General features: G+C 35.5%; 1 protein-coding gene across 1 annotated transcript; it reads right to left on the bottom strand.

Annotated features, from left to right (window-relative positions):
- Window positions 1-30,009: 30,009 nt before the first annotated feature.
- LOC131071349 (uncharacterized) lies at window positions 30,010-41,980 on the bottom strand. Its single transcript, XM_058007150.2, has 2 exons — window positions 41,099-41,980; window positions 30,010-31,003 (listed from the first exon to the last, which is right to left on the bottom strand). Exons 1-2 carry the CDS (start codon window positions 41,801-41,803, stop codon window positions 30,167-30,169), a joined length of 1,542 nt encoding a protein of 513 aa, XP_057863133.2. The 5' UTR covers window positions 41,804-41,980; the 3' UTR covers window positions 30,010-30,166.
- Between the last annotated feature and the right edge of the window lie 30,109 nt (window positions 41,981-72,089).

Below are 72,089 nucleotides of genomic sequence, written 5' to 3'. Positions count from 1 at the left end.
ATAATAGATTAGATTAAAGCACATGACTAAGGTAATTAAGTAAATATACTAATGCGCAATCTTTCAAGTATATTAATTAATTAATCATTAATATTTAATTGCCATTAATATTAATTAAATATTAAACTATACACAGGGGTAACAAACTACGACAAGACACACATGAAGGACCAATCTAGCGACTATTGACATGACCATACAAAAATGCACAAGACTAACAACAACCACCAGGATACCTGACAAATATGTCGCTTCGTAGGAATGATGACACGTCAAAAGGGCCTGATTGATAACTCTGATTTTCCACTTTACCATTAGGTAATAGAGCATGCTCAGACCTGAAGGTTTAGGTGGAGTCGATGCTCAGTACTTGCAGCTGCATAAACAAACTATCACACATGTACATACAACCATATAGTATCATAACGTGAAAAGGAAATGGAAGCGATGTAGCTTGCCTGTTAAGAGAAGTGCAACGCTTTTCCCTTTCACCCAAGCAGATCAAGGATAAAGCGCAGAGCATGTTAGAACAAATAAACATCAATAAATGACTAAATCCTAGCATCACATATATAATCCATCTCAATAAACATCTAGCAAAATATAATCACATCAACATATAAATCATCGATCCATAAAGCATATACCATAGATAGCCTCATAAACCATAAAAAAGGTCATCCTAAGTCAAACTAGGCTAAATTGAGTCTGAACAAGGGAGGGGCATTACAAAACATCAATTTCCCAACACTGCTAAAAATCAAAATTCTTAATTTAAATGCAAGCTTTTTCAACTTATTTCCTTCAATCAAATCAATGATAACAACTGACATCGCTCCCAAATTTTCCCCAAAACAATCTTTTGGCAAAAACTTGCAGGCAATCTTTCTTGGAGTTCAAAATCGAGAATAAAGAAATCAAATCCAACTTGGAAATGAAGCAAAGGCAATGAAAAATCGATGAAGAAATCTCCAATTCCAACAAGCTCCAAGCGCAATCCAAAATCCAAATCCTTCAAGCAAATCTGAAAATTTCTCCCGAAAGCCAACCTCTCGTGAATGCACAGGAAAGCCAAGAATATACCAAAAATTAAACCCAAAAATTTAATAAAAGATGACCAATCAAATTAATTCCAATAACTATATATTATACCAACCCTCACAACGTTTGAGGGAATTAATAAATAAATATAATATTTCTCTACCTCCCACCATTCAACCAATTAAATAAGAGGGTAGGTAGGTTTATTTAAAACTCAAATTAACCAAGGGATAAAAAACAATTAATTAAATAATAGCTTGCAACCCCAAGATAGAATATTATTCACGAATAGTAATATTATTTATTCATCCAATAAATAATAAACTTTAACGCCAACATTTAAATAAATAACCATGGATAATTAATATTTATCCATTAATAAAATATCAATGCCTTGTTTTCAACTTGGGGACCTCCCTTGTAACTACCTTGGGATACCCTTTTTTGTTAAAAAGGGCAAGGTGGGTTTTTGGGATAAAATAATTTTGGGGATATCAAAGAAAATTTTGTCTTGGAACCACAAATGGCTTACTATGGCAGGGAAAATTGTTCTGATTAAGTCTATATTGAATGCGGTACCAATTTATTTAATGTCAATTCTCAATGCTCCAAAGGCTGCTCTTGTTAGTTTGAAGGATGCTCTAAGATCCTTTATGTGGAACAATAGTAAGGATGGGAAAAGTAGGATCCCCTTATTACCCTGGGATAAAGTTTGTCTTCCAAAAGAGCTTGGCGGTTCAGGGATTAGAAGCTTGGAGAATCAAAACCTGGCCTTGGGGGCCAAGCTAGTTTGGAAATTATATGAAAAGCCAGATTCCCTCTGGGCTAAGATTATGTTTGCGAAGTATTTCAACAATGGGGCAAGAGACAGTGTTTTTCATGCTTCGAGCTTTCCTCATGGGTCGACTATTTGGAATTTTTTGGTTAAATGTATAAGTGTCCTGTTACCTCACCTTTCTTGGGTTGTGCATAATGGTAGGAAAGTTAAATTCTGGGATGACGCATGGAATGGTCATTTCCCTTTGGTTTCCATTAGGGATTGGTCCCCATTAAAGTCAATTCTTTCTGACAGCTGCGGTATCTTCTTGGCTGACTATTTTGATATTGAACAATATGGTTTGAAATTGGCTAAAGTTAGTTGATTTTCTGAATGTTGATTTAAGTTTGAAAGAAGAATTTTTTAATGTCCCCAAGAATAGAGTTGTCATCTTTTCTGAGAATGAAGATGAGCTTATTTGGACTAAGAGTGTTTCCGGTAAATATTCTGTGAAAGATGGGTATAACTCCCTTATGCCTGCTAAGGATTTGTCTTCCTGGCCCTATAAATTGTTTTGGCACTCGGCTTGCCTTCCTAAGGCAGGTGCATTTTCTTGGCTTTTTGTACAAGACAGGGTTCTTACAGGAATGAGACTGGACAGAATGGGGTTGACTACTGTTTTCCCTTGTGTTTTGTGTAATAAGAATTTGGAATCTTCCTCTCACCTCTTCCTTCATTGTGACTTTGCTTTTGGGTGCTGGCAATGGCTGTTTGAGAAGATATGCCTGTACTTTGTTATTGGTTTTGATCTTCTCTCTCACTTTAGAGCTTGGCCTATCTTGTTTTCTTCATCATTTTATGCTTGTCTCTGGCTCATCTCTCCTTCGATTATCATTTGGAACATATGGCTAGAGAGAAATAATAGGATTTTTAAGAAGGAATCATCTTCATTCTCTGATATTTTAATCAAGATTGAGGCTTCTATCTCGAAGGTGGCTCTGTCATTCATTCATAAAAATTTGGAGAATTTGACATCCTTCTCTCATTGGGATAGTAGGATTACAAGGACCTAGAAATCTATTTCTGCCATTCCTTCTCATGGGTCTGTTGCAAAAGGTCTTATCCCTATAAATAAGAGACTTGTTGCTAGATGGGATCCTCTTCCTCCGGGTCATTTCAAGCTTCATTTTGATGGAGCCTCTAGGGGTAATCCGGGGTTGGCTAGGGCTGGTATGGCTATTTTTTACCATAAGGCACTTTTGATAGCAACTCAGTGTCATGCTCTTGGTACCCAGTCAAACAACTTTGCGGAGTGCCAAGCTTTGTCTCTAGGGATTGATTTGGCTATTTCCTTAGGGATCAAAAACCTAATAATTCAGGGGGACTCAATGGTCGTTATTCATAGTGTTTTGTCCAATAAGAGCAATTGTTGGCATTTGAAATACATTCTAGATCATATTTTGGAAAAGTTGTCATTCTTTGATACATTCTCTATAACACATTGTTATAGAGAACTTAATAAACTTGCAGACTTTTTGGCTAATTTTGCAATTGACTCTGGTGCTCAATTGAAGAAGGTTGAGGTAAGTGACATTCCTCAAGATATTCTTTTAGGGTACTTGATCTAATCTATGGGTTTTTCAAGGAGGATAATAAGTGGCAGAATTCTTGGCCATTATAACATTACATGCGATTATCCATTGTTGGGCTAATATATTTCTAATCTTTTATCTCCTCATCTGGTTTAATTGACTCTAAATTATTTTCTGAAGCACGATACTTGTGCCCTATTTGGTGATTATATTTAGACATGTAGCGTATTGCAGTATTGATGGCCTTTTTTGGCCTTCATCACTTCATCACGTTTGCATTTTTGTGTGTAATTTCAGCCTAGGTACGGACCTTTGGGCTTTGTTGTAATTGATTGGGTCATGTGGTGTGTGGGAGCATCTTATAATTATGCTCTGTACCGTTTACACACTTTAAACATGTTCTATGATTATCATTATTGCCATGTGGTTTTTTGGTTTGTCTAAATTAGGATGGCTGCTCAAGATTTTTTGTGTGATGCTTTCTTTATGATCGTACTTCGATGCGGGGGGTGTGCTTATAGTTTTGGGTGGTTCATTTATCTCCACTTCTTGCGATGATAGTTTATTGAGTTATTCTGTTACGTGTGGGGGATTTCATTCGTGTGGCTATCTTGTTTTTTGATTTGTATGCATATGTTGATTTATGACTGCGAGTATTGTGCAAGAGCGGTCATCATTCTGTAGGAAGGTGGCGGCCTCTAGTTGATTTTTTACACGAATGTTGTGGGTTTACCTAGAATGATATTTATTGTTGAGTCCTTTGGTGACCAAGCTTGTTCTCTCATTATGGCATTTGATATCCTTATATTCCTGTTCTCTCTTTTGGTTTTGCGTTATCCTTTTATGGAGTCTATGGGTTATCGCATTTTGTTGCCTCGAAAGCAATATGACTTCCAAGATTCTCATGTTTTTGATGTGGAAAAGCTTGGTCGGCTTTTTCAAGTGTATTCTCTGGATTTCTTTCTAGCTAATCACAAGGTATTGGGAAAGTGATGGCTGGGGGAGAATGCAGGTTATTTTCTTGCTGAAATTGCATCTCGTTTTCTCACTATTTGTATGGATGTGCTTCTCGATTCTACTATGGTCAGGGCACTTTTTGATGCATACTTCCAATCCGATTTCTATATTGCTGATGATTTGGATAGTGCATTATCTTGTTATCATTTTGATTTCGGTAATTTTGAGTATGTTGGTTTCCTATCGCGTCCTCAGTTATTATCTTCTGGCTGGTATGCTGACCTTCTTTCAATTATGAGAAATGGTTTGATCTCTAATCTATATGATGATACTTTGTTTGCCATGGTAGATCTACTAGATCATATATCACCAGATTGTTTAGCAACAGCTGTAAATATTTTTTCAGGTATTCACTTCCTCCTAGATTTGATGCACGATGTTCTATCTTCGCCAACATCAGTTTTGCCCATTCAGATGGTGCCTCCTGCAGTTCTTGTTGTGGATGATACCCCCCCTTCTCCTCCTCCATTGGAAAGCTCCAGTTCGTGGTATTTGAATTCTTAAGTGTAATCTTCTCAAGCAGACAAATTTTTTGTACTCCTTACAAGGGGTTGGGCTTTTGTAATCTCGGGTGGGTTTCTATCTGTTCTTTTTATGTATGTGTTGGACCGGAAGTGTACTTATTACACTGGGCTGGGTTTTTGTTGGCCAACATGGTTATTTTGTAATCTTGGGTGGGCTTCTATCGAGTTTTTATGTATGAGCTAGACCGGAGGTTTTCTTTTCCTGGTTCTTTCCTACCGATGCTCTTTGAACCAGGTTGTAAAAATTTATAAATATTAATAAAATGTAGTGGTTTACCACTTTTATCAAAAAAAAAAACAATAATTAAATGAATAACCACAAATAAATAATAATAGTAATAATAATAATAATAATAATAATAATAATAATAATAATAGAAAATCCAAAAAGGCATCATTAAAATAAATATAAAATCCAATAATTAACAATCCATAAAACTCAATTAAAATATAAATAAATAAAAGCCATTGGACAATAAAAAATAATAAATAATAATAATAATAATAAATAAATAATAATTAAGCTCTTGATAAACAATAGATCAAATGTTAAAGTACAACCTTAGTTGGCCTAGTGGTGGAGAACTTTTGCTCTTCAAAGAAAGGTCACAAGTTCAAATCCCAAAGGGGGTTAGGTTTGTACACCTTATCGGCTTTGGCCCATTACCAATCAAAAAAATAAAAATCAAATGTTAAATAAATTAAATTAAATAAACATATATCCAACCATAAATAAATATTAAATAATTAAACAATCACACATCCCTAAATAATCATAGACTCACATCACACTATGCCAACAAAGAGGACGACATCAACTCAAGACTCTAACACCAACTTGTATCGTGGCGCAACTAACAAGGTATACAACTTAAATTGGTTGATTTACTTCTTTCAATTCTATATGTACTAGTATATTGGTTGGTGTATGCATGTTTTAATAAGGTTAAAATTGATCATTATGGTAGAACACTAATTCATCCCCCCCCCCCCCACCTCTCAGTGTTCTTGGGTTCCAACAATTGGTATCAGAGCCTTGTGTCTCAAAGGAAGTTTAACAACTTGAGGAAGATCCTGAATCCAGAATCCATGGATATGAGTTTGGAGAATCAACTTGAGGTAGCACTTGAAGATTATGATGTTGAAAGGTTGAAAAAATTGAAGTTACAAGATGAATTGAATTTTGCTCAAGAATTCATTCTTGTCCTACAGGAGAGGTTGTCATCTGTTCAAGCTAGGAGGAAGGAACTTTTGCAAAATCTGGATGATAAAGAGAAAGATGCACTTAAGGAATAGTGTCAGAAGTTGAGTCAGGAGAACATGGTCATGAGAAATGAAATGAACGCTAGAACTATGAGAATGTCTAAGGAGATTGAAGACCGGAAGAAAAAAGAAGAAAATCTTGTTGTATCTCTGAAGAACAAATTTGAAGAATGTGGTAGGTTGGTTCATGAGAATGATATGTTGAGAACTGATTTAGTTCAATCCCAGAGTAATGAACAAGAGCTTGAGAGGCAAATGATAATTCTAAGAGATGATCTAACTATTGCAAGTGAGTATAGAGAAAAATTCAAGGTTAGTTCAGCATAGCTAAATGAGTTATTGAAGAGACAAAGGCAGAATGGAGATTCCAGTGGACTTGGATTTGAACAAGGACAGAGTTTCGGTACTACAAATGAAGATCAAAACCATAAGACACTGGTAAGGAAGTTTAATGCTTACAAATTTAATGGTAGATGCTTTGTTTGTAATAAACTTGGTCACATGGGTAGGCAATGTAGAAATAGAGCAAATCAAAACAATAATTCTGCTCCCGGACAATGTTCTAAATGCAATAAAAATGGTCATAAAACAAAAGATTGCAGAATGAATGTAAAATCTTATGTATGTGGAAAATTTGGACATATGGCTAATCAGTGCAGGTCTAGCAATTATACCGGTTTTAGCACAGCAATTCAAAAGAACAATGTTACATGTTATGCATGTAATGAGGTTGGACATATTGCTAAATTTTGAAGAAGCAGAAATCCACCGGTTGGTAATGAAGGATCAAATGAGAAAGGGAAAGAAAAGGTTAATGAAATGCAGCAAAATCATACCCAGAGATGGTTCAGAAAGTCAGAAGATTAATCTGTTGATGGGAATGCTTCGGTTACTCAACCAACAAAGGAGGTTGCTCCTGCACTGGCAGGAAGCTCAATCGATAACTGAGGCAAATGCCTTAGGGGTAGGCAAAATTTATGAAGATGTTGCATATGCCCCGGGAAGAGGTTCTGGAAGATGTTCCAAACATTGGATATGCTTATCCGGCATGGAGATATTTTATCGAGATCTAGTATCTTCCACCGGAATTCATTGATATCAATGACGAATTAGGGTTTTTCTTGGAGAATAAAAGGTTGAATCTACTTCATTTTTTATCATCTTGCATTAAGAGCGATTAAGAGCGAGTCTAAGGTGATTCAGTGAGATCAGACATAATCTTGAGCGATTTCACCAGCGATTGGAAGAGGTCTTTAGGGTCTTTCACCGATAGTGATTCACAGGTATTTATCTTCAATCATGGAAGTGGGATCATCATCTGTACCTATCTTTGTTGCAAACCCAACTTTTGTTGAGGTCAAGGACCGTCCCAAGCCAACTTTAAAGTGATATCCGCATGTTGCTACCCTGGACAATTCGGTTGGCGTATTTTCTCGTGTTCCGAAAGGAGTTGTGTATGTTGAAGATGTTAGAGCCTACATTCATTGTCACATTGAGGATTTGGGAACTAGTGATATCAAGAGCATGTACATGAATGAGTTAATGGGAGATTCTGAAAATATTAAGCCCAAGTACAAGCACATTGAGGATCTAGGGTTTATCGACATTCTGGACATTCTGGAATTCGAAGATGAAATTGTTAGGTATGTTTTGAGCAGAGTACATGGAGAGTTTATCTGGTTGGATAGACCATATAAGATTACAAAGGAGGCCATCAAGGCAATCACTGGTTTACCACAGGTTGGGCAGCGTCCAAAGAAGGTTTCCAATGATCATGTCAACAAAATCACTGGCGCAACTTCAGACAGGTGATCAATGAAGATCAGTACTATCACCGACAGGGACATCAGATTCAGAAGCATGATTATTGGGTATAAGGTAACTCAATCAAACCATCTGAATTATGTTTCTAGCTCCTCCATTTATGCAGCACATAAGATGATGAGAGAGAATGAGAAGTTTGATCTATGTTGTTGGATGTTGGATGAACTGTTGATAAACTTAGGAAAGATTAAAGGAGAAAAAAAAGGAATTTTCAGGTATAGTAACCTAATTGTCTGTTTGATGCTATTTTTCATCAATGAGACTCTCGGTTTTGGGAAGAGACAATGGCCATTTGATATCTCGGTCGGGAGGCAACTGAAACAATCTATTGCTTCGTTGGGTAGTCGGAGAGATGATAAAGTTTGGGGTTATTTTAAGGCATTCCAGAAGGATATGAAATCTAGAGAGAGGGTTCCTAAGCACATTGTTGAGAAATTCTCAACTGACATATGCTTCATGGTTAAGAAAGATGAAACACTCATGGAAGTGATCAAACCTCGGAAGATCTGGATTGAGGAGATGGGTTATAAAGTTGATGCACAGATTCTAGATGCTTATGCAAAGATGTTGATTGATGCATCTATTGATGAAGCTGAGAAACCCCGTGATACTGCAAAGCAGAAGAAGCAAGAGGTTGAAACTGAGTTCAACCAGAAGAAAAGAGAGAAGCAGGAAGGTAAGGCAAGTTTGTTCAAAAGGTTTCACATGACATCAAAGCATTGATTGATGTTGTCCCAGAGAAAGGCAGGAAGAGAAAAGAACCAAAAATATTTATTGAACCTATTGCAGCTGAATCTGCATCTGAAGATGACACACCCTTGGCATTTAAAAGGGGATAAAGGAAGAAAACTAAGGAAACTAAGGTAGAGGCTAAGAAGCAAGCAGTTAGGAAAGTTACTACCAAGGTACCGACACAGAAAAGAGCTCCTAAAGAAACACCTTCAGCCCCATCCGGTATTGGAAGGAAAAAGAAGAACGATGGCATTGATCTGGAAATTGAATCCGGTAATGCAACTATCATTCCACCAAAGACTTGTGTAGAGTTAGTTGATGAGATTAGTAAAGTTGGTATGTTAAAGAATGTACAATTTTATTATGAAAATTTAGATAATAATGAACAAAGAGAAGTAGAGGAAGCAGTTTTGTTATATTTGGATATTTATAAGAAAGCCATGTTAGAAATTGAAGACCAAATACCTACACAGTTGTATGATATGTTAGATGATAGGAGACTATCAGCAATGCAAGAGGACAAGCATATAAAGATACAAGAGTTACTATCTATTTGTGTTTCTATTACTCCAAAGGAGATGGATAAGACATTTGAGGTTGGAGATAGGAAAATCTTTAACAACAAACATAGAATAATCAGTCTTATGTTAGGAAGGGTAAATGAGATAATCAAGAAGACCCACAAGGCATGGGTTAAGTTCTTTGAAGAGAACCGTGGTTTTTATACTTCATCGATATAAAAAACAGATACTGCAGACATCCTGGTTGAAGGAAAATGAAAGGGTATTATGGGTACTTCACCCTCAATTTTGAAAAACATTAAGATAGTGTAAATTGAGCCCCCGATAGAGATAGTGGAAATTGAGCCCCCGATAGATACAAATGTACAAACAAATGTTGAAATATCGACAAATACAGAGAGTGTAAAGGTTGATAATGAACAGGTTACTAATGTTGAGGACAACAGTCCTCTGGATCAGATTGTATAGGATAAGGATAAAGTTCCTAGGGAGGAACCAACAGTTACTAAGACTGCACCAAGTGGCAAAGCCACCGGTGCAAGTGAGGAAGCTACAAAGGTTAGATCATCAAAGGAGAAGAAAGAGGAATCTGGTAGGGAACCGGTAGTGAATCCATCATTGTTGTCAATTAACACCTCGAAGGTTCAAAAGAAAAGCATAACCGAGATGAGCTCTACTGAACTCATGATGATGGTTGCACAAAAAATGTTGAAGGAGGGATCTATGGATAAAGGGGTTATTGATCAATCTATCATTGTTTTGCATAGACTAGTCCCGAAGTGCAAATTTGACAGAGAAGCGAGCCTATCCAGCAATCTTAAGACAATCACTAATCACATTTCAAAGGATTTCAATCCTTGCAACAGATATCAAACCGGCAAGCACTGGAGAGATTCACATAGGCAAAGAGAGCTACATTTGATCAAATGATTGAGTCTGAAAGGAAGGAAATCGATGATAAGATGAAATTGATAGATAATTCTTTAAAGCGATGTACAAATATCTATAGAGTATGTTGTAACACAGATTTTCTTACATTTAATTTAGATAAGAAGATTAAGGAATCTTAGGAGAAAATTGCAGGTAATGCCAATTCTTTTGATGGATTGAATTCATTAACTACATCTATAGATGGTCAGTTTTTGGTTTTGGAAGCCCAATTTTCTTCTCTTGAGAAGGAAAAAGATAAAATCATAAGAAGAGCCAAAAGTCTTAGAGGTTTGGTGAGTCCCCGGTTGGATTCACTTAGTGTACATAAGGAGTGTATAGATATGGTTGGTAAGCCCACACCGACAGAGTTAAATGAGAAAGAGTCATTTGCCCATATGCTAAATGGACTTGTATCTATTTCTGACACTTTCAAATCTGGTTGGGATACTTATCTAGAGCTTTTGGAGAAGGCCTATCCAGAAATTTTCAAATCTATTAAGCTCCGATAGGGTATTTTGGGGATATTCATTGTACAGTATCTTTCATTCTTTGTCCCGGTTTTGGATCTTTGGTATTTTTATTGGGTTATTTTTTATGGCATTGATGTCAAAGGGGGAGAAATATTGATGTGAAAAAGAAAAAGAGGGAGTTGTATACATTAGGGGGAGTATAGATGGAAAACTATGGAACTATGGAGTATTTTGTATTGATGGACATTCAACTCAAGGGGAGTGGGCTTAGGATGAAACCGACAGATGAAATCATGATCATTTTTCACATAAGTGTTGCCATCAATGCCAAAGGGGGAGATTGTTAGCAATTCACACTCAATTGGTTGATTTCAATATGTTGTCATTGATGGCAACATGGCAACTTGTTCCAGCTTCATGTTTTGGTTCAGTTGTGCACCGGTAGGCACTTCACCGACACTGACATCGGCATTAGTAGGTTGGAAGGAATTCTTAGGTTACCGGCAATGCATGCCGACATGGTTTAGAATAAGATTATCGGTATTTAAGGCCAAAATATTTTGGATCCGACATCGACAATTGTTTTTGATATATTCATGTATTTATGTTATCTAGCTGACATGTATATTGATATTGTAATTATCTTTGTAAGCCGACATAAGGCATGATAAATTGTAAAGGGTATATAGGTTAGTTGGATTAGATCATTTTGTGTAATGGGTTGATAGGAGAATATGATAATGTTATGTAATGTGAAACATATGAGAGAGATCATGTATGTGAGGATATTTATGTAAAGGGGTATTCCGGTAAGGGTTTAGGGTTTCAAACCGGAACAAACAGAGCTTAACCAGAACTGTATTCAGGCATAAAAGATGTTATCTTTGCAGTTCAATCATTTCTCTGGATTGTAGTTTGGATTTGTATGTAATCAGTGAGGCTCCTTTTGTGATTGAGCAGTGTGCTCTAGGTTGTGAGCCTTCCTACAAGTGCGGGCCCCTATATTTTGTAATATCTCTTTATATAGCCAGTGAATTGATATTGTGGGTCACAAATCCCACTGTGGTTTTTCCTCTTTGAGGTTCTCCACGTATAGTTTTGTGTGATGGTATCCATTTATGTGATTGGCTTATTGGTTGCTTTACTTATTTCAATTCTATATGTACCGATATACCGGTTGGTGTATGCATGTTTTAATAAGGTTAAAATTAATCATTCTGGTAGAACATTGATTCACCCCCCCCCCCCCCTCTCCGTGTTCTTGGATTCCAATAGGAGCTACCTAAATGAGTCTATTAGTTTTTTTATTAAGGATCAAATAGGTTTTGAGGGGACCCGAAACCCTTTACAATAGGTTTTGAAGAGGCCTGAAATCCTTGAATTTTGCAAGGATCTGAAACCCAAAGTAGAATGTTGCCAAAAGATACAACATAGATAATCAACAGCCCAACCTCAACCTAGTCAACAAAGTAAAATCATTGAAAAACTAGCTGAAAAAAGAAGTAGGTTGAATCCAAACTTAGACAATACCAAAAGATGTCAAAACAAGAAAATCCAAGGGTTTTATCAAGCCTCCCTTAACCTACAACAAATACCAAGGGTTTTTCCAAGCACCCATAACCTGAACATTAGCTAGCAAATATCCCAACACCATAATTGCAACTAGATCCTTGAAGAAAAGCATAAAGGAACAATCTAGAACCAAGGGGTTTTGAAAGGCTCCCCAAGCCTTCATATTGGATTTTGAAATAGCTCCCAAAACCATCAAGTTGAAGTCAACAAAGACAATCCATCTCAAATTCAGCTCCCTTCTAGCACAACTCTACTCCACCTTAAGAGGAAAAGGAACCACCTCAATAAGAGATGAAAATAAATGGACCACCAGCTAAACACGCCAAACATCGTTCAACCCCACAAGATCTAAAGACAAAGGATCAAAACAACACCATTTTTGCTAGAATATTGAGTTTTAGAAAGTCTCCCAAAACCTTAAAAAGGGAACGAGGCACAAACTCATCATACTCCCAATAAGTGAACTCCACTAGAGTCTCCACCTCCATATGAGAAAAGTTACATAGATCCAGAAGCAAGGAGATGAAACTAGTCATACAACCAACCTCAACAAGAAGGGCAACAAGAGCCCCCAAAAAACTCCATCCAACATCACTCAACCAACCACTCTTTCCCTCAATAGAAGAGTTATTCATCTAAATAGAATGGGCTGGGAAGGAGAGTAAGATGAGAGCTAGAGAAACAACATAACCCCTGATGAAAAAGATAGAATAAAAAAAGCACAAGGTCCACAGAGAAAGTAAAAGAAAAACCTCCTTGGAAATTGAAGAGAAGTCGAGGTCAAGAGGCACAGGCAAGCAAACCCCAATAAATAATCGATGCAAAGTGCAACCATAAGAAGGACCCTCACCAAAGTAGTGGCCTGACAAGGAACCAATGGCACCACAACACCCACCGAGAAAGGCAATGAGGCAAGACCAATAGCCCCCAAGAGAACGCCCAAAAACACAAATAAAGAGGGCCAAGCAAACCCCCAACACAAGGATCTGCAACCGCCATCTCCAAAAAACTAGGGTAATAACCCCTAACATCACCACAACCCTATCCACGACCAGAGGGCCACCACCCATATCATATCTAGAAGGAAGAACAAAACCCACAAACACAAGGGAATGCCAAACATCATCTTCATTGTTTGGATCTTCGTTGTCTCTAGCGTCCACCTCTCCACCTGAAGCCCTAGCTCCTCCTCTACGTGCACACTCCATTACTCAGGTTTCATATTTATAAGTGATTCTTGAGAACACTTTCCTACTTGATTGGGAGAAAGAGGCTACGATTTGAATAAACCACTATCAATTACATGGCTTGTGTCCCTAAAAACTATCCCATCTTACATGAAGAGTGGGGTAGTTTGACAATATTTGAAGCGATGAAGTGGAGTAGAGTTGTTTATGACATAGAGGATTTCTTATCACTTGGTAGGTCCAAGTCCATGGCCTATTTTAGGTTCATTCGAAGCTTTGAAAATAGCAGTTGGAAGTTTTATGTATCTGCACTCATTCATTTAGGGTTCAATGCTCCTCGGTTTGGTCTTGATCTTCATCTTATATATCATGTTTGTATGGGTCACACCATAAAACTCTATTTCAAAATGCGACACAAAATCAAAGAAAATAACAATAATTGAAAAAATGCATTATGAAACCTCCATCCCAAATGTGGTTAGTTTCTATTGAACATAAATTTTGTTCACGAACCTAATACAAATTGATTCTATGAGTGACAATAGTTGTTATCTACACATATCACATAAATGTTGTAATGAAGGCATATTCTTGTCATAGTCAAGCAATTCTGTATGATCTCCCAAGCATACCCACAAATACAACTAGCTCTAATAGTGGTCAACACACACAACCATGTGGAACCTTAAGACTCGCCCCTTTGTATTGAGAAATAATTAATTGGGCTATCATACATACTCACATAATAAAATATAAGAGATGATACAAAATCAAAGTATCACAATATACCAAGAGTTATACATATTGCTATCAAATATGCAATAGTATATAGGGGTTTTGACATCACAACCAATCACACAAGAAAGAGTGGTAACAACCACCAATAAACCAATGATTTGACACACCATCAAAACTCATGCAAATAAATCATGAAGACATATCAAGTATCAATGACCCAAATAATAGTAGGAAACAACTAGATATAGAATGTAGAGTGTCATGAGAATTGTTTTCAAATCTCAATGACTTGTTGAGAAGTAGGGAAACATTATGTGTCTTCCCAAATCAATAGAATGAAAAACCCTAAGAATGTGCCAAGTTCTATAATCAAGTTATGCAATTGACTTAGCTAATGAACAAGAATCTTCTAAAAGAAAATATCTTCTGATCTTCAAGCTCTGCTAAACCTTGGCGGGTATACCTTTTGATAAATAGAGCATATGTGTAACCTTATGCTGAAGAGAAGATATCTTTTTCTCTTTAGGCTCTACTAAACCTTGGTGGGTATACCTTTTGATAAATAGAGCAGGTGTGTAACCTTATGCTGAAAACATGATTTAGCTCCACTTAGTGGATCGCATATACTTGAAGTGGATGTTTTATCTCTTATTACTCCTACTTCTACCTACCTCTCTAAAAATAAATAAAAAGGAAAATTGAATCCTTAATGAAATTGACCTTTTTTTTCAATATACAAGATTTGTGCCTTTCTTCGGGGCTACAAATTTACATACATCTGATTCCTGATCAACATTCAAGTTACTTGGCATCAAATGTGTTTATACCTTATATAAACATGCATCAATATAATGTTAACAGGTTCTTCTTCTTAATCCAGTTATTCTCTTCCAACTTGCTGTAATTTTATTGAATGGAACTTTAATTCTGCCTTACAGAAACCAATTAATCAAATTACACAGAGCAAAGAAGGTTTCTTTGATAAATTAGAAATACCCTTGATAATTTGAATTAAACAAATAGGAAAATAATGCACTGGGGACAACCATGTAACATTTAATCATCCACAACCATCAAATAACTTAGAACAAGAAACTTGGATTCTTCTATTATAACTTGCCACTGTAATGAAGGTACAAAATTTTCTTGCCAGTATTTTTTTTTTCTATATATTTCCATCTATTATGTTCATTTGATCCTAGTTTCTCCCTTATGTATCAAAATTGGGAGAAGTGACAAGCTTCAAACCATTACAATGTAACCATTCATAACTATTCAATATAGTTTAACAATATAAGAAGACTTAACCAAAGTATTAGAGAGTTTTTTGTCAAATAAACAAAGTGCTTAATAACATGAAATGAAATAAAGCATAACACAATTTTTAATTGGTGACTATAAGTAATCATTTTGTCATCATCCTATGAGTGGTAACCTGTGACCCTTGGGTCTGGCAAGGTTCCACTTTCAGTAAAGGTATCCTTCATATCCATTGGTGGTCTTTCTACTGCACTAGTCTCCTAAGGACTTTAGATATGTGGTTTCCCACTAGTACACTTCATAATCGCTTGGCCATTTGAAATTCTGAATAGCGGGCATGTTCATGAGGTGATCCCTCGGCTTCTTCTCTACCATTGCTCGCAGCTCTGTGACAAATTTTGAGTATCCAACCTCTAGTGTTATAATCCTATCTTGAAACAAATTGAAACTTTGAACGTTCATGTCCTTTTCTTCTTTCATATGTGTCATAATCGTTGGCACCATTCAGTAAAAATCAATTCTCCAATCACTAAAATCTCTGATGTGATTATCCTTGTCAATAATGCTAGGTATGGTCCAGTGCTGGAATGTGTGAAAGGAATCAATTTTAGCCCTTACTCTTTGTTCTTCGATGTTGACATACCTGAGTTCTTCAATGATTGTGCTTATTGTTTTCTTAGTTTCTTTTATCGCAAGAGGAGCATCGGGATCCCTTTATGTTACTTTGCACAAAGTGACTAAAATAAGATATGTCAGTTGCCACCTTTTTGACAAAGCTTCCAATTTGGTTTTATTTTCTTGAAATGCTTCCAACATTTTCAATAAGAACTCATATCCCTTACAAACCTCATCCAACCTATCAAGAATAAGTTTCACTCTATGTGTCAGTATTTGCTCAAAGGTATTGAGGACTTGTTGTGGCACCTTTTGCAAAATTTCTTCATTGGCTACTTTCAATTCCCTAATTTCCTTTTCATATTTTTTCTTCTCTTCATTCTATCCCTTGTTGTCCTTAGGGTTGTCTATTGGCTTAGGGGTAGCATGTTTATGCAAAACGATGGCTTTTCTCTAACTATCAGGTTGTTCTTTTGTTTTGTCTTTCAACATAGCATTTTCAATATACAACCTATTAATTTCATCGTTCGTCTCCACATGCCCCTTTACAAGATCAATTATTTTTAGTTGCATATATTTCACTACATCCCTAGTGAACATAGCAGAATGCATGGTTAGTGTGGCCGCCTGTAATGGGGAGGTATCTTTTATGGTCTTCAAAATGGTTGTTCCCTTTTCTTCTTTCGCCATGTCTACCAACTTTGGCTTGTTAGTGCTTTTAAAGTTCACCCACGCAGTTAGTATCTCGGTTTTTGGGTTATACCCTGTACCACTTACCCCCCTCTTTAGAATCAAATTCTACTACTAGCATGGGGTCTTCTTATTGTCTCACTTGATCCAATAAGAACATTTGTTTTAGTTTCATTCTTGAAACAATTAACATATTACTCTTCATAACTATTTTTCTTGCTTTTGCAGAAGTAATATGTATTTCATCAAATTTTATCTCTTTGAAAGTTTGGGCAATTACTTCCTCATGTTTGGATTCATCCATGCCCATTAGGTTCATCGGTTTTCTTTCTTCAAACTCCTTCATCTTTATCTTCATCCGAAAATTTTGAAATCGAGGGTATTGATGAATTCATCATCTTCTATGAACCTCATTGATATAGCTACCCTCTCATCCACATGATTTGTTGGCTCTACCCCTTCTTCCACTTGAGCTTCATAGCCATGTGTCTCTTCTCCATACCTCGGTGGTGCCATTTGTGCTTTCTCTACCCCTTCATCACCTTTTAGAGATCTTAATGCACTGATGTCCTCATCAGTGTCACCTTCTCCTTCTGATTCTTCATAAGGCACTAGTGGCTCTAGGCCATTTATCTTTTGTTTTTTTTATGAGGGCGAAGTAAGTAAAGACTCCTGCAAAGACTCGTCATTAGACACATCGTGAATCATAGCCCCATGGGGTTTTCCTTGGTGGCATTTTGGCCTTCTTTGGTGGGTATCCACCGCATGTTGATTTTTCATTAAAAAATTCAAAGTTATCTATATACAAATCAATTTTATTTAACTCATCAGTTTCCTCATCAAAGAACCCAGGGAAATTGGGATCTTTCTTCTTCTTTTCTTCTTCCAATTTCATTAAAATGTGCCATGTCTTTCTCCTTTGCACAATTCCTGAAATGTTACATAGTTTCTGATCAAATCCTCTTGTATTAATATCTCTTGAGAGACGGTTTTAACATAAGAATAAATATGGCCTTCTGGGTCACACATCCTTTCTTGACTAGACTTCAAAGAATAATTTACTTTTAAATATGCTTGCAATTTTTCTAAAACATTCGATCCAATATAAAAGTTTGCACATTTGGTTACATGGGGCAAGAATGTCCCCTTCTTTCTTTTTTCCATAATTTCCTTCTAAAACCACAACATCTGCCACATAAACTCCAAGAATGCAATCTTGTTTGATACAAACATGGGTAACAAATGGGGATCCTAAGGACACCCATATACCCTAATAATAGCGTGCTCTCCTATGTAGAACCAATCAACAAAGTTGTGTGTATGGCCTTTCTTGAAATCAAGAGCAAGTGGCCTCAATACTTTTCTCAATTTTAGTGACAATCTTTCAACCCGATGATTCAGAGAACAAAAAAATCACAATAACAAATGAATCGTGAAAAATTCTATAATTGCAAGCCCTGCACCTCTTATTCCATAAATAACACCACAGTTGCATAGGTAGCCTGTTTCCATTATCATCTACCATCCCTAGCTTTAACTATTGGCCAAAGGCCTTCCTGTTCTGATACAAAATTAACTAACACAATAGAGAATAGTGGTAGAAGTCATAACCCTTTTTCTCTTTCCATGCCACAAGCTGAGTATGAATTTTCCTTTCTAGTTCAAAGGCAAAGTCAAACTCAAGGTTCACCTCAAGGTTTTGTATTCTCATGACCATATACATTCGTGACATTGGCATTTTTGCCTTGGCATCTTCTCCTAATATCTAACACAAAGAAAAATATGTTTTCTAGAAATAAACAAGGAAAACATCCACGAGAAAAGGCTCGTTGTCTATGATCACCATGGGCTTAAACGTCTTCCTCAACCTGGTGTAATCCATATTAAATTGTTTTAGGTCAACCCTAGTCAGAGCCTATTTGTTCAGCATAAAAAAATCAACAATGGTCAATTTCGTGACCACTAACAAGGGGTTTCCACTACGCATCCTGATAGTTCGGGTTATTGGGTGATAATTGTTTGTCGACACTTGAATCATCTCAGTATGAATGAAGACATTGGGTACTATTAATTTTGCAACATCAAGAGTCCAGGGATTCGATACGGGGACCTTCCCATCTCCATTTTTATAAAAATACCAGAACAAATCCCTTCTTGTTATGGGAATTGAGGCATATCTTCATCCTTCGAGCCTATCTTTAAATGCATCCTTAGCTCTGATGTCCTCTAACCGAGGGAATCCGTCTAACAGTGATTTCTCTAATGGCCATTTCTTGTCCACTAGGTTTGATGACTAGGGTTTTCTTTCAAAACCCTCACCCTCTTTTGAACCCTCACCTATTTTAGACCCTTCCTTCTTCCTAGGCATCTTAATGTTATGCTTCTTACTAGAGATTCAACACTGTAAATTTTGCAGATTAGGGAGTAATAAAGTACTTACTCATAAGCTTTCGCAAATGATTCTGGCCTATCCTTCCTTGTCGTAGAGCTTGCGCTATGTAATTCCTCATTTTAAAATGAAAATTTCAAGAAAAATTTTGATTATTAATGGTCGCTCTTGAGAGTCTTTTCTTCATTTAATTCATGTGTTCCATTAACAACCCTGCCACCTTTTCAAAATCCTGAGTTATGACATGTCGATGTCACTCTTAACTTGCCTCAACTTAATGCTTTCGCAATATCGCAAACCCATCTTAACAGTCTTGTTTCATTGTTGTGAAATAGCGACAATAGTTATCGCTATATTGCAACACTTGTTTTCTCTCTATCCTTGCTTCCTACAATATAGCGACATGTGGTTTTACTTGCTATCACTATATTTCAGCTTCACTTTTCATTAATCATCTTCATCTTGCGATCTAGTGATAATATATTGAGTCGTCGTTGTATCGCAGTTTCATGACTTCTTTATTAAGTCCTTTTAGTGATATTGTGACAATATTTTATGTTATTTTGTTATCGCTATATCGCAGTGTCTCCACTTTACATCAAACCCCCTCTTGCAATATGGTGATGCTTTATGACCTTAGTTCTAGTTATCGTTGTTTCACAGACCGCTTAATATAATAGGATATGGGTCTTGCGAAATAGTGATACCTTTGTAAACTATATTTTATTTGTCGTGATTGTTGGAAACCAGTAACACTGAGAGGGGGTGAATCAGTGTTATACCGGAATAGAAGATTTTAGCCTTAACAAAACATACATACACCAACTGTTATACCGGTATAAATAAAATTAAAAGAAGTAATGCAACCAATAAGCTAAACACATAAATGAGAAACATAACACACAGATTTATACGTAGAAAACCTCAATGAGGAAAAACCACGGTGGGATTTGTGACCCACAATATCAATTCACTGGCCATATGAAGAGATATTACAATACACGATGGGCCTGCACTTGCAGGAAGGCTAATAGCCTAGAGCACACTGCTCATCACAATAGTAGCCTCACTGACTACATAACAATCCAAACAACAATCCGGAGAATAGTGAACTACTTAATATAGCATCTCCTATGCCAAAATACAGTTTCGGTTTAAGCTCTATTTGTTCCAGTCAAAACCCTAAACCTTAGTACCGAAATAACCCTTACAATGAATTCCTCACATACATAGAGTCTCTGATATATTTCTCATTACATTACATCCATATATCCATTCCACATGTCTATCCCTATTCTCTTATTCTTCTTCCTATTCCAAAGTGTTCTAATCAATCTCCCCTATATACCCTATACAAATTTATGCCTTATGTGCATATATACAATATCATATTACATGTCGGCCATATAACATAAATGAATAAGCATTAAAACAGTTTGTTGATGCCGGATCCAAGAGTTTAAAACAGTTTGTTGATGCCAGATCCAAGAGTGTCAGTCTCCAATAATGATGACCTTTACTATACCATGTCAGCCTACATTGTCGTTAACCAAAGAAATCTCCTATCCTGCTAGTGTAGAGTTTGTGAAGTGCCTGTCGGTACACCATATGAAGCCGAAACCCAAAATCATGTTGTCATCAATGATGACATAGTGAAACCTAACCAATAGAGTGTCAACTGTCAACAATCTCCTCCTTTGGCATTGATAGCAACACTCATGTGAAAAATGGTCATGATTTCAACTGTTGGTTTCATCCTGCCTTGCTCCCCCTGAGCTGAATATGCAAAATTCTCCAATACTCCAAAATTCCAAAAACTCTGTAACTCCCTCTAATCTATGCAACCCTTCATTATTTTTCTCTTTATTCTTTTTCACATGTATACTACTCCCCCTTTGACATCAATGCCCAAAAATTGTAAAAAAAGTGTCAAAGAATAATAACTGTACACTGAATACCTCCAAAAATGTCTTACTGGAGCTTGACCAATTTCAAGATTTTTGGGTAAGCTTTCTCTAATATCTCCACATAAGTATCCCAATTGGTTTTGAATGTGTCGGAGATGGATACAAGTCTACTCAATAAATATGCAAGTGATTCCTTCTCAGTGACTTATGTCGGTTTGGGCTTACCAATCATATCCATGCATTCCCCTTTATGAACCCCAAGTGAATCCAATCTTGGACTCACCAAACCTCTGAGACTTCTGGCTCTCCGAATGATCTTATCTCTTTATTTTTCTAGAGAAGAAATCTGATTCTCCAAGGTCAAAATTCGTCTATCAATGGATGTTGTCAGTGAAGTTAGACCATCAAAAGAATTAGCAATACTGGCAATTTTGTCCTATACCTCTTTTATCTTTTCATCTACTTTTGTTGTAAGATTCTCTGTATTGCAACATACCCTGTATATATTAGTACCCTGTTTCAAGGAATTTTCTATAAAAATTAGTTTCTCCTCAATCTTTTTCTTCTTTGTCTCAATAATCTGATCAAAAGCGGCTCTCTTAGCCAAAGTGAATCTCTCAAGTGCTTGTTGGTTAGAGATCTATTGTAATGATTGAAAATCTTTATAAATGTGCTTTGTTATTGCCTTAAGCTTGTCAGAAGGGCTCGCTTCATTCTCAATCTTACATTCTGGGACCAATTTGTGCAAAACAGTTATGGATTGATCTATAATCCCCTTGTCTGTGGTTCCCTCCTTCATCAGTTTCTGAGCTGCCATCATCATTAGCTCTGTGGGACTCATATCTGTGATGGATTTCTTCTCAACTTGAGAAGTGTCAATTGTCAACAATGATGTGCCAGCAACTGGTTCCCTACCGGATTCCCCTGTTTCCTCTGGTGATTTAACTTTTATTACCTCCTCACTTGCATCAATGGCTTCGCCACTTGGTGCAGTCTGTGCACCTGTCGGTTCCTCTCTAGGAACAGTATCCTCAAGCTGTACATTAGTATCCGGAGAACAAGTGTCCTCAATGTTAGTATCATGTACAATGTTCTCTGTAATAACAAGTGTCTCAATATGTGTATGTACATTTGTGATAGCCAGTGGCTCAATTTCCACTATCTTGATATTCTTCAAAACTGTGGGTGGAGTACCCATAATTTCTTTACCTTTCCCTTCAACTGGTGTATTTATAGTATCATTCTTTGTCTCTGATGAAGTGAAGAATCCTCTATGCTCTACCCAAAAAATTATCCAACCCTTCTGTGTCTCCTTTGTTATCTCATTCATCCTTCCTAACATTAGGCTAGTTATTCTATGTTTGCTGTTAAAAACCTTATATCTACAGCCTCAATTGTCTTCTCCATCTCATCTGGAGTTATAGCAACACATATAGCTAAAATTTCTTGCATCTTAATGTGTTTCTCTTCTTGCATTGCGGATAACCTTCTAGCATCTAACATGTTGTATAGCTTTGTCGGTATTTGATTTTCTATTTCAAATAATGTTTTCTTATAGATGTCTAAATATAGAAGAATTGCTTCCTCTACCTCTCTCTGTTTATCATCTTTAAAAGTATCATAATAAGACTTGACATTATTCAGCATCTCATCGTTAGTAATTTCATCAATAATTTCAGCACAAGTCTTAGGCGAAATAATTGTTACATTACCAATCTCTAGTGCCAAATCAGTATCACTACTCTTCCTCCTTCTGGCAGTACCGGATGTAGATGATGGTGTAGCCTTGGGTGCTTGCTTCTATGTCGGTAATTTGATGGTAACCTTCCTAATCAGTTGTTTCTTTGGTTCCACTTTAGGTTCTTCCGGTTTCTTCCTCACAACCCTTTTGAATGCTAATGGTGTCTCATCTTCAGATTATGGGTCTACGGTCAAAGGTTCAATGTGAACTACCAGATCCTTCCTCTTTCTCCCTTTCTCTGGGACAGCATCAATGAGTGCCTTAGTGTCTTTTGAAGCTTCCTATACAAACTTGTTTGCCTTACCTTCTTGTTTTTCCCTCTTCTTCTGGTTGAACTCTGTTTCAACCTCAAGAGTCTTTTGTTGTGCTATTCCACAAGGTTTTTCTGCTTCATCAATTTCTGCATCATGTAGAATTTTTGCGTATGCATCAAGAATTAATGCATCCACCTCATATCTCATTTCAGCTATCCATATCTTTTGAGGTTTGACTGCCTCCATGAGGGTCTCATCCTTTTTGACCATGAAACAAATATCGGTAGAGTATTTCTCTACTATTTGCTCAGGTATCCTTATTCTAGACCTCATAGATTTCTGAAAAGCTTTAAAGTAACCCCACACCTTATCATCTCTAAGACTTCCCAATGCAGCAATTGATTGCTTAAGTTGTCTTCCTACCGAGATGTCAAAAGCCCATTGCTTCCTTCCAAATCGGGGGTATCATTCAAAAAGTATAACATTAAGCATACTAACAGATTTCCATACTAGAAGGTGTCCTTCTCACCTTTAATCTTCCCTAAATTGATCAATAAATCCTCAAGCATCCAATCACAAAGATCTAACTTGATATTTTCTCTCATCATTCTATAAGCGGCCAAAATGCATGAACTTGAAACTGAATTCAGTCGGTTAGACTGAGTTACCTTGTAGCCTATGATAATGCTTCCAAATTTGATGTCGGTGTCGGTGATGGTGCTAACCTTCATCGATCTCCTGTCAGATGTGGCGTTGGTGATCTTCCTTACGAAGTCATTTGATACTTTCTTATTCGGATGTTGCCCTGTTGACGACAAACTAGTAATTGCCCGGATGGCTTCCTTAGTTATTTTGTAGGGTCGGTCCAGCCATATGAATTCCCCATGTACTCTGCTTAGTACATATCTGACAATCTCATCCTCGAACTCCGGAATATCCAGAATATCAGTAAACCCTAGATCTTCAATGTGTTTATATGTCGGTTTGATTTTACCAAATTCTCCCATGAGTTCATTCATATGCATCCCCTTGATCTTTGAAGTGCCTAAGTCCTCTATGTGACAATGAATATAGGCCCTAACATCTTCCACACATACCACTCCCTCCGAGACATGAGAAAACGCTCCAACTGAATCTTCCTTGGTAGCCACATGTGGATACCATTTGAAAATTGCCCTGGGGTGGTCCTTAACTTCTACTACAGTTGCATTTGCAACGAAAATAGGGGCAGAAGATGATCTTGATTCCATGATTCAAGAAAAATACCTTTAGAACGTTGTCGGTGAAAACCTCTAACAAATCCTTCCAAATGTCAGTGTGATCGCTCAAGATGAAATCTGATCACCTCTGAATAACTTCTGGTTACACTAAGTCGCTCTGAATCGCTTTGAAAACATTCTGAATGCTGGGTGAATAATAATGAAGTGTAATCGACCTTTTATCCATCAAGAAAACCCTAATTTTCTGTCGACATAAATGACTGCCACTGAAAGATATCGGATCTCACTCTGAATATATCAATGTCGGATAATCCTCTCCAATATCTGGAACATCTTCTAGAATCTCCTCCAGGGGCATATGCATCATCTTCCATGAATTTTGCCTACCCCTAAGGCATTTGCCTTAGTTACCGGATGAGCTCACTGTCGGTGCAAGAGCAACCTCTTCAGCGAGATAGGTAACCAGGACATTCCCATCTGATGATTGCTCTTCAGTATTCTAACCCATCTCTAAGTATGATCTTGTTGTATTTGATTAACCTTCTCTTTGCCTTTATCATTTGATCCTCCATTGTCAACCAGTGGATTTTTGCTTCTGCAGAACTTAGCAATATGTCCAATTTCATTGCATGCATAACATGTAACATTGTTCTTTTGAATTGCTTTGCTAAAACCGGTGAAATTGCCTGACCTGCACTGATTAGCCATACGTCCAAATTTTCCACAAGCATAGCATTTTACATTCATTCTGCAATCTTCTGTCTTATGACCAAATTTATTACATTTAGAACATTTACCGAGAGTAGAATCAAGGATCTGATTTTCTCTATTTCTACATTGCATAGCCATGTGTCCAAATCTATTGCAATCAAAACATCTACCATTGAATTTATAAACATTGAATTGCCTTACCGGTGCCTTATGGTTTTGATCTTCATTAGCAGTACCAGAACTCTGTCCTTACTCAAATCCAAGTCCACTGGAATCTCCAATCTGCCTTTGTCTCTTCAGTAACTCATCAAGCTGTGCTGAGTTGATCTTAAATTTTTCTTTGTACTCACTTGCAGTAGTTAAGTCATCTCATAGTACTGTCATTTGTCTCTCAAGATCTTGCTCATTGCTCTGGGATTGTACCAAATTAGACCTTAATATCTCATTTTCATGAGTCAACCTACCATATTCTTCAAATTTGCTCTTCAAGGATACAACAAGACTTTCTTCTTTTTTCTTTTTGTCTTCAATCTCTATAGACATCCTCATAGCCATAGTTTGCATTTCAGTCTTCATAACCATGTTCTCCCGACTCAATTTTTGATATTGTTCTTTAAGTGCATTTTCATCATCCTGATTTTGTAAAAGTTCTTTCCTCCTAGCCTGAACAGATGAAAGTCTCTCTTGTAGGACAAGAATGAATTCTTTAGCATAATTTAACTCATCTTGTAGCTTTAAGTTCTTCAATCTTTCAGCATCATAATCTTCAAGTGCCATCTGAAGTTGCTTCTCTAAAGCCATATTCAATGATTTCGGTTTCAGGATCTTCCTCAAGTTGTTAAACTTCATCCGAGGTACAAGGCTCTGATACCAATTGTTGGAAACCAATAACATTGAGAGGGGGGGTGAATCAATGTTATACCGAAATAGAAGATTTTAGCCTTAACAAAATATGCATACACCAACCAGTATACTGGTATAAACAGAATTGAAAGAAGTAGTGCAACCAATAAGTCAAACACATAAATGAGAAACATAACACACAAATTTATACGTGGAAAACCTCAATGAGGAAAAACCACGATGGGATTTGTGACCCACAATATCAATTCACTGGCCATATGAAGAGATATTACAATACATGATGGGCCTACACTTGCAGGAAGGCTTACAACCTAGAGCACACTGTTCATCACAATAGGAGCCTCACTGACTACATAACAATCCAGACAACAATCTGGAGAATAGTGAACTGTTTAATATAGCATCTCCTATGCCAGAATACAATTCCAGTTTAAGCTCTGTCTGTTCCGGTCAAAACCCTAAACCTTAGTACCAGAATAACCCTTACAATGAATTCCTCACATACATAGTCTCTATGATATACTTCGCATTACATTACATCCATATATCCATTCCACATGTCTATCCCTATTCTCTTATTCTTCTTCCTATTCCAAAATGTTCTAAGCAATCTCTCCTATAACCCTATACAAATGCATGTCTTATGTTGGCTTACAAGGATATATACAATATCATATTACATGTCGGCCATATAACAAAAATGAATAAGCATTAAAACAGTTTGTTGATGTCGGATCCAAGAGTGTCGGCCTCCAATACCGATGACCTTTACTATACCATGTCGGCCTACATTGTTGTTAACCAAATAAATCTCTTATCCTGTCGGTGTGGTGATGGTGTCGGTGTAGAGTCTGTGAAGTGCCTGTCGATACACCATATGAAGCCGAAACCCAAAATCATGTTGCCATCAATGACAACATAGTGAAACCTAACCAATAGAGTGTCAATTGTCAACAGTCATTTCGCAAGCCACTTTATATGATAGAATATGAGTCTTGCGAAATGGCAATACTTTTATAATCTTAATTTTTCTCATCGCCATTTGTGAATTGCTTGACATAATAGGATATGGATCTTGTGAAATAGCGAGAATGTATGGTATATCATTTTTAGGTCCAGATGAAGTGATAAGTGAAGTATATAGACATTTTTTAGGAAAATGGTGGGGAATATGGACTCTTTAATTAACAAAGGTGGTTTATAAAGAGGGTAGAACTCTTTTAGGGTCTTTTGATAGTTCACATATTTTAACTTATTTAAAAGCTTTGGTGTTGGCATATAGAATTTTTGGGATAGTAAACACATTGAATTATGACAAACGGGAGACTTAACTTGTGTACACATATAACTCTAGTTCATTTGATTTGTCTATTCATATGGACAATAATGGGAAAATAATTTAGAGGACTCTACAATTGTGAATACGACAAACTTTTGGAGGTTCCAACACATTACAATGGGGCTTTCGAACGATAATCATATAGTCTCATCTAAGGATTGGAATGTTCATCACCATCTTGCACAAGTGCTCATTACGCATTCAATATAAGGAATGGCTTTAGCTCTTGATTAAATATATTTTAATGTATGATTCCCAATTCATTTTATCTCATTAATCGTATCCCTATACAATGATTTACATGGGGCCTAGTCCAATTCTAAATGATAGGTATAGGTCCACTCTAATACAACCTATAGTATCCAACTGTTAGACAAAATATTCAACTTGACCTAAAATTCAAGGCATGGGAAATGAACTAAAAAAATGGCATATCTAGGAGCTAGGAAAATATAATTTCAACGTGAGATATTTCATCTTGCAAGATACAATTAATTCACATGGCTTAAATTCAAAACACACAATTTCTCAAGAAAAATGTGCGTTGCCATTAATGGAAGCTTCAGTTCCTTCAAATATTCAAAATTTCAAATTTCTAAAACTGAAGAATACCCTTATGACCATATGATGCACACCAAACTAATTTTTACATCGCATAAGGCTTTTGATAAATTTCACCAATGTAATAGTACTAAATTGAATTTCTCTAAAAATAAATGCATCAAATTAAAATATATGCATAATACTATAGTGAGATTTCTACATAAACTGCAGCTTAAGAATCAAGCTATCATATCCAACCAACTAGTGTGTGTATGGTCATTAAGTTGAACCTGCAAGCATATGCATAAATTAAATAGAGAAACACATTTGTCTTGCTAATGCAATTCACACACAAGTTGGAGGGGATCTTCTTATCACCAGTGGTTTTTTTAGTGGCTAATGTTTGCCCATTAACTAATAGTTGAAATTTGGGAACCCAAAATTGACTAAAATTTCAAGCTATAAGATGATCTGAATCACCACATTTTTACAAAAGTTAATCTTAGTCTTGTTTAAATCACCAATACATTTATTTTATTAAACTTTTTTAACTCAAAAATTTGCCATAGTATTAAAAACATGATTAAATCACATTTGCCTAATTTTTTTAAGTTATTGAAATCTAAATTGATTTTCTAATAATATATCATAATTATTAGTTATTTATGGGCCATATAGCCGATATTTAGTTTCTATCATTGATTTAAAATATATAATCAAAGAACCCTCATTGTGTTTTACAAGGTATGTACCCACAATTTGTAATGCTCATGGGGTTAGAAATTGCTTTTAGATCATTGATTTCAATGGAGATCAATGGTCTAAAAGCAATTTTGGGCCCAATGAGCATTAAAAAATGAAAATGCATTTTACCTCATGGAATAAAATGAGGACCATTATGTTATATTTAAATTCAATGGTGGAACTAAATATGACAGTCTAGCCCTTAAACCCATCAATCTTTTTCCACCTTTGGGCCCCTACTTTCCCATAAGAATTTATTTTTTAAAATTTGCCATTACAACTAATGCATTTTTATATTATTTTCCAAGATTTGCGAAGATTTTCCATGAAATTTAAGCAATGCAAAAAGAATAGCCAATAATATTTTCTTAGAAAAAAGGAAGGTTTACCAATAAACATTAATATTTTTTTCCCAAAAAAAAAAATATTCGCCAATATTTGATATCTTTTTTTTTTTTTTTTTTTTTTTTGGGTGGGTGGGGGAGTTTCCTAAAATTGTCACTTCCTATCATCCCCCACACACAAATCAACTCTTTTGAAGATCCCTCCTCTCTAGTAGTTTAGCAATCCACAAACAATCACAAGGAAAACCTTCAAAGCAAGTATGCACACAAAGAGAGAAAAAGAAGTTCAATAAACGAAAACTGAAACCATTCATTTTTCTTTTTTAGTTTCAAATTCCCTAAACCCCTAAATTGCCCTTTTCTCCATTTTCGAACAATTAAAACTAATTCAAAAGATACATTTTAAAATTATGATAGTTCAAATAAATATTTTATCTTTAGACTTCATCACTAACAATTTATTCAAATTCATAAAGGAAATTATGTTAAATGACTAACACATTTAATTTCCAATTTGACTAATGTATTTAATTCAACCGATCTCTTGACTTAATGCATTTTTCAAATATCCATAATATTAAAATGTATAAGGCCATAACTTAAAGGCAAATTAACCAATTAACTTATCAATTTAAGCATATACGTTATTCATAGACACTTTAGAACAAGCACTATGCAAAATCAATAAATCCAAAAAAAGTTAAGACTTAAATCAACATACATAAAGAAACCATATGCTTCATGAATTTGTTCACAACATGGATCCAGAACCTACATTAATTTCGATCATGGTTTCACAAGGATACACAAAGCACATTACAACTTGAATCAAGTGAGATGAGAAGCATTATGCGATATATTTATCCAAACTAGCCATCTCCAATTAAACACAATTATAAAAAACATGTGTTATACACTCAATTAAACATCGTGCATACCTAACCCACACGTGATAGTTGAAGCACAACATAAACATCCAATGTGACATAATATCAAATGAAAAAATATCAATAAACTACATCAACCAAAAATTATCATGAAGTCATATGATCAAGATATTCTATGTAAAAGTTGATCGTCGTCAGATTCATAAGGTTGAAGTAGATGATATAATCAAATCACATATAATAGATATAGTGAAAATAATAAAGGTGAAACAATGCAATAGTCCAAACATATTAAGTCAGAATATATCAAGTGCCAATACAAAACATCATCAATAAAATAAATTGACGGCAAGACAAAAGATCACCCAATAGTATATATTATAACCAAAGTATTAAACAAATATACCATTTACATATGCTTGAGGCACTACACCATCTTGATTCAACCTTATATTTGTGTGTCAATCGCCACTTTTCTAACAAGATCTATTTAGTTACTCATTCTTTTTCTATAAATGTGTTTTGTTCTCCACCACAAAATGGATGATGTCAAAGTTGCTAAAACACAAATACTGGCCAAAATAATAAAGGTAAGATCAAAGCATGTGTTTCCCTTGCATTGTTCTCCTCCTTGCTTAACCATTTCTATATCATAGAGATACCCAGCAACCCACACAGAGAGAAAATATGATACTATCGGATTACCAATCATTACCACATTGTATAATGCTCCAAAATGACCTAGCCCAAACAAATCGGACACAGTAATAGAATTTAAACACCAATTTGCTCCAAAAGAGAATCCTATGAAAATACAACCAAAGTATAGAGCCTGGGGAAAAGTGCCTGCTAGTACTATAAGAAGATGCCCACAACACAAAATAAACCCAGCTAGTGCAGTTAATAGTGGTCTACCTATTCCAAATTTAAAGAGTAAATAATCTGACAAAACTCCACTCCCAAAGCGACCTAAAAATTGGGCTACTGATATCAAAGTGACAAATATGGTAATGTCTTGTTGTCCATACCCTAGAGAAGTTGCAACTTGATTCATGTTGTTAATTGCCACAAGACTAGAAGCTATAGTAACCGCAGAAGTAAAAAAGGCTAAGAAAAAATCAATGCTAAAAATTACTCTCCATAGAGGAGAATTGACATACTTAGCAATAACATATCTATCAAAAATATTTGAATCTCCCTGACTCATCAAGGGGACCAAAATTTTTGAGTTTTTTGTTGAAGTCCTCTCCTCGTTACTTGCTTTCCAAGCCACATACAAGGGAGTTGCTAAAATTACAAGTGTGATAGCAAATTCCACTCGATTTGCCTGTAGAGACAACGTTAATTAATAAAATATATTAGACGAAACCCATTTCTATATATCTATTTTAAAAATCCTTTTCTTTTATATTTAAAGTTTCATTAAAATTACATTTTTTTAAATATATTGTTTCATTGTTTAAGCAATACAAATAATATAGCATAAAAGTTTAAAATAATATAATCAATCTTTATTTTAACTTTATGGGAAGGTTTGTAGCTCTCAAGTCTCTCAATTCATATATCAATTTTAAAAACATTTACATATTAAAAATAATGTAGTTCAATATAAAATTAAATAATTGAAAAAATTAATTTCAATTTTATAATATTTGTTATCATTAATGTAACATAAAATTAATCATTTAAAGAATTAATATAGTTTTTAATTTCAAAATAAAATAGAATAATATTTTTCTAAGAATAATGCTTCAAGGATTGACTATCAACCTTTAATATCAACACAAAATTAATAATAAAACCTAAACTTTAATCTCATGAGAAACTAACTAAAGAAAAATGAATTTTATTTATGATGCACATAATTACAAATATTTCAAAGGGTATGATTGACTCTCACTATTTGTTAGTTAGTACAAAAGTTTAATGAAAGATGATCTCTTTAATATTTTGTTGGAATATGGAAACACAAATTTTAGATTGTTTGGTTGGCTATCATTGAACCAAAGCTTGCTCACTTAGTACTTTTTATATCAAAACCTTTCTATTAGTTCAACTTAATTCATTGGGAGTTACTAATTCTTGTTGCCCTTATTGTAGGAATCAAGAAATAAAATAATGAAGCAACCTCTTCTAATTTTATCCTAGAGCCCAATCAATGTGATTAAATTCATTAAATTTTTAGGCCATTAGACCTCTACATTTTTTCTAGCATGTGATACTATTAGAAAACTAGCCCAAAATCACTATAAAGTTTACCAAATGTTATTCAACATATGTAAAGATAAGAATTTTTGTCTCTTTTTGGTGATGTGTCATTGACAATAATTTCTCCATATATCTTAAATCTATGATTTGTTCAAAAATCTTAATGTAGATCTGTAGGTGCATGTTTGTATATAAAAGATTTAGCACCCAACCGGTTCCCTTCTAAGAATTATTCACACCAATTACTAAGCTTACTTAAGACACGTTTAAAGCATGGTTAGGACAATTATCCTTTTGTCTCGTGGCATGTCATTATGACACTTGCATTCTTATATTGACCTATCTCTCACACTGTTTTTATAAGAAAAGTGTCATTTGTACATTATACATCTTGATTCTTGTATCCTCTTATATGTCTATATCATTATTTGATAATATAGCATTATTTGTTACTTCTTTCTTGTATGTGGAAGGTTTTTTGGTGTTGCAAAAGATTGCTACTTTTGTGAATCCTTGTGGTGACTTATATATGATTTTAGAGCTTTGATCCCATGAACCCCTTCTCAATTTGGATATATTTTTCCATCATTTTTGTGGATACATCTTGGTCTAGATCTAACCCCACAATTGAGTCTAGAAGAGACAAACTTGTTATGATCGATTATAAATTTGATATACTTCGGTCATAGTCTTATCATGAGAATTTTTTATCTTTTCCTCCCTTAATTGTATGGCATCCATACAACTTACATAGATATCATCAAAATTTTCTATGGTAGATCCTACAACATGTTCCCTCACAATTGGTGTCATACTATGTAGAGATATTTTAATTTTAAAAATTAAGATTTTAATTATTAAATAAAAGATTATACAGGATATGGAGTCTACAAAGCCCTATAACTATCACATCTTTATCAACGAATAACTCTACATTGCTAACAACACTTGACTAAGGCTATAGAATCCACCAACTTATGCATTAAGCCAACCACTTATTCTAAGTGTCCAATGCTAAGTGCTATAATCTAAGCAGTATTAATAATATTTTACACTCATGCTCAACTCAACATAGGTCACCTCACCTAGCTTCACTTGCCACTAGTGTGCCATGTATGCACTACTCATCCTAGTGGCACTATCCATCGGTCACCACAATAGTGGCTAGGTATGGTTTTTTGGCTCCATTTCAATGAAACATGCATTTCACATACAAAGATGTTTTTCAACATTCTTATAAGCTTTAAAAAGATGGTCCTAAGCACTTCAAAGTGGTACACGTGATTTTTTCGGATTTTTCTCCATATGCCTTATAAATTTTAAGGGGGTGTAAGACACAATTCAAGTGTATTAGTGTCTTTGCTCCTTTGGTGTTTTTCTGCTAGCCATGATAGAAACTAGGAATTTATTAAATTCTTCACTCCACACAACTATCATACATGAAACTTAAAAAATGAGACACCTATTGTAGTCACAAGGACATTAGCAAAAATGCCAAATGACATACCACCTAAATTCACAAATAAATTTTAAAAAAATTACTTATAGAAACAAACTAGACAAAGCCATGACACTCACTCAGGATTGTATATGAATATGAAAATTTATTGTTTCATATTGCAAAGTGCACAACACATAAACAGTTGTATGTGACAATGGACTATATGGTACAACTAATGAGTTTTGAATCTTCAAATTAGAGTTAGAATTGATTCCAGATGATTTTTTGTGCATTTAATTTTTTCTTTCAAAATCCAAATTGACCTTTGCCACATTAAGAAGAATGTGAACATGATATATAAATAATGAATTTCTTCTTGATTCTATCAATATTGAAAGGTTTGTTTCAAATGTTCTCATCTATTTTATATCCTACCATGGATGAATTGGGGAAAAATTTTAATATGTCCAACTTTGAGTTGCTTTGTAAGCATCTGAGTTAATTCAAATGAATGAATTTCCTAGTTCTGAGAATAGAGTATCAATGCATCAATCTTCCAAGGGTAGAGGTAAGAATAAGAAGCGTAAGACAAAATCTCCTTAATGAGCCCACTTTCAAACTAGAAAAACATTCACAAGTTCACATCATTCTTCCACTTCTTCTAAGTCTGGTGAGTCTTACTACTTTAAAGGTTAAGAGTCATTGGAGGAGGCCATATGATGGCACGATAGTTCTATCTTCAAGTCCTCTTTTAAAAGCAAAGGGCATGCTCCTTCTGCATGATGTTTGCTTCCATCTACAAATACATAGCTACTTAATTCAAGTGCTTCACATCACATGACCAATTTCACATGATCTACTTGAGTCTTTTTTTTGTAGTAGCATTTCTCATATTGCAATGGAAAACTTTTAGTAGTTTCCAATTTTGAGAATACACACTATTTAGTTGTAATATGGTTGCATTGAGGTTATTCTTCTTGTCCCTAAGATTTCTAATAACCTTATTTCTATATAAAAAAATTGTCATTTTAGGAATGGAAAGACAAATGTGTTTATTCGACAACTATATGATCCTGAGAAAATTGTCTTTTGGAGAGTTGATCATGATTCTTGTTTGTACATGTTTGATGGATTCGAGTCTTCATCAAGATCATCCTTTATAGAAAATATGTCAATTCATTGAGCAAGATTTGACATGGATATATTGGTAATTTGAACTACAAGTATCTTCGGTAGTTGAGCACACAATATTTGGTGGTTGATCATCCTAGGATTTCATGCACAATGGAATTTTGTCAAGGTTATGTTTTTGACAAACATCATTAGGATCATTTTCCTAATGGTAAGGCTACTTGTGCTAAGGTACACTTAGAGTTGGTCCATAGTGATCCTATATTATTTTCAAATCCTTCATTTTTAGGGGCCAAGTAAGTAATCACCTTTATTGATGACTTATCATGATTCACACGGACACCCCTTCTTAAGTACAAGAGTAATTTTTTCACCACTTTCAAAATCTTCAAAGCATTTGTGGAGAAATTATCAAGTCCTTCACCTTGACAAGTACACAAAAATAAGGGGGGAGTATGTGAACCGTGCATTTTGGGATTTACAAGGAAATGAGCATGCTATTTAACATCAACACACAATTCCTTACATTCCTCAATAGTTCATGATGTGGCTGGAAGTAAGAACAAAACCTTAAGGGAGATGGCTAGTTGTATGATTCGGGCTAGATCCATGGCTCCAACTTGTTGGGTTGCTACAATCAAATATGCCAATTCCATTCAAAACTTATACCTCATAACATAGTGGGTAATATGACTCTTGAGGAGGTTTGGTCCCATTCCAAGCTTGATGTTCCTTCTTCAAAATGTTTGTAGTGAGGATTGAGCATCCATTCTAAATGGCTAGCATAGGGAAATGCATAAAATTCAACCTTTATTTTTTTGTTGTCTATTATGAAGATGTGAAGGTTTACATGTTATTTGATTATGTTACTCAAAATTTCTCATTTTGATGAGATGTCTAACTGAATGAGCCCTTCACACAAATAGATATTATATCCCTTACTTCGTCATCACTACCTACACCACCTTCTTCACCACTTGAGGATATTTTATTTTTTAAGGGTGATTTGAATGGTGGTCTTGATCCACCTCCTCCTAGTGCACAATCCTTGCCTGATCCACCTCCTCCTAGTGCACAATCATTGCCTCATTAGGTCACACTACTCTTGTGAACTTGTTGACCTTTTGTTAGTGATACCACAGATCCTTGTTACACACATTTACAAAATTTAGGTGTTAGTTTTTGAGTCATGTGCTTAAATAATTAACCCTTAAACATCAAAGTGGGGTAATGCTATAATTGAATAGTATTCTTATTCATTAAGATTTATACATGAGGTCTTGTACCTCTTGCTAAGGAATGGAAGTTGGTTTGGTGTAAGCAGGTGTACTACACCAAATATGCAATAGATAGTTCTATTGATAAATACAATGCATAGCTTGTGGTTAAGGGGTTTTCTTAAGTTGGAGACATAAACTACTACAAGAACTTTGCTCATGTCAATATGGTGAATTTCATTTGTCTTGTACTTTCTCTAGCTACATCTCAAAGATTATAAACTTTTTAAATGGATGTGAAGAGTGCCTTCTTTCATAATGATCTTCATGAAGAGATTTAAATAGAGCAACCTCAAATTTGTGTGCATGATTATTCACTTCTTTGTAAGATTCATTGTCCATTGCATGGTCTCCAACAAGCCTCTCAAACTTCTTGTGATGAGTTTGATAGCTTCTTGCTTGCTTTTGACCTGGAACTATTTTCATCCTACAATTTACACTAAAAGATATGGAGAGAATCCTTTGGTTCTTATATTATGTGGATGACTCAATTCTTATAGGGAATTTCATCATTATACTCTAGAGTTATGGAATTTGATATGACCAATCTTGGTCTTCTTCATTTCTTCCTTGGTCTTCATGTTTGCAAGACTTTTTAGAGGATCATTATTATTTAGTGGAAGTACACTTTTTTTTCTTAAAAAATTTAGCATTCAACTGATTGTACACTTGCTCCCACACCATTTTAATCAATTTCTTTACTACTATTGTGAGTCCTTGTGGCGACTTCAACCTGGTGCAAACAAATAATGTTGCACTTAAAATAGCCTACCTACAAATGCATCTTGATAATTGGTTAATACACCTTGTATGGTAATTGTTAGAGTTTTGCTAACATCTACTATGAACAAGGGTCAATCCTCTCTTAACAATATTGTTGTGGTACGAATCATATTGCTTCTCAACGTAGAGTTAGTGGCTACAGTGCTCACAAATATACTCTAGTTTCCTATTAGCCTTCAACTTCTTCTTAACTCCATAACAAAGGTGTCTCTAGTTAGCTAGATAGTAGCAAGTTTCCTCATCTTCTTCCCTTGACTATTTCTCCTTCCAAGATTTATAACCAACCTCTTAATAAAACACAAAACAAATAGACTAATGATATATATATGGCATCTTGTTTTAATTTTTTAAATGAGATAATAATTTAGAATACATTTTTAAAATAGTGAAGAAAGTTGGATGGATTGGAACATGATTCTTTCACTTACTAATTTATATCATGTCACAGTCCACCCAACTTTCTTTCATTATTTAAAAAACCTATTATAAATTATTATCTCATTAAAAAACATTAAAACAAGATGCCATCACAAAAAATAAAAAGAAACATGCCATGGACTATTCATCTATCTAACAATCATATCTCCTACCATTTTCTAATCTTATTGCTTACCGGTGGCCCCTAGCCTATTGTTTTTTTTATAGTGTTTGACAGTTTAGTGATCTTCTACTTTCAATGATCAATTAACTCAGGGAACGGACGGAGAATAATTGTGGTTGGGCCACATGTCTTCTTCGGTGCTCCGCATTTTTTTTTGAAGGTTAGTTTGTGTTGAAATCGGTCCTTATTTTGGTATGTGTGGTCAATCTGGTATGTTCCATTGATCGCGGTTGGTCCTAACCTATTCCTTTTGGGTTGAAGCATGTTTTGGGGATACGTGATCATCCTCTTGGGTTGGCTCACAACCTATATTGGTGATGTTATATTATGTTTTAGGTCAGATCTATGCCTTGTCACATGTTTCACTTATTGGGTCCAATTAGGCCGACCTAATAAATCGTTTGTGAATGGTGATACAATGTGTGATGATCACTTAGTGTGGATATCTGAATTGATGAGAAGTTTATTGAGTGTGTAATGTCAGTGTCACAAAATCATATTTGAGCCTGAACTACATTACTAGTATATGAGATGCTTCTTCTATAACAATTCACCCAGTGTTGTTAATTGTAAAGTTGTAATGTGTATGATATTGTATCTTGTCTTAAAGAAGTGATCTTCAGTTTGGCAAGTCCTTGTATCTTGCCCTAGGGCAATGCATCTTAGCTTGCAAGTTCAAGTGGCAGTGAGCTTCCTTGACAGTGAGCCTAAAACAAATATTGTAACACTTATGTATATATTGTGAGTTGATCCTAGCTGTGTTTTTTCCCCCATTAGGTTTTCCACATAAAATCTTGGTGTCTCTATGTGGTGCATGCTTTGTTCTATTATTTACTTCTGCAAATTTGGATGTAATGTTTTAAGGATCAATGAATGAATGAATTTTAATGTATATTGATTCATCCGCGCCCCCCCCTCTCAACATCTGGGTGTGTTCAACAAAGGGTTCATGACATGGTTTAATAGCCTCTTATGAGATCCTTAATTGGGATGATAGCGACTTCTTGAATAGATGCATCTTTTGGGCATGAGCTCTTCGATATTTTGTTGGAATATGGAAACACAAATTTTAGATTGTTTGGTTGGCTATCATTGTACCAAATCTAGCCCGCTTTACTTGGTACTTTTTATATCAAGATATTTCTATTAGTTCAACTCAATCCATTGGGAGCTACTAATTCTTGTTGCCCTTATTATATGAATCAAGTAACCTCTTCTAATTTTATCCTAGAGCCCAATCAATGTGATTAGATTCATTAATTTTTTAGCCCTTTAGACCTAAGCATTTTTTCTAGTATGGTATCCTGTTAGAAGACTATCCCATAATTACTACAAAGTTTACCTTGACATGGTATCCTGTTAGAAGACTATCCCATAATTACTACAAAGTTTATCTTGACATGGTATGCTTTTAGAGTTAGATGTTATTCAACATGTATAAAGGTAAGACTTTTTTTCTTTTTGTTGATGTGTCGTTGACAATAATATCTCCATATATTTTAAATCTATGATTTATTCAAAAATATGAGTGTAGATCTATAGGTGCATGTTTGTGTATAAAAGATTTAGCACCCAAACAATTCCCTTCTAGGAATTGTTCACACGAATTGTTAAGTTTACTTAAGACACTTTTAAAGCACACGTAGGACAATTATCTTTTTGTCTCGTGCCATATTATTATGACACTTGCCACAATCTTATGTTGTCCTATCTCTTACATTGTTTGTATGTGTTTGATGGATTTGAGTTTACATCAAGAACGTCCTTTATACCATGTGTGTCAATTCATTGAGCTAGTTTTGGCATGGATATATTGGTAATTTGAGCTACAAGTATCTTCAATAGTTGAGCACGCAATATTTGGTGGTTGGTCATCCAAGGATTTCATGCACTATGGGATTTTGTCAAGGTTGTGTTCTTGACAAATATCATTAGGATCTTTTTCCTAAGGGTAAGGCTACATGTGCTAAGGTTCACTTGGAGTTGGTCCATAGTGATCCTATATCATTTTCAAATCCTTCATTTATTGGGGCAAATTATGTAATCAGCTTGATGATGACTTGTCATGATTCACATGGGTGCACTTTGTTAAGCACAATACTTTTCACCACTTTCAAAATCTTCAAAGAATTTGTGGAGAAACTGTTAGGTCCTTAACTTCGACAAATACATAAAAATAATGGGAGGGAATATGTGAATCATGCATTTTTTGGATTTTCAAAGAAATGGGCATGGTATTTAGCATCAACACACAATTCCTTACACTCCTCAATAGAATATTGTGGCTAGAAGTAAGAGCAAAACCTTAAGTGAGTTGATCAAGAGTATGATTCAGTCTAGGTCCATGGCTCCAAGTTGTTCGGTTGATGCAATAAATTATTACAATTACATTCAAAACTATATACCTCATAATATAGTGGGGAATATGACTCTTGAGGAGGTTTGGTCTCATGTCAAGCTTGATGTTTTCTTATTCAAAATGTTTGTAGTTAGGCTTGAGCATCCATTCTAAATGGCTAGCATAAGGAAATAGAGAAAAATCAACCTTTTTTGTTGCGTATTGTGAGGATGTAAAGGTTTACATGCTATTTGATTCTATTACTTAAAATCTCTAATTTTGATGAGATGTCAAATTTAATGAGTCCTTCACACAAATAGATACTTCATCCCTTGCTCCTTCATCACTACCTACTCCACCTTATTCACCACTTGATGATATTTTATTTTTCGAGAGTGATTTGAATGATGGTCTTGATCCACCTCCTCCTAATGCATAGTCCTTGCCTCATTAGGTCACACTACTTTTGTGAAGGTTGACCTCTTGTTAGTGATACCATGAATCCTTGTTGTACCCATTTAAAGACGAAGTGTTAGTTTTTTGAGTTATGTGCTTTTAATTGAACCTCAAAAGTGTTTGTATGTTGTAAGTATTCCAGAGTGGCATAGTGATATGGTTGAATAGTATTCTTATTTTTGAAGAAGTATACATGAGATCTTATACCTTTTCCTAAGGAAAGAAAGTTGGTTTGGTGTAAGTGGGTGTATATGTAATAGATATTTCTATTGATAAATACATGGCATACCTTATGGTTAAGGGGTTTTCTTAAGTTGAAGGCATAACTACTATAAGAACCTTGTTCATGTGTTATATGTAGATAATTTAATTTTTATAGAGCATTCCATCATTATAATCTAGAGTAATAAAATTTGATATGACCTATCTTGGTCTTCTTCATTTCTTCCTTCGTCTTCAAGTTTGCTTGACTTTTGAGAGGATCTCCACTTTTTAGTAGAAGTACGCTCTTTCTGGCTTAAATTTAGCTTTCAACTAATTGTATGCTTGCTCCCACACCATTTTAATCAATTTTTGTACTACTCTTGTGAGTCCTTATGGTGACTTCATCTCGATGCAAACAAATAATGTTGAACTTGAAATGGTCCGCCTACAAGCGCATCCTGATCATTGTTATAACGCACCTTGTATGTTTCTTAGTGTTTTACCAACCTCTACTATTAATAAAGGTCAATCCCCTCCTAAACAATGTTGATGTGGTAGGAATCATAATGATTCTCAGCATAGAATCAGTGGCTACAATGCTCATGAATGTACTTTAGTTTCCTATTACTTTTAAACTTCTCAACTCTATGACAGAGGTGTCTTGAGCTAGATAGTAGCAAGTTTGACTATTTCTCCTCCCAAGACTTATAACCAACCTCTTGATAAAATACAAAACAAATAAACTAATAATAATGCTCTTACAAACAAGAATGTGTACCAATCCCCTTTCTTCATTATTATAAAGACCTATTCTAAACTATTATCTGATTAAAAAAATAAAAAGAAGATGCCATCACAAGAAACGAAACATGTCATGGATCATGCATCCATTTAACAATTATATCTCCTACCAGTTTCTAATCTTTATTAATGTCAAAAGCCAATACCAACAAAACTTCACAATAAACAAAGAAATTACTAACCTGCAAAGTGTGTCCATCCCAGAAGGCAGAACCCATGAGAAACAAGGCCAAAAACACCAAGGGAGCAGACACCATGGCCAGGTTTTTCATTGTACTTGAAGACCCATTTTCACAGTCACCTGGGTCATACTTCCTCACAATTGGCATGATCAAAAGGGCCACTGCAGAAGGAACTATGCCCCCTACCAACAAGAAGGAAGACCCATCTGCCCTCTGGAAAAACACCTGCCATAGTGTGGACAGAATGGCACTGCTAAGACCAAGGCATCCCTTCTTCAAACCCACCACAATCCCTCTGTTAGCAGGAAAATTGGTCACACAGGTCACCATGGAAGCTGTGCTGTAGTATAACTCACTGTTCATGGCAATACAGGTAGCTAAACAGAGCTCCCACAAGGCAGGGGATGTTAATCTCCCAGTCAAAAACAGCCATAGGGCCGCATAGCCTATCAAATTGTGGAGAGCTCCCAAAAGAAGAACAATCCATGGAGGAAAGCACTGGTATAGCAGGCCAGCCAGAATACCCCCGATTCCTCCTAAGCCGGCAAATACAGATATGGTGTCCAATTGCTGTTGGGTGTAGCCAAATCTGGTCTTGATGGTCTGAGAATATATGCTGAAGCCGTATGATGCTCCTGTACAACAGTCTAACCATATGCAGACTACCATAACTACCCATCTGTTCTGTAAAGAATCCCAAGCCATTTAAGCCCTGGTTTTTTGAGCTCAGACAGAATTCTCTGGAAAATGTGGTGGATCGGGAAAACGATTCAGGGGGTTTCAATGAGATATACAATACCTCTGTTGGGTGTCTTTGGAGGGAAGAATTTTTTATTTACTTGAAGGGGATCTTTTTAGATATTTGTGCCTTATAATTAGACAGAGGGGTCCAATGAGGATCGATACCTTTCTATAAGTTTCTAGAGGCAGAATATGTTTAGAGTGTTTGGTCATAGAATAGGAGAGGGGTTGAGTGAGTGAGTATATTCTCATATATTTTGTGTGGGTCTAATGGTTAATGTTGAAATGTAATTTATTAATGATATCAGATTTTTACAATTCATGTTAATAATTAGTAATATGTTTTTGGATTATGAGGATGAAAATAGAGAGCATAAGAAAAAAATCAAGAAATGTAATTTGTTTTTTTTTTAATTTAAGTGTCTTATTTATTATTTTTATGTGAGGTTAAAGTAACAAGATGATGACAATAGGCTCTTGGTCTATTGTTGAAGTATAAAGCTTTTTAATGAGCCCATCAAGGATCAAGTCAGGATCAAGTTTGTTGAGTGCAAGACTCTAACCTTATAATGAATTATGTTAGGATTGTGCCCTAGGCAAATTTGGTGGAATACCCCGACTTTGGCTCTTAGCTAGCTATTACATGTTTCCTTCTTATTTTATCAATTTCAAAAAGTTTTATGCTAATTATTATTTAGTATCTTCAAAAAGTATAGGTTACCTAGTCAAGCAATGACTATTCTCTATACAAAACAGCAAAATTGTAAAAACACAAATTTGCATAACACAATTGTTTTTTACTAGATTTTTTGCTTTGTGTTTTTTATTGAGTGTTCTTTTGTATGGAGAATAGATGGCTCCATCTAGTCATAGAACACGAGAGGGAGGTATGTGTGTATTTCTTTTATATTTATATTCAATCAATTAATGATTATGTTTTTTAATGGTCAAATGCAATTTGTTTTCCATTTAAGTTAAAGAGGTTTATTTATTGTTTTTATTTGAAATTGAGGTAATGGGATGTTTAGTAGAGAAATTGTTTAGGGAAGTAAGGCTAGGTATTACATGCTTTGACCTTATTTTATCAATTTTAGAAAGTTTTATGTTAGTTATTATTTATCATTTTTTTTTTTAGACACATGATTGTTTTTTATTAAGCAAAAACAGGTTTTGAGGGGACCCGAAACCCCTTACATCATAATCCAAAGATAGATCATTAAAGCAACTGGACCAAGATTAACAACAAAGAAACAGAACAGGCTGCAAGAGAGAAGGACATCAGAGACACAACAACCAGAGGAAAGAACGGCAAAAAACCAGTGAGATGCTGGCAAACACAGCAACAAAAAACATGACCCGTTACATGAAGAGACACATGATTGTTATTAACATGTTGTTTTTCTTTTAGAAGGGGTCTAGCTCATTTTTCATGAAAAACAAAAAAACATTTTTTTATAAAAATAACTTAAGTAATACAAAGTTAATTTACAAGTGGAAGTTAATGTCATAAAGTGGGACATAAGATAATGAAGTTGATTTATTTTTTAAAGATCAAAAGATTTGTTGTAATAGTTAAGCAAGCATTGTTTGTTTTATTAAAGACATGAATATGTGTCAAGTTCAAATCTGTAATTTAGAAAAGCATTAAAAACAACTTTAAAAAGGTAAAACTTAATCCCTCTTATAAAATACAACTACCCCCTGTTTTTTTTTCTTAACTATAAACAAATCATGTATAATATAATATTAGTGTAAGTCTAATATAAAGAATATAGACGTACCACTTTATCTATTCATACTTGTGTACCACCTTATTCATTGTATCTCTCGCGTGTTACAAATGTAAAAAAAATCTCCAACACATATCATAAAGAGACACTACAACCATAATCTCAACCATGCATCTAACATTGTGTGCTTTTATTTTATTTTTGTCTTATTTGCATCAATAATAAAAATAAAAAAGCATCCAACTATAGAACTAGTATTTCTAAAAGTGTGATGCTTCTAAAGCAATGTTTCTTTTTTAGCTCTTAACTAAAATTTTAGAAAATTTTTATATAGAACCTCTACAACAAATAGTTCTACCTTAACATTCATCAATCAATAAAGTGGCTCCTGAAATTTCCTACTTGTAGACTCTCATAGAGAATTGGTTAATACTCCCTATATGATTACCTATGTGTTGCCTTATCTTACTAGAAAGAATGCTTCTTCACCACATGACCATCAATATGGTTGATACCATAACTCCCAACATGGCTCACAAGACTCTTCCTATTACATACACTATAATTAGTCTCATCCACTATGTGGGCACTCCTCTACTTTTCAGCATGGTCATATTGGCTATCCTAATAATGAAATTTTTTGCCACTTAGAGCTTACAATTTCTCTTATACATGTTGAAATTGTTCAAGACTAAGATAAAGACAATATTCTTATTAGTTGAGAGCCTATATACCTAAGGTTCAAGACCTCTTAAATTTTTGCCCCTCACTCTTGTAAGGGCCTTCCCCTATCTCCTACACATATAGCCCTGATAGCTTTCAATAGTTTACCACTTTTATTTTTCATATTTTCTTCTTAGACTTTGGGGTGTGATTCTATTCCACCCATTTTTATGTGAAAGATGTAATATTTTTCTTATTAATAAAATTATTTAACACTACTCATCATAATATTTATCGCTAATTTCATTTATATTTCTCTTTACCATGCAAAATTGATGAAAACTAGAAACATTTAATCATATCTATACCTAAATTATTGATTAGGGCCTAATAATAAAATCAAATGTTAATTAGTTTTTACCCTCTTTTGTACTTGTGGTCCATAAAAAAATTATTAAAACTCAAGTGAATGGCATCACTTTTAACAAGACCATCTTGATTCAACCTTATACTTGTGTGTCAATTATCACTTTGCTAACATTCAATCTATTTAGTTACTCATTCTTTTTTATAAATATGTTTTTTTCTCCACCATCGAAGGATTATGTTAATGTTGCAAATGAACAAATACTAGCCAAAGTGAGATTAAAACATGTGGTGCCCTTGTTGGGGAAAGGTGTTTTCTTCACCTTACATAATGTTATAATATATAAAAAATTATTTATGATGCACTTAGAGAATCTAGGGATGCATACACCACATGGGTTAGATATTTTTTATGCAACTTTATATGTTGTGTGTAATATTGGGATAAGTATTTAATGTGTGGATTACACATTAGAAAAATAGTTCACATTGGAAAAAATTATTACCAGAAAGTAAATAAGGGGGGACATGGTTTTGCAAGATCATGGTACTAGTCACATGGTTTATATAATACCACTTGGTAGTTTTTGTGTAAGCATATTTCTATAAAAGTAGGCACATGAGTAGTTGTTAAATTTGACTAGTTGGAACATTTGTCTTGTTGGCTAAGTTTGATTGGCAATATCTTGTAGGTTGCATACTTGACAAGAGGATGCATAGATTAGGATGTGTGGTTACATGATAATATTTTTTCTAGATTACATGGAGTGCAAGTAGGGAGCTAGATGTTTGTGAGGTATTCATGGAAACGTTGCAAGTGTATGTAATATTTGTTCATGTGAGATAATGCATTCAGTAGATACTTTTGGAGGCTAGATTTATTTATTATGAGGATTTCTTATAATATATCTTGTGTCACATTGATAATATGTTTATTTATTGATGCAGGAGCACCGATCTAGTTCTTACCGATTGAGCAGTTTTTAGTGGAATTGCTTGCAAGTGTGGCATTTCTTCATGTTTGAGTGTTTAGCGTTGTGGTTTTGGGTTTATTCCCTTGTGTTTGTAAACTTTGTCGTGTTCGAGTTTCATGGCTTTTGGATTTGATCCTAGTGAGTTATCGATTCTGGTATTGGCCTAGTTGGTATGTTCTTATCAGTTAGTCTAGTAGTGTGTTGAGTGAAGTTGGATCGAGTTGCGGTTAATCGCCGTGACTTGTGGATCGTTGGAGATGTTGCTTTGGGCCTTGGCTGGTATTCCTAGAGGTTCACGCATCGTTTATATGTTTTTGTGTTTGTTCTTAGTGATTTGAGCTGACATGTTAGCATTGCACGTTTCATGAACCGGTTGGTCTTTGGGTTGACTTGATTGAGTTGTAATTATTTGCAGACGATATAAATGGAAGTTGGTGAATCATTTGAGGAGATAGAAGACAGCGTTATGAGATCAAGCGAAGATGTAGATCCGGTGGGATTCTGATCCGGTTGGACTGAAGTCGAAAGGCTGAGGTCCGGATTAAGGTAGAACCGACAGACTGTTCTCGAAGGCCGGTTTGTTATGAGGATGATCTACTGATCTTGTATTTGTGTTGTAAGCTTTATTTGTATCCTGGACTGCGTTCCAACATGTGGCATGTATAATTCTTCAAATTGAAATAAGATTTATTCAAACAGTTTACCAGTTATGTGTTTTGTTTTGTTACCAGTTGTTCTTTCTGTTGTTTTTGGCATCTGATTACCGATTATTGGTATATTTACCATGGTTTATGTGTTAAGCTACAAGTTTGGGCTATCCTTCATTTCATCTCCTTGCCTTGACTACGTCAAATGGTATCAGAGTTGGTTTGTGAACCTGTTGTTGGACAGAGTGTTGTTTGTGCACCGATTGGTTGGAGAGAAAATTGAGGCAACTTGTGGACTTGTTCAGATTGCCGAATGTGAGGCAGAGCAAGGTTTGTAGGTAGACCGCCGATCCTAGAGCTTGAGCTTGAGGTAGTTAATGGGTGGAGACTTGAACCGATCGCCGATTGAGGCAGGCTGTAGTTTGGACCGGTAGATCATCGTGGAGAGGCAATCGGAAGTTGTAGACGAATCGTCGAACCCCTGAGACAGTTGCAAGTACCTTCTGACAGATCGCCAAACCAAATCAAGTGATGGGACTCACTTTTCAATTAACCCCGAGATTCTGATGCAAGAGCACCAGTCTAGATCTTACTGGTTGAGCAGTTTTTAGTGGAATTGCTTGCGAGTGCGACATTTCTTCATGTTTGAGTGTTTAGCATTATGGTTTTGGGTTTATTCCCTTGTGTTCATAAACTTTGTCGTGTTTGAGTTTCATGGCTTTTGGATATGATCTCGGTGAGTTACTGATTTCAGTATTGGCTCGATTAGTATGTTCTTACAGGATAGTCTGGCAGTCTGTTGAGCGAAGTTGGATCGGGTTGTGGTTGATCTTTGTGACTTGCAAATTGTTGGAGATGTTTCTTTGGGCCTTGGCTAGTATTCTCATAGGTTCACGCATCATTTTATGTTTTTGTGTTTGTTCTTAGTGATTTGAGTTGACATGTTACCGTTGCACGTTTCATGAACCGATTGGTCTTTGGGATGACTTGGTTGACTTGTAATTATTTGCGGACGGTATAAATGGAAGCTGGTGAATCATTTGGGGAGATAGAAGTGAGAAGATAGAAGACAGAGCTATGAGATCAAGCGAAGATGTAGATCCACTGGGATTCTTATCCGGTTGGACTGAAGCCGGAAGGCTGAGGTTCGGATTAGGATAGAACCGACAAACTGTTCTCGAAGGCCGATCTGTTATGAGGATGATCTGAGGATCTTGTAATTGTGTTGTAATATTTATTTGTATCTTGGACTGCGTTCCAGCATGTGGCATGTGTAATTCTTTAGATTGTAATAAGATTTATTCAAACTGTTTACCGATTATGTGTTTTGTTATGTTACCGATTGTTCTTTTTGTTGTTTTTGGCATCTGGTTACCGGTTACCGATTACCGGTATATTTAGCATGGTTTATGTGTTAAGCTGCAAGGTTGGGATGTCCTTCATTGGATCTCTCTCCCTTGACTGTGTCATTTATTCTTTTTCATTGTGGATTCTAAATGTTTGTTTTCATATTTTATCTCATAAGATCTTCAAATACTTCTATATGGCTAAAAATTTCCATTTATCCCTTATGTTGTCCTGCTTGTTGCTTAACCACTTCTATATAAAGAGTGATTCCCATCAACCTACATAGAGATAAAATATGAGACCATAGATTCCCCATCATCATGCCACATTATATAATTTCTCAAAATTTCCTAGCTCAAACAAATAAGACATAGTAACGAAATTTAAAGACCAAATTGCTTTGAAAGATAGGCCCATACATATGCTAACCATTATATTTAAAAATACTAATAAAATACAATATTAAAGCCCAATGATAGATAAATATGTAAAAGACCAATTTTTTACTTCAACAATTATGAAGAAATATATTATGAGTATTTTGAATGTAGCCTCATCCCTAAGAAAGGCATTTATAGAATTGAGGTGAATGACCTAAATTTTAACAAGACAATATTAGAAATCTTATATTTGTGTTCAATTACCACTTCACTAACACAATCTATTTAGCTATTTTTTTAATTTTTTTATAAGTATGTTTTGTTCTCCACCATAGAATGTATAATATTAATATTGCTAACACATAAATACTAGTCAAAATAATGAAAGTGAGATTTAAACATGTGTTTCCATTACAATATCCTCCTTGCTCCTTAACCACCTCTATATCATAGAGAGCCATCAACTCACACAAAGGTAAAATATGATATCACTATTTTCATCATGATCATGCCACATTGTATAATGTCCCAAAATGGTCTAAGCCCAAAAAAATAAAACACAATAATGATTTTTGAACACTAATTTTCTCTAAAAGAGAATCATATAAAAAAGCAACTTAAGAAAAGAGCTTGAGGAAAAGTGTTTCTATTAATATGAAAAATACCCACATCACAAAATCAACCCAATTATTGCAATTAGTAGGGGATTGACCAATCCTAGTTTAAAGGGCAAATAAATAGATAAAGATCCATTCCAAAGTGACCTAAAATTCAAGCTATTGACATCAAAGTGACAAATATGGTAATGGTAAAGAGACAAATATGGTAATGGTAATGTATGGTAATGGTAATGGTGTTGGTGCATCCTCTGGTGGAGATTCAGGATGCTGATGGTGATCATGTTCGAGACTTAGTGGATGGAGATCATTGCTTTAGCATGTGGACCTATATTGGGTCCCGATTGATCTAGGTTATGGACCAACTTAATGTAACATGTGGATTGGACCTCTCAATGTGTTTCTGGGATGTCTTATGAGTTGGATATTATTTATTTGGTCTAAGGCCGACATGTTTTGTAATTATGTAATTGGTTTATTGTCTAGTGGCTGACCTTATTGTTTATGGTCAAGGGTTTGTATATATATGATGTAAGATCTCATTGTAGATCATCATGGTATATGGTCAAGGAATAGGATATGGATATGTAATGTGCGAATAATGTAATATCATTCAGGCAGAGGATTTGGTCAATCATTGGAGATCGAATTGGGTTTATGTAAGAGGATTTAGTCCTCTGGTATTGAGCTTAACCGGAACTATACTCAGGCATAGGAGATGACATATTTGCAGTTCATTCCTTCTTTCGAATTGTAGTCTAGATTTTTGTGTAGTCAGTGAGACTCCTTTTGTGATGAGCAGTGCGCTCTAGGTTGTGTTGTCCTTCTTGCAAGTGCAGGCCCCTCGATTGTAATTCACATACTTACTGCAGAAGTATTATTTGACTGTGGGTAGGCTTTCCACCATGGTTATTCCCTTTACCGGGTTTTCCACGTATAAATATTGGTGTCATGTGGATGGTATTTATTCTCTGATTATTGTTTATGCTTAATTGGTTTAACTGCTATTTCAGTATTTGGTTTAAGCATTCCTGTATTAATGTTTTGGGTTCCGATATTAAAGTTTTAATTGCTAAATGTTCTGGTAATTTGTGACAACTGATTCACCCCCCCCCCCCCCCCTCTCAGTCGTCTTCTAGTTATTTGAATTGTCTAACTATTGGTATCAGAGATTTTCTCCTCTTTGTAGAAAGCTTAACCGTTTGAGGAAGATCCTATGGCAACTGACATTTCAAGTTCATCCAGTTCATCTAGAGCTATCTTTTGGAGAGATATTCCTAGGCTTAATGGAACAAATTACACAGTATGGAAGATTTGGATGGAGACTAATCTGAGATGTCTCGGTAAGGAGATTTGGGAGATCACACAGAATGGTGTTACACCTCATAATCTGGCATCTGGAAATCCTCCTTTGGCAAACTTGGATAAGGAGCTTGAGAATGATTGTAGAGAAAGAGAAGCCCTCTTGTGTGCACTTTCTGATCAGCAAATAATGGGATTAACTGACAAATCATCTGGAAAGGCTATATGAGATAAGTTGGAGACTCTTAATGAAGGTAACCCTCTTATGAAGATTGCTAAACTTGATGGTTACCGGGTGAGATATGAAAACCTGAAGATGGAAGAAGTTGAAAGGATTACTACATTCATGGAAAGGGTAAATGATATTGTTATGGGAATTCAATGTTGTGGTGGAACTCTAAGTGAAGATGAAATTGTTTCTAAAGTTTTGAGAGCCCTACCACTAGCTTACAAGATGAAGGCTACTATTATTAATGAGTTGAGAACAATGGCTAATACATTTGTCAACAGAGATACCTTGGTTGGGAAATTATCTGCTTTTGAGCTTGAAGAATTTGGACCTTCTGGAGCTATGAAGTCTGAACCTGCTTTTCATGCATCTACATCAGCAATCGGTAAACAAGATTGGAAAGCTTTGTATGCAAAGGAATTGGATGATATGAAGAGAGAAGCTGATGAGTTTGAGCAACTTGAAGCACTATTTTCTAGAAGAGTACCTAAAGGATTGGTAGGAAGTAAGTATGAAGGAAAAACACCTTTTAAATGTTTTGCATGTAATAAGATTGTTCATTTTGCATCTAGATGTCTTGAAAGGAATTCAAGATTTGAAGAAAGAGTTAGAAGATCATTTAAGCCTAACCTTGGATATCATAACAAGTATAAGTATAGAAAAAATAGAGACAAATCATGCTCCATAGCGGATGAGGAAGGCATTACTGATTTTGATGATGAACCGGCAGAAGATTCTGCTAGTGGTTCCAACAATGGAAAAGAATGGGTGTTCTTGGCTATCAAGGAAGATGTTCTGACACTGGAAGAGAATGTACCTGAAGAGAAGGCACTTGCTGCTAAAATTAAAGACAAGGATGAATTGGTAATTGGCAGTGGATGTTCACATCATATCACTGGAGATAACGGGAAGTTTCTATCTTTGCAAGAATTTGATGGTGGTCTAGTTAGATTTGGAGATGACAAAGCATGTATGATCAAAGGAAAATGAACTATATCATTAGATGATAAGAACAATACTGATAGTGTTTATTATGTTGAAGGTCTAAGGCATAATCTTTTGAGTGTAGGACAATTGGTGGATAAGGGATTTCAATTACAGTTCAAGGATGGAAAATGCAAAATCATTAACAGATCTGGTTTGGAGATTACAAGCGGTGCATAGACAAAAGGTAATATATTTCATTTGAATTCCGATGAGAAGACATGTTTGCTTGCACAAATTGATGAGACTTGGCTGTGGCATAAAAGGCTATGTCATGTGAATTTTGATTGCATTGTGAAGATCAGTTCAACTAAGGCAATTAGAGATATACCTAAGATTGTGAAGCCCTATAATCCGGTATGTAAAAAATGTCAAATGGGTAAACAAGTCAGAACCTCTTTTACGAGTATACAAGATAAATCTAATGATGTTCTTGATCTTATTCATACATATTTGTGTGGCCCTGCTAGAGTTAAAAGTTTTCAAGGTGATAGATATTTCATGCTAATCATTTATGATTATTCTAGAATGATGTGGGTTACTTTTCTAAGGAAGAAATTTGAAGCATTTGAAAAGTTTAAAATCTTTAAGGCTAAAATGAAAACTGAGACAGGATTGAAGATTAAATGTTTGAGGTCAGATCATGGTGGAGAATTCACATCCGATGAGTTTAATAACTTTTGTGAGAAGCATGGTACAATTTTCTACTCCCCAGACACCTCAGCAGAATGGAGTTGTGGAAAGGAAGAACGAAACTATCTTGGATGTTGCTAGAACAATGATGATGGAAGCTAGTCTACCTCATATCTACTAGAGAGAAGCAGTGAGCATAGTGGTTTATACATTCAACATATTACATATCAAAGGAGAAACCGGTAAGACACCTTATGAATTATGGTTTGGCAATACACCTACAATTAAGTATTTCAGAATATTTGCAAGTAAATTTTATATCAGGAGAGATGATATCATTGGCAAATTTGATCCTAGATGTGATGAAGGTATATTTCTTGGTTATTCTAATGAAAGAAAGGCATATAGATGTTATAACAAGAGATTGAAGAGAATTGTGGAGAGTGCTAATGTCAAGGTGGATGAGCTGAATAGAGGTCAAATCAGAGTTTATGAGAAGGAATCGGCGGTGGAAATGATTATATCTAAACCGACAGCATCTTTACCGGAATAGAGTGTTGAACCAGTTACCCCAGCAGTATAAGAAAATTCTACAGTAACTGAATAATCGGGAAGAGGAAAAGAGAGTCAGAAGACTTCTAGGTATGTGAGATTGAATCATTTAGAAGATCAAATCATTGGGGATAAGAACAATGGAGTGATGACAAGAAGAATACTAGCAACTAATGAGGTATGTTTAATTTCTCAAGTTGAACTGGTATCAGTAATTAAGGCATGTAAAGATGAATATTTGTTGAAAGCTATGGAAGAAGAATTAGATCAGATTGAGAAGAATAACACATGGACTTTAGTTCCCCAACCTAAAAATAAGAATGTTATTGGAACTAAATGGTTTTTTAGGAATAAATTGAATGAGGATGGTCAAGTTGTAAGGAATAAGACTAGATTGGTTTGTAAAGGATATTCTCAAAAGGAAGGAATTTATTATGGAGACTTTTTCACCTGTAGCTAGGATTGAAGCTGTAAGATTATTTCTTGCCTATGTTGCCCATAAAAACTACAAGGTTTATCAGATGGATATTAAGTGTGCATTTTTTAATGGGGATCTTGATGAAGAAGTTTATATTGAGAAACCTAATGGTTTTTCACTATCAAATTATACAAACATGATTTGCAGGTTAAGAAAGCTTTATATGGATTGAAACAGGCACCTAGAGCTTGGTATGCAAGGTTGGATATATATCTTTTGAATCTTCGTTTTACTAAGGGTAATGCTGACAATAATTTATATTATAAGATCACTGATGATGATATACTGATTATTGAAGTATTTGTTGATGACATTATTTTTGGAGATGAAGATAAGTTGTGCATGGAATTTTCTAAAAATATGGAGAAGGAGTTTGAAATGTCTATGATTGGGGAAATTAAATTTTTCTTAGGTTTGCAAATTACTTAGACTGACAAAGGTATTTTCATCTATCAAACTAAGTCTGCTAAGGAATTGTTGAAGAAATTTTTTATGGGAGATTCTAAACCGGTAAGTACTCCTATGGTTACAAGTGAGAAATTGACAAGGAAAGATGTTTCTACATCGGTAAATCCTACAAGATACAAATCTATGATTGGAGGTCTTCTTTATTTGACTCGGACTAGGCCTGACATAATGAAAGTTGTTTGTATTGCATCTAGATTTCAGAGTTATCCTAGAGAAAATCATGAGAGTGCTGTGAAAAGGATTTTTAGATACTTGCAAGGTACATCAGAATATGGTTTGTGGTACCCTAAGGATGATGACTTTTCTTTATGTGCATATACAGATGTTGATTGGGCTAGAGATGTTGATGATCGGAAAAGTACTTCTGGTGGAGCTTTTTTTCGTGGAAAGAAGTTGGTTTCATGGATCAACAAGAAACAATAATGTACTTCTTTATCTACTGTTGAAGTTGAGTATGTTGTTGTTGCTACTAACTATACACAGGTTTTATGGATGAAGCAAATGTTGAAGGATATCAAAGTGCATTGCACTGGACTGGTAGTTATTCACTGTGATAACTCTGCTACTATTGACATATCAAAGAATCTGGTATTTCATTCTAAGACAAAGCACATATCTATCAAGTATAACTTTTTGAATGAGAAGGTGGAAGAAAATGAAGTTATACTGGTTTATGTCAACACTAAAGAGCATATTGCAGATATTTTTACTAAACCTTTGCCTAAAGAACCATTTGAGTACCTGAGAGACAAGTTAGGGGTTTCTGCCCCTCCAGTAGAGAACTGATTGATGTTTTTTGGCATCAATCTGGTATGCATTATCAGAGATATTATTCATTTCAGCACTGATGTGGGGATGCTACTGCTCAGGGGGAGTGGTTAGCTTTGTGATTCAGTGGTTTATGTTTTTGCTTTGATATTTTTGTCAGATTTCTGACATTGATGTCAAAGGGGGAGAGATATTGATGTGAAAAAGAAAAACTTAAGGAGTTGTATACATTAGGGGGAGAGATATATGTGTAATTCAAAGCTTTACATAGATATCATTCATAGGGGAAGTTCGATCTTTGTTTCAGAACTTCATTTCTATATCTTTATCTAGGATATTGTTGGTTGTCTTCTACTGGGGGAGACTTGTTTGGTGTTTCTTGGTACTTAGATGTTTGTCACATCTAGTGTTGCCAACAATACCAATGGGGGATATTGTTGGCCATTTGGAGGAATTGATTATGTGTTGCATTGATGTTTTATCATTGATGTCAACACTAGTTGTTTTGGATACTTTACCAGCACCCTTCTGGTCCCGATAGGTTGAGTTTTTTCTTGTTGGTTTGGATCTGGCATGTTTCGGTATGCTCTGCTATGGTTTGGTTATGGAATTGGCTTATTCATGATACTCATGTTCATATTCAGTTAGTTGACTTTGGTCTGGTGATCAGATGTTATCCTGCTTGCTTGGAAGCTTGGCTTGTGGTTTCGGCAAGGATTTCACCGGCAGAGCTTTTGATGAATATCTTTGATGATATGCATAAGTAGTGTTGGTGCAACTTCTGGTGGAGATTCAGGATGTTTATGGTGATCATGTTCGAGACTTAGCGGATGGAGATCATTGCTTTAGCGTGTAAACCTATATTAGGTCCCGGTTGATCTAGGTTATAGACCGACTTAATGTAACGTGTGGATTGGACCTCTCAATGTGTTTCCAGGATGTCTTATGAGTTGGATATTATTTGTTTGGTTTGAGGCCGACATGTTTTGTAATTATGTAATTAGTTTATTGTCTGGTGGCCGACTTGATTATTTATGGTCGAGGGTTTGTATATATATGATGTAAGATCTCATTGTAGATCATCATGGTATATGGTCAAGGAATAGGATATGGATATGTAATGTGTGGATAATGTAATATCATTCAGGCAGAGGATTTGGTCGATCATTGGAGATCAAATTGGGTTTATGTAAGAGGATTTAGTCCTCCGGTATTGAGCTTAACTGAAACTGTACTCAGGCATAGGAGATGTTATCTTTGCAGTTCATTCCTTCTTCTGGATTGTAGTCTCGATTTCTATGTAGTTAATGAGACTCATTTTGTGATGAGCAGTGCACTCTAGGTTGTTGGCCTTCCTGCAAGTGCATGCCCCTCAATTGTAATTCACATACTTACTACAGAAGTATTATCTGATTATGGGTAGGCTTCCCACCATGGTTTTTCCCTTTACCGGGTTTTCCACGTATAAATATTGGTGTCATGTGGATGGTATTTATTCTATGATTATTGTTTATGCTTAATTGGTTTAACTGCTATTCTGGTATTTGGTTTAAGCATTCTTGTATTAATGTTTTGGGTTCCGGTATTAAAGTGTTAATTGATAAATGTTTTGGTAATCTATGACAACTGATTCACCCCATCCCCCCTCCCCCCCTCTCAGTTGTCTTCTGGTTCTTTGAAATGTCTAACAAGCTTTTTCCTAGAGCATGATCCTACTATGAAATTGGGCCTTCACTAATATTAAGTTTACTTAGACATGACATACTTTTAAAACTAAAAATATTATTTAGCACATGGAAAGATTGGATTTTTTATCTCTATATTTTTTATTCTCCATCTATTCTAAGTATAGGATTGGTTTAAATGTGAATGCAAATAAAGTGCAATCCAATATAGTTTCATTTGAAATTTGCCTCTTGTGGTGCTTCTTGACCACTAGGATAATTCACCTTGTATAGGTACTAGAGTTATACCAACCTCTCCTTCCAATTAGGACAATTATTCTCCAAAAGGGTATCAATGTTCTAAGAATTATAATATTTGTGGGTGTGGTTGTAAAGATTCTGATGCTTCTCAATGTAGAGCTCATGGCCACAATGCTCATGGATGGTATTCAATTTCTTGTTAGCCTTCAACTTCTTCTCAAACCCATGACAAAGGTGTCTCTATTTGGCTAGATGGTTTTAAGTTATTAATAGTGTTTTCATTTATCAATATGCATGACAATATATTTTGATCTCTAATGGTGATGGGAAATTGTACTTTTTAGCTTATTTTGGCCTTTGGTCTAAATAGTCACTTAAGGTTGCTCGTCTTATCTTTGTTGGTATTATTGGATGAATTGATTGTGTTGCATTGATGTTTTGTCATTGATGTCAACACTAGCTGTTATGGTTGGTTACCGGCAGACAGGTTTTGGTTACCGGTAGAAGATCTAGTGTTATTGGCAGAAGAGACTATCTGTTGGACACTTTAGGCATGTTGGGATCTATGGAATGTGATTGGTTATATGTGGTACATGCTCCTGGAGCATGTTTTGGTCATTTGGTATTGACTTGGTAATCAGATGCTAGCATACACTCTGGTAAACCCTTACCGACACTAGTTTAAGGCTTTACCGACATAGCTCTCATTGAGGAATCTCGACAGGATGCATAATTGGTGTTGGTGCAGCTTCTAGATGGATTTCAGGATGCTGAAGATGTTCTTTGATCGTGCTTCAACTGCTTGAAGACATTGCTTTGGCGTGGTGGACCTAAAATAGGTCTAGTGCCTATCTAGGTTATGGATTGGTATCATGATAATGTGTACTCTACACATTATCGAGATGTTTCGAGATGATTTATGGATTTGTTATTGTTGTTTTGGTCTTAAGACAACATGGCATATCATTGTAATATGAATTTATGTAATGGTCTTATTGTAATATCTTTTAGGTGGCCGACCTAATTGGTTTAGGCCTTAGGGTTTGTATAAAATGATGTAAGATCTCATTGTAGATCATGGCATGTGTGGCATGGGAATGAAATAAGTGTTCGTGGTCTTGGAATGTGATATCATATGCGAAGGAGATTTGGTTGATCATAGGTGATCAAATTGGGATTAAGGAAGAGGTCAAAGGCCTCTGGTATTGAGCTTAACTGGGACTGTAATCAGGCATGGTAGATGTTATTTCTGGCAGTTCACTCTATTGGATTGTATTCCATTTATCTTGAGATGGTTGTTGCCTCTTTGTAGTCAGTAAGACTCTTTTGTAATGAGCAGTATGCTCTAGGCAGTGTGCCTTCCTGCATGTGCAGGCCCCTCATTATATCACATACTTTCTGCAGAAGTATCATCTAACTGTGGGTAGGCTTCCCACCATGGTTTTTCCCTTTCCGGGTTTTCCATGTACAAATCATGGTGTTATGTGGTATGGTTGCTTTGCATTGATTAAGTATTTAATCTTTAAGTTGTATTGTTTATCGGTATCTATTCCTACCAGCATTTGTATGTGCTTTACCAGTACTTGATCTGTTTAAAGGTTATTAAGTGGATTAAAAGTTATAATCTGTTAACAACTGATTCACCCCCCCCCCTCTCTCAGTTGTTCATCGGTTATCTAACAATTGGTATTAGAGCTTTGGTCCTCTTTTGTAGAGGCTTAACAACTTGAGGTAGATCCTATGACAGCTAACACTTCTAATCCACCGGCAACTATTTTCAAAAGAGAAATCCCTAAGCTTGATGGAACAAACTATGGGATATGGAAAATTCAAATGGAGACTCATGTTAGATGTCTTGGCACGGATATTTGGGAGATCACTGAGAAAGGATATACACCTTATGATTCGGTATCTAACAATCCTTCTCCTGCAGACTTGGATAAGAATATTGAGAATGATTGCAGAGCTAGAGAAGCCCTCTTGTGTGCACTTACTGATCAACAAATCATGGGATTGACTGATAAATCATCGGTAAAGGTTATGTGGGATAAATTGCAAACTCTTAATGAAGGTGATCCTACTGTCAAAATTGCTAAACTTGATGGTTACCGGGTAAGATATGAAAACTTGAAGATGGAAGATAATGAAAGAATTGTTGTGTTTATGGAAAGAGTAAATGAGATTGTTATGGGAATTCAATGTTGTGGAGGATTTCTGAGTGAAGATGAAATAGTTTCAAAATTATTGAGAGCCCTTCCGTCAGCTTACAAGATGAAGGCAACTATAATTAATGAGTTGAGAACAATGGCTAACTCTTCAGTTAACAGAGACATTCTGATTAGAAAATTATCTTCTTTTGAGCTTGAAGAATTTGGATCTTCTGGAGCTGTAAAGTCTGAACCTTCTTTTCATGCATCAACATCATCATCTACCAACAAAAGTGATTGGAAAGTTTTTTATGCAAAAGAATTGGAAGACATGAGGAAAGAAGATGAAGAATTTGAGCAAATTGAAGCCTTATGTGCTAGAAGAGTACCTAAAGGTCCAACGGGAAGTAAGTATGAAGGAAAAGCACATTTTAGATGTTTTCATGTAATAAGGTTGGTCATTTTGCATCTAGATGTCCTGAAAGGAATGCAAGGTTTGAGGAAAGAGTTAAGAAATCATTTAAGCCTAACTATAACAAATATAGATTCAAGAAAAGTAAACAATGCTACATAGAAGATGAGGAAGGAGTAACTGATGACTCTGGAGATGAACCGACAGAAGACTCTGCTAGTGGATCTGGCAATGGAAAAGAATGGGTGTTCTATGCTTTAAAGGAAGATGAACCGGAACTGGCTATCAAAAATGAATCAAAGGCCCTGGCAGTAAAAGTTGAAGATAAATATGAATGGGTAATTGATAGTGGATTCTCACATCATATGATTGGAGATAAAGGGAAATTTATGTCCCCGCAAGAATACAATGGCGGTCAAGTCAGATTTGGAGATGACAAAGCATGTATGATCAGAGGTAGAGGTATTATTTCTTTGGATGGTAAGCATAATACTGATAATGTCTATTATGTAGAAGGTTTAAAGCATAATCTTTTGAGTGTTGGTCAATTCGTGGACAAGGGTTTCCAACTTCAGTTTAAAGATAGAAAATACCAAATCATTAATAAGACTGGTTTGGAAATTGCAACCGGTATTCAGACTAGAGATAATATCTTTCACTTGAACATTGGAAATAAAACATGTTTGATTACTCATATTGATGAGAGTTGGTTATGTCATAAGAGGTTGTGTCATGTTAATTTTGATTGTATTGTTAAGATCAGTTCAACTAAGGCAATTAGAGATATACCTAAGATTATGAAGCCTCATAATCCGGTATGTAAGGAATGTCAATTGGGAAATAAAGTTAGAACTTCTTGTAAGAGCATACATGATAAATCTAATGATGTACTTGATTTGATTCACACTGATTTATGTGGTCCAACAAGGACTAGAATCTTTCAGGGTGATAGGTATTTCATGCTGATTATTGATGACTATTCTAGAATGATGTGGGTGACTTTTCTTAGGGAGAAGTCTAAATCTTTTGAGAAATTCAAGATCTTTAAAGCAAAGGTTGAAACAGAAACTAGATTGAAAATCAAATGTGTAAAATCAGTTCATGGCAGTGAGTCCACTTCTCATGAATTTAACAGTTATTGTGAAACAAATGGAATCAGAAGACAGTTATCTGCACCTCAGACTCCTCAGCAAATTGGAGTGGTGGAAAGAAAGAACAAAACCATTTTGGATGCAACAAGATCTATGATAATGAAAACCAAATTGCCTCATATCTACTGGAGAGAAGCAGTGAGTATAGCAGTCTACACATTCAACAAAGTTCACATCAAAGGTGAAACCGGTAAGACCCCTTATGAATTATGGTTTGGACATACACCTATTGTTAAGTATTTCAGAATTTTTGGAAGTAAATGCTATATCAAAAGAGATGATTCAATTGGAAAGTTTGATCCTAGATGTGATGAAGGGATATTTCTTGGTTATTCAATTCAAAGCAAAGAATATAGATGTTATAACAAAAGATTGTAGAAAATTGTGGAAAGTGCTAATGTCTGCTATCTCCGACCATGCCATCTCATATCCGCTGATATGATCATCCTTAAACACTCAATGCAGAGCCTCTGTAACACCCTCCTCAGTCTGATCATATGGCAATAAATCTCATACCACTGGATTCTACAAGATCCTATAGTAATCCTCAAGCATCACCATCATCTCCCCTGTCGCTATATGGAAGGTGTTGGTGTCATTGTGCCACCTCTCTGCCAAAGTTGTCAACAAACCCTAGTTAATGGTATACCAAGGCATGTCCAAAAGAGATGATAATCCACATCTCTCAATAATATCTCTCTTGGCCAGTGTAAGTTGAGGGATCAGTCTCCATGTCTTTGAGAATCTCTCCTGAGACTAGCACATCTAGTTCCGCCTGTAAATCAAAATAGATCCATCATCAATCATCAATCAAATTAACTCTATCAAAATCAACATCATATCGACACTCATATCATAAATCATATCAATATCATATCAACAAAATCGGAAATATATCAGCGAATCATATCAACATCATATCAACAAAATTAGAAAAATATTGGTGAATCTATAGCAAAATATAAGCAATAATCCATATCAGAGAGTATCATACCAATAACATATCAGGAAACTCAAACAAATCAGAAAGCATCATATCCAGATTAACCAAGCAACATATAAGTGATTCCATATCAACACAACATATTAGAGAACAACATATCAATATCCCATATCAGTCTCATATCAAGGATTCCATATCAGAGAACAATATATCAGTGATTCATATCGTGACTCTAATGGTATGATGAAAGAATAAGAATCCGGTCAACTAATGAGAGAAGGGGGTGAATCTGTAGTACCCCTACCCTAATCTATTTCTAACCTTGGTTTAATCTTGATTAGTTTATCTTAATATAATGTTATTGTCAAATGTTTGATTTAACGCATAGCTGTTGATGTGGTTTTCACACTAGTTGTATGCAAGTTATTCGGTGTTCCTATTTCATGGTATTAATATTGAGCTAACGCTTTCATTAAGTTTATATATGTATGCATGTATGACTCTTGGTTGCAGGAAATTTCAGGTACAACGCCACATGAGTGCGAGGTTCGTCTTCACCTGGATTTGCAGGTTTGAGTGTACCTCTTTTATCCTTAGAGTTGGATTAGTTGGTCGTAAGACCCTAGTCGACCTTAGTCGTGCTCAAGTGAGCATCGTTAGTCGTCGTCGGTATCCCTTTTTGTTTGGGTTTGCGAGTCGTCCATTTGGTTGACCTTCTCGTTTTGCGTGCTTGGTGTGCATGGTTAAATTGATTAATTAGTCCTTAGTAATTATTTTGATTAAATATGTATTTGTGCATTAGAGATTAATGGACTAAATTAATCGGGATTTCGTTATGCGATTTTCGTTGATATGAATTGCTTATTTTAAATTGGGAGTAGATTCGATTAAATGACTGATTTTGAATATTAAATGCATTTTGAATATGTTGTTGAAAAGAAAGTCTTGTATTTAATTGCAATAGACTTAATTGTATTCTGTTGGCTTTTGAAATTAGAAAGGCTAAATTGGATTAAATGAGGAAATCGATTTTGAATTGAAAAGCAAGTCTATTTGTTGCTATAGTTAGAAAAGGATTAATTTGGAGAGTTTTTTTTTAAATAAAAATTTTAATTCCAAAAATGGAATTTTGGTCAACTCTTCCATATAACCTAAAATTTGGGGAAATTTTGGAGGATGGACAATTTTGGAAAATTTTTGGTTGGAGAGAAATTTTGGGATGGAATTTGGGGGCTTTTGGAGAGGAAGGGATTATGATGGATCTGACAGGTGGGCTCTCCTTCAGCTATTCCAGGATTGCGTATGAAGGTAGGATTCTGAATTGTTTTCTTGTTGCCAAAAGAATTTACTGTTCTGGTTGAAAGAAATGAATCTTTATTGAAAAAAAAAAATCAGTTTGATTGAGTAATAGAGTAGAATGGAAATAAGATCTTGAATTATCCCTCCTAGATTTCATTCTTTGTTTTCAAATCAATTTTTGGTTTGCTAAGAATGATTTAAAATAAATAAAATTGAAATTTATTTGGGGGTTTGGCAGATTAGATGTTAAATTTGTGAAGAACAATCTTGTTTGACCATTGTGCTGATTGGTTTTGGAGAAATTCTTCCTCTTTCCTGATCTGGGTATTTTTACAATTGCTTATGAAGGAATTAGAACCAAAAAAAAATTTATTTATTACAGTCTCTGTGAGACTGTGTTTTTCCCTTGCTGTGTATGAAACTATTTTAACAGCAATTTTTTTTAAAAAAATATATATATATTATTTTAAGCGAAAGTATTATGCGTGGCGTGTTTTAGTTATGGCGGATTTGGGGGGGGTTTTCGGCTGGTGCCAAGGCCCTCGACCCAGGTTTGGGGAGAGCCAAGGCTTCCCTAAGCCTGGGGAGAGGCCTGCGGAGGCCATGTCGTGCTCTCCACGCAGCCAAGGCTGGGTGGAGACCACGTCATGGTCTCCCCAGCCCTTCCGCAGGGAAAGGAAAGAAAGGAACCGCGTGGGAGAAGCCCACGTGGCCCCCACGTGGTTTGCTTGGAGTTTTATTAAAAAAAAATCATATTTCATGTTTTTTTTTATTGTTTTTTTTTTAAATGAAAAAAAAAATAAACAAATAAATGAGGTTGTTAAAATAAAAGTATTTTTTTAAATAAAGTTTTCAATTATTGATTAATGATTATTATTTATATGATTAATGGAAATTAATTTGTGTATATAAACTAATCGATATTTAATTCAAAATTTGTGCAAATGCATTAATTATTAGTGAGATATATTTTATTAATAAAGATTAATAATTATATATTAACTATTAATTAACTGGGTTATTGTGCACTATTAGTCATTAATTGTGTATATTTTATTTATCGTGGAATAATAAATATACTCTTTAATTAACAGTTCATTTTGGATTCTGCTATACGTGCGTAGGGAAGTAAGAATTGGATTTTGGAAATGATTATCTTCATTTGGATTCCCTTTTTATATTATATTTCTGTGATCCGTATAGAGCAACTGGGTGTGAAAATATGCAACTGTAGAGGTTGGTTTTGAACCAGTATGTCAATGACGTTATGATTGGAGATTAAATATCTTATTTATTTGATTAATGGTTGTCTGAATTTTATTAATATGAATTGGTTTAAAAACTCATTATGACTTTATATGTCTGTTTGATGCTTTGAACCTTAGAGAGTTAGAAAACCAAGAACAACTCATCCCTAGTTGAGGTAGATAACTGTAATCTGATTTAGATCTTGTAGAAAACTTGATCGACTTTTAATGATTAGATCAATTCGGAAAGATTGCATCTGTTGAATATTGTCTTTTCTATTTATTGCCTTTGCGAGTTTAATTTCTGTATTCGCTTTTTATTATGAAATGGCAAGAGTGCTTTGTTTGATAGGACCCTGTCGTATGAATGATTTGAGGTACCTGTTTCAGTCCTCGATTCTGAGTTGACTATTGTATTGTGGTAGTGTCGTTTTGATCATATCCTCTTTGTGTGAGTCGAATGTTGATTTGTGGTTGACCGTTGTTGGTCAGGTCTCTAGTCAGAGTACCGTTAGTAAGTGATCATCTTTGAGTCGTGTTTAACCAGATGGTTGTTTCTCTCTTCTTGAACTCCATTCGTCTGACCATGTGTATTCCTTGGGTTTTGAGTTCGTTTGAGTTTGGTCTAGTGTCGTATGGGAAAGTGGCTTTCGATTGGGGGCCGCGCCCAAAGTGGCTGCTGGGTAACCCGTCGAAAGTGAGTCTAATAAGTGATAACCTAAGTAGATTAGAATGTAATCTCTAAGTAAGATAAATGTGCCTCACACATGGGACAAGTGCTATCATAGACTCGACATGCTGTGAGAAGGCCTGAAATGGCAAACCACCATCCTTGTCTTCACGAGAGGATGTGTGGGTCCACATGAGGCTTGGATGGGCCGAAAGCTCGGATTAGGTTGCCAGGATGACCCAGTGTATGGGGCCGGGACCTATGAAGACTTGCCATGGTATCCATACCAGGTTGGGTGATGACACTTGTCCCTACGTTCGCTAGTGTGTTGTCGTTTTGTCCTGTTAAGAGTACCTTTGTGGGTCGTCCTTTTGTTTATGCCCTTGTGAGTGTCAGTTTCATGTTAGACCTTGGGTGGTGATGGCTCAGTTTTATGGATGCTCTTCTGGACCTTTGTATTAGCTTTGATTATGTTCAGCTGGATCCTGTTCTTTTCAGGGATCGTTTATGTATTTATTGACCGATGCGGTCGTTTGTATATTGTTAATATTTCGCCTTGATGGCCGGATTGTAATGGGGTAACCTCTTGTATTCTTAACTTTATTAATTATCAGAGGGGTCTTGCAGTTGAGCAGACCCGGAGATGTAGCCCTTTAGGGGTGAACTCCGAGATCATTATGGTGTTATGTGATGTATTCTCTTATGTTTCCTTTATTCAACTTTATCATGTATGATTAACTTATGTTAGAATGGTTAAGTGGATAAATGGAATTAACTTTAAATGCTTATATTCAGTCCCTTCTTGAATGCCATGTTGATCGAATGCATAAGTGGTTTAGATGAGATTTATCGTAGATGCATGTATGTAATCGTCTTTTAAAAACGCAAAAAGTTGGATTATGAAAGAATGTAACTTAGAGTAATGGAATATATTCAGTTGTTGTTAAGGAATTTAAATATGCTTGAAAAGATCTCATATGTTTATGATGGAGTTCTAGTGTGTTAAGATATTAGATGTATGGCTTGTAATTTTAAATGAAAAGCTTGAATGAAGATTATGAATGGATCTTAATGGGTGAATCCTTGCTTGTGATTTATATTTCCATCTTTTGAAAGAAATTATCCTGATTAGGAATTATCTCGTTATAAAGATAATCAGCTTAGTGGATTAATTGTGTGAGTTAAGTGAATTGTGATATTTAAGTAATCTCGTTGGGAAACTCTTTAGGTGTTAGTTGATGTCTTCCGCTATGTAATCTGAATCTTTGATATCTTGTTGTATCTTAATGTGGTGTAACTTTAAAAAAAAAAAAAAAATTATTGCACTCTATTCTTGTGTTATGGCTTAATCCCTTCGGGGTTTCCTGGCGGGGCATTACAGAATCAGTGGATAGAAAAATTGATACTAACTTCACCAATCTCAAAATCAATCTCTCAAAGTAAACTTAGAACTATCAATGTAGTACCACTGTCAAGATAAAAACTCATAAGATAAACCGGTTGACTGTTACAACAAATTAACAGTAAACAACTTCAAACTCATAAACATCCAAATGATTTTTCATATGTCAACAGACTTCATTTCTCAATGCTTTCGGTTATCATAACTTATCAAAGTAGTTAAGTAAATTAACCATAATAACATAACCACAAAAACATTCACCACTTGACACAAATATTTTGACGTGGAAACCCAAATGGGAAAAACCACGGTGAGATGAGACTCACAAGATAACTATCTGAACTCTTCTAAAGTTCACCCTGTTAGGAGCCTAACCTGTTAAAGCTTTACAAAAGTCATGTTAAGAACATATTCTGTTAAGAACCACCCGGTTAAGGTATTGACTACAATGCCTTGTTAGAAGCAATACCATGTAAGGAGTAACCTCGGTAGAGGATTTGAAAATCCAAGCTAATGGATCACCTTGTTAGAGGATTTGAATAGCACCAAGCTTGTTAGAGCTTACCCGATTAGGGGTTTTAATTATGTTATACTTGTTAGAAAACAACAAGAGTTTTATGATCTGTTTGAATAACACTACACTTCCTTGATCAGGTCCTTTTCATGCTCCTATCTTCCTTTACTCAAACTGTAGATACATCATCTGGTTCGGCAACCACATACTCAACTGATCTTTGCCAAGTCTGAAACTAAACAACTCATCGACCTTATAAACAAGTCAATTAGGTCGGTAACACAACAAAAACCTAATTCTCATAGAGATTACAAACAAGTTGGTTCAAGTTTGATCATTAGATTACATAGCAATCTCTGCACATCAATCAAGAAAACTTCAATCGCTCTTTGATCACCGCTTCATCGATCTCAGTAATTCATCACGTGATTTGCATTATAATCAATATACTTGCTCATTCCCTAGACAAAAACCGTTACATCAACTCGCCAAAATCACTTGAAATTGTCTTCATACAATAATCATACGTGTCATAATCATTACCGCTCATCATCAGATTGTAATCCAATATAACCAATTCAGCAAACTTAATCGGTTAGGGTTTATCAAAACAATAGGTAGGGTTTACCGGTTACCGGTTCAACTCTCAAATACTTCCTACCGGTTATAGTTTCCTTCACTAGCTCACCATACCGGTTACAAAACAATATTACAACAATATCAACAATGTCATTATTGGTTAATTGACATCAATGACAACATAACATATCATTAATGTAATCTTCATGCAATTGCCAATTCAGACTCATATCAGCATATCAAAACAATGACCCATATTAGTAATCCATATCGTGACTCATATCAGTGAACCATATTAGAGCAACATATCAAAAAAATCAATCCAAAGACCCATATCAGGCAAAAATAACTCCATCAAACCCATATCGACATCAAAACAATACACATACCCATCACATCATATCTAAATTCATTCAAAATAAAAAATCATCTCAACAAACAAACATTCTACACTTTTCAACCTTATGCGCTAAAACAGACTGTAAATGCCCTAATTTGCCCTATATCGCTAATCTTTCCAATCAATGCGCTAAAGTACACGGTCTATGCACTAAACGGGGACTATGCGCTAATCTTTCCATCCATTATGCTAAACTGGGTGACCTAAGCGCTAAATTATCCTACGCGCTAAATTCCAGATCGAATGCATTATTATATTTTGCGTATGCGCTAAAACTCATCTACGCGCTAACCTATCATTCCCACGCGCTAAATCCTAACCCTAGGTTTTACATGCACTATTTTGCATTGTGTATACACTAAATCCCTAGTTCTATGTGTTAAAACATAAAATACGACCCTAAAATTTGAAAACCGTGACAAAAATTTGCAAAAATCATACAAAAAGACCAGGATTTTTGACACTTACTGGTGGTCCGTACGCGACGGGTCTTCGGTATTGCCTGACGTGCTCGAAACAGGGATAATTGTAGGGAATCGACATTGTCATCAGATTTCCAAATGCACAAATCATAAGAAGACAAGTGTACAATGAATTTCCTTTTTCACTTTTTACCTTTTAAGAGGGTAAAAGGGAGGGTTAATAAGTGGGCATGTAATATTTTCCACTTTTTCGTTTATTAACCGTATCAACATCATTTTTCGGGAGATGAATCAAATTGTGCGTATCCAAAATTCAATATCATCAACATTATCATATCCAAAATAAAAATAAAAAAGTCAACACAATTTGAAAAACTTCGCAGAATGTTTTTCAAAAAAAATAAAAAACCCTCGCTTCATCTCCTAAGGGGGCATCATTATCATATCGACATCCAAATCAATATATGGGGCATCATATCAATATTTTGACGACGACAACAAAATCAGAAACTTTGACAGCATATCAAGCGATTTTTCTTTGAATCAACATGTGCACACACGTTACTTCAAAGAGGGGCAAAATGTAGACGTATAAATATGAGCATCTAGTTAAATAAATATTTAGTATTTATTTAATTCATCAAAACCACATTCCTCTATTAATTAAATTATATTTAATTGATTCTCCCACTTTCATCTATTTGGTTAAATAAATTATTCAATTTATTTAATTAAATCCATCTAAGCCACTTTCTAGATTTTAATTAAATAAATCACTTTATTTAATTAAAACCCCCTTCTCCTTTAATTAAATTCACATTTAATAAAAAATCTCCTTCCAATTTAAATAAATCAAATTTATTTAAATATCTCCCAAATTGCAAGTTATCACCCATCTTTTTGGAATACATCACTTTATTTCATTTCAAAAATAAATCAGAAAGTACTTCCCACTTGCATTCTCCTAACAAAGCCACTTGCATGCATAAGCCCCTTCTAGACTCTTCTAGATTCTTCTAATCCTCCTAATTAGCCTAATCCATCCTCTTAAAAATTTGCACATTCCCAAACAAGGGTCACTTCTCAAAAATGCCTCAAAGCCTTTGAAATGCATTGAAGGCTTGGTGTCTTCAACAAGTTAACCTTCAAAGTCTTCTTAACCATTAATGGTTAATCCAACCTTCACTCATGGTTAGATACTTTCTCTCTAACTTAACCCTCATCTAACCCATGGGTCTCATCAAGCACTCATTTCTTTGACCCTAGTTATCTTATTAACCCTTGCACAAGAGTTTACCCTTTGGGTAAAATCTTTATCTATTGGTTAACCCTAACATAACCCTAACCACACCCTCCTAGGGTGACCCTAATGCAGAGGGTCCCGATACTGGTATAGGATTGGTTCGTCTAATCCAAGAACATGCCAAGGACCCTAGAAATCACACAACACTCCAGGGGTTAAGGAACATCAGTTTGACAAGTCCCACATCCCTTTCTCGAAACAAAAGACTATCGGTACAATGTCTCTTTCATTTATTGGTACAAAGACCCTATGGTCAGCAATGGATTGGTCCCTTCTCCAATGCAACAATGGCTAATTAAGGTTTGATTTGAAGTCCCCTAGGTTGGGGAGACCTTCTACAATCATTGAGTTCAGGTTCCCTCTACCGATTTGGATAACTGCTGCAACAAGGTCTACAAAACCTAGTAGCCCTGCCCGACCAGTTTTCTACACTTAACTATTTATGTCTCCAAAATACTAGGAAAAAAATCCCAGATTTGGATACCCTTTTGGGGATCACAAAACATATCCTAAGGGTTCTTATCGGTAGGGAACACAAGAATCCAAACCCTACTGTGGTTAGGGGATCGATATAGCCCAATTAGGCCTATTTTACAAAGGAGTGTGTATACATAGACCTTAACTCACCAAAAAAACTCAAGGAATACTCTTAAGCCATTGAAAATACACCAATTCCTAAGTCTTAGGCCATGATCAAACCTTTAACCCCTGATGTGAGACTTGTTTGCTTACACTTGCCAATGGCCACATGGAGTTGCCCACCTTAATGCATCAAACTCTTGCCTCCAACTAGTCCTAACCTACAAAAGGCCTTTAAAATCCTAAAATACATTGCCCATACTTTCATCCCTTCCAAAGCCATGAACCACCAATGAAGGATCAGTAAGGCAAGGCCATTTCTTTGCAAACCCTAGACAAATTGTCAAATCTAGAACACTTCCAGAAATTTGTCGATTTCTTCCTTGTCTTGGTGAATTAGGACCTCAGACTTGATGCATCTGAAAGGTGATTGGCCACTCTAACACATCCCACTAGTTTCCTAATTCAAAAATTATCGTACAGTACAGTACACCACGTGGAATAACGGAATTGCGGGAAATTCTCATAAATCTATTACTTCAATGATGCCAAAGTTTACAAAGTCATTCTCCTCTCACTCTCTCCTGCCAATTATGATTGGGGATGAAATTTTATACATTCCTCAATGGTTATCAACCACCTTTTTAACTGAGGTGACCATTGGAAAGAAGTTTCTATTTGCAACCAAAAGTTGTCAACAAAGTTGTCAAGTCTGAGCAACTTTTGACATTAAACCTTTCTAAGACATCTCCAACACATAAAAACCTAGAAAAATATTCAACCAAATACCCCTAGGCTCATATGAACATGGTGGCTTATCAATTTGCCAAATCCATGTCATTGGGTAACAAGGTGGGGTTTATTACAAACAAATCAAACATCAAACAAACAAGACTACCCTATTACATAGATTGAAAGGTCACATTCTCATGTGTGTCCTTTAGCCTTTATTGCTCTTATTATATTAGTCATGAGGTGCTCCTACACCATACTCCCGGGGTGAATGAATCTCAAGTCTACTTGAGATGAGGTCATGTAATGTACTGCCATGCTTCTTGATTTGATCTTTATCCAACCAAATGGCTTCAGAATCTATTTTTCCTTTCCATTTGACCAAGTATTGTTTATACTCATTGTTCATGGTCTTCTTTATAATCTTGGTGTCCAACACTTTTTCAAGTTTAGGTGGCTCATATTTGGGAAAATCTACATCTACTGCTTCTTCTAGGACCTGTTGTGAGCTACCTGCATTAGAGTCACCTTTAAAAGGAGTTAGATCACAAACATTAAAAATAGGACATATGCCAAGGTCTGATGGTAATTGAATTTCATAAGCATTGGTGCCAAACTTCTTCAATATTTGACATGGTCCTACTTTCCTTTGCATGAGCTTAGTGTGTTTTCCCTTGGGTAACCTTTCCTTCTTCAAATTTGCCCAAATGAAATCTCCAACTTGAAACTGTACCTCTCTCCTTTTCTGATCTGCATGTTCTTTGTATTTTTCTGATGACTTTTGAAGTTGTATTTTGACCTGCTCATGAACTTCTTTTATGGATTCAACAAACCTCTCACCATCTGCACTTAAGGGATCTGTATGGGGCAGTTTTCTCAACTCCAATACCCCTCTTGGATGCAACCCATACACAATCTGAAATGGTGACTTCCCGATGCTTCTGTTTACAATGTCATTGTAGGAAAACTCAACCTGAGGTAAGATTGAATCCCACTTTTCACCATGCTACCTGGTAAGACATCTCAACAAACTCCCTAATGATCGGTTTACTAATTTTGTCTGCCCATCCGTTTGTGTATGATAGGCTGATGAGAAAGACAGATTGGTGCCAAGTTTCCCCCACAGAGCTCTCCAAAAATGGCCAACAAATTTGACATCCCGATCAAACACTATGTTCAATGGAAGTCCATGAATCCTTGCTACTTCTCTGAAAAACAAATCTGCTATATAAGATGCATCACTAGTGGACTTACATGGCAAGAAATGTGCCATTTTACTAAACCTATCCACTATCACAAATACACTATCAAACCCCTTTTGGGTCCTGGGTAAACCCATTGCAAAGTCCATTGACACACTTTCCCAAGGTCTTGAGGGAATGGGTAAGGGTTTATAGAGACCAGCATTGGTACTTCTTCCTTTTGCCTTTTGGCAAATGGTGCATGCATCTACAAATTTCCTTACATCAACCTACAATTTGGGCCAAAAGTAGTACCTTCTTACCAATTCAAGTGTCATGTCAAAACCAAAATGACCTGCCATAGCTCCGCCATTCTTTTCCTTGATGATATTTAGTCCTCATTGAGCACTTTGGTATGCACAATTGCCCACCTTTGAAAAGAAGTCCATATTGGATCAGAAAATCAGAAAACTCTACATGATACCTTTCACCAAATTCAGTACATGCCTTGTAAATCTCCTTAAAGTCCTCATCTGCAGCATACATGTCTTTCATTGCATCAATCCCAATACTTTCTAATTGGATTTCAGATATGGTTAGCACTCTCCTACTTAGTGCATCATCCACTTTGTTGGCTACTCCTTTCTTGTGTTTTATGGAAAAGGTATAGGATTGTAGGGATTCTACCAACTTCATATGCCTATGGCTTAGCTTTTCTTGGCTGATAATGAAACTCAAGGCTTTATTGTCAGTGTAGACCACAAATTCCTTTGGTAGCAGATAGTGTCTCCATTTTTTCAATGCCTAAACTAGTGCATACATTTCTAGGTCATAAGAAGAATATTTTCTCTTTGCCTCATTGAGTTTTTCACTAAAGAATGCTATAGGTCTACCTTCTTGGCTTATGGCTACTCCTATGGCCACATGACTAGCATCACATTCAATTTGAAACACTTTGTTGAAATCAGGTAAAGCAAGTATCGGTTGTTGAGCTACCTTTTTCTTGAGAGTCTCAAATGCCTCATCTGCCTCCTTTGTCCAAGAAAACCTACACTTTTGACCACCTTTTATGGTTTCCAACATTGGAGCACATATCTGTCTGAAACCTCTTATGAACTTTCTATAAAATGTAGCTAATCCATAGAAACTTCTAACTTCACCAATAGTCTTAGGAGTAGGCCAAGAAAGAATTGCATTTACCTTATC

This window comes from Cryptomeria japonica, chromosome 2 (genome assembly GCF_030272615.1).
Source record: "Cryptomeria japonica chromosome 2, Sugi_1.0, whole genome shotgun sequence".
Classification (NCBI taxonomy): domain Eukaryota; kingdom Viridiplantae; phylum Streptophyta; class Pinopsida; order Cupressales; family Cupressaceae; genus Cryptomeria; species Cryptomeria japonica.
This window is presented reverse-complemented; position numbering and strand designations above follow the sequence as displayed.

Coding starts and splice junctions, on each gene's coding strand:
- LOC131071349 (XM_058007150.2), bottom strand. CDS start 41,803: ATGGCTTGGGATTCTTTACAGAACAGATGGGTAGTTATGGTAGTCTGC. Junction 31,004..41,098: donor GGGATGGACACACTTTGCAG/GTTAGTAATTTC, acceptor TTGTCTCTACAG/GCAAATCGAGTGGAATTTGC.